This window comes from Brachionichthys hirsutus, chromosome 9, assembly GCF_040956055.1.
Source record: "Brachionichthys hirsutus isolate HB-005 chromosome 9, CSIRO-AGI_Bhir_v1, whole genome shotgun sequence".
Taxonomy (NCBI): Eukaryota; Metazoa; Chordata; class Actinopteri; order Lophiiformes; family Brachionichthyidae; genus Brachionichthys; species Brachionichthys hirsutus.
This window is the reverse complement of record NC_090905.1, coordinates 3,199,658-3,269,763: the sequence shown is the minus strand read 5'-3', so window position 1 is coordinate 3,269,763 and position 70,106 is coordinate 3,199,658. Positions and strand designations below refer to the sequence as shown.

Below are 70,106 nucleotides of genomic sequence, written 5' to 3'. Positions count from 1 at the left end.
TCACCAAGGGCGCACTGGGTGACCTCTGTGAGTCCCAGGACCCCATTTCGTTGTCTTGTTTCCGTTGAACCAATATCAAAGTAGGTCAACTCCATCAATCTGTCGTTTTCGCTTTTCAGTGGACACCCCAGATCCATACGTGGAGCTGTTCATTCCGACGGCCCCGGAGAGCAGAAAGAGGACAAAGCACATAGACAACAACATTAACCCAAAATGGGAGGAGACCTTTAACTTCATATTGGACCCTAATCTTCACAATGTTCTGGAGGTTAGATGGCCTTTTGCATTTGCATCACACGCTTAGCTGCCACTAAATCCTTTTGCATTTCTTGCTTTGATGACTAGTTGTTTCAATGATAGTAAACGGATACCAGAAAAACTCATGTCCAGCTCTTAGCTGCATACGACCATTTAACTGAAGGCGTTTATTCCACCTAGATAACCTTAATGGATGCAAATTACGTGATGGATGAAACACTTGGGGGTTCATCCTATGACATCACCAAGCTGCATGTCGGCCAGACAAAGACGGAGTCTTTTATCTTCGGCAAGGTATGAAGATCAACCCCAGCCGGGATTCCTTAAAGATCTAATTAAGATCACAGACTAGCCCCAAAACATACATACAACATATATTCTTTATTATTCTTTATCCTGACAGGCAACCAAGGTACACTTAAGGATGCTGCTGGAGATATGGTATGCATGTGTGAATAATAATACTATGTTACAATGCATTAGAATTCCAATGGAAAGTGGGGGTTTGGAATATCAACGCGAGTTACCTTGACATCATTTTGTTTTATTGTCATCCCTTTCTGCAGTACCAAACTGGACCTGAGGTTCAGCGTGGCCCTCTGTGACAAAGAAAAGCAGTTCAGACAGACCCGCAGAGAAAGAGTGATGCTGGGCATCAAGAAGTTGTTAGACATGGAGAAGCCTCGTTTCCTCCCGAGTTCTCCGGAGGAGGTAGGAACAGTCAGGGCTGCAAATCAGAAACGTGGTGGGCGGGCCTTTTCAAGAAAAACTTAAATAAAAAAAAAGCTGAAGCTGCTGCTAATAAATCTGGTGATAGCTAAATGTATTGACCCACTATATTATTAAACTTCACTTCACTTCGTGTAATACCGGAATGCTTTTTCCTGTGTCTGTTATGACCTTACAGGAAAACCTTTCAATTATTTATTCTTTAGTCAAAATTTGTTTCCCCCAGATTTTTTCAAAAGTAAAAAAAGAAAAAAACAAAAAAAAAACAAATAAGTTAATAATGGCGATAAGTTAATAATAATAATAAGTAACGTCTGCATGCTCATTTAAGCAGTCAGCTCTCTTCATATTCACAATCCGTCCATATTCATACCTGAACTGAGTACATTCAGAATACGATGCAAGTGCTGCACAAAATACAGCATATATGCATACATCATATAATCTGACACACTATATTCAATTTGTCCTGTACTGTTCTCAGTTTACTGAATAACAATAGTTTGACATTTTACGCTGTGGGAATCTAACCCCACGGTGAGCCTCACAGAAAACTCCAACCTCTACTCCTTTGCTTGGAGCTAAGCCCAGCGGCTTCCTGCTGTGGTTTTGACTGTATGCCCTTGGAGCTGGCTGTAATCTACCAGCTCTGCTCATGTCTTCAACGGGTGTCGGAAACTGCAGAGGAATAAGATAAGAAAGCCACTCCCTTCCATTACAGTGCACAATTCCTTAAGTCTATATTTGGCTCGACTAAATATTTCAGAATTTTCAGGAGAGTCCAAGCAATAAGAATGGCATGCAGCGAGGGAAGCAATATTGCCCAATGGGAATTACGAAAAAGTTGAAAATCCAAGGGTAAACAAGTGTTTCTAAGATGTTATGCAACTGTTATAACAACCGCACAGGCGGCACAGGAGGGAAGTGACTCAACCTGAGACAATGCGATAAAGTGAATGAGGGAGTTAAACTAACGTGTAGCAAAGTAATCATGCATTAAGCACGTTCCCCTTCACGTTATGAATGTCTCCTTTTTTCAGGTGCCAGTCATTGCCGTAGCGGGGTCAGGGGGAGGTTTCCGGGCAATGGTCGGATTCTCCGGTGTGATGAAAGCCCTGTTTGAGTCCGGGGTCCTGGATTGTGCCACATATGTCGCTGGTCTCTCTGGATCCACATGGTCAGTTTTTATTTCTCGTCTTCCCCCGGGCGCTTTCTAATTGTTTTTGTTTTTATTGCTCCATTTCTTCTTGGATTTCTTTCGTTCTGACTCCGCCTCGGAGTTGCTTCCTCCCTTCTGCCGTCATCACGCAAGCATCGCTGCCTTATTTCTGTCTCCACCTTCACGTTTAGGGAACACCACATTTTTCACTGACTGTAAAGGGGATTATTGATATTTTTGATGTGCGCATTGATTGATTACACGCAACACTTTTCTTTTTACCTCAATAGGTACATGTCCACTCTGTACTCCGACCCAGACTTTCCCAATAAGGGTCCGAAGGACATCAACAGTGAGCTGATGCACAGAGTCAGCAGTAACCCTCTAAGACTGTTGCTGCCCCAACACATCACCAACTACATCCAGGCACTCTGGAGCAAAAAGGCCACGGGGCAGCCTGTTACTTTTACGGATATCTTTGGTATGCTAATAGGAGAGACCCTCCTTCCTGCGGTAAGAGCTGCCTGACAGCTTTTTAATGTTTCATTCCCCTACATTTTTATTTCTACTTTGTTTCATTCAAAGATTTAAAGACCGTTCTCTCCAACAGAGGATGGACATCAAGCTAAGTAGCATCCAGGAGAAAATAGAACAGTCCCAGAGTCCTCTTCCTCTTTTTACATGTCTGCACGTCAAGCCGGATGTTTCGGAGCTCATGTTTGCAGGTAAAAATCTTTCTTTGAGTGTTTATGTAATGAATAAATAGAGATGTCAGATCAGAGGAAAATAACTAAGCTGCACTGTTTTTGTTGTTTCATTATGATATTGCTCTGCCACAACAAAGAGGATGTGATACAGGGTTGCTTGCCGTCTATACATGATGCTCTAATCACCGCAAATGTCCTTCAGGGAAATTAGTCCTGTGGAAACTCTGTTTGTACTTTCTTATGAAGTACTTCATCCTCTCCACTGTTTACCTCCATGTAACCAAAGCTTGCTAAAACCTGATTGGTCACTTCTTGCACTACAAATCATAGCAGGAAATATCATGAAGTTCTCAGTTTCCTCCAGATTGTGTATTTCTCTGCAGATATCTCTTAATTAATAGTTAATTACACCCTTCTTCCTTGCAGACATTAAAGTATGTTTGTAGACCCATTTTTTATTTTATTTTTTGTTAAGACATGGAAGTTGATTATGTAACTTCCCATCCAAATGAGGGCAAAATAATGCATTTCAAACCCTGTTTGGGTTTCTCAGAAGCAGTGGAATATCTTGTGTCGTAACAACAGTCATAACAACGCTACAATTCCTTATTGACAAAATCACACTTTAACAAGTAGCCTTTACAATTGTGATGGCTGTCATAATAAAAAGAGACCGGACTACAAGCATGCTGTCTGCGACTTCTCGTGATGTCAGGGCTGAGGTCGTGCTCACTCCTGATCTAGGAGTGAGCACCTGATTGTCCTCTCAATTGTTTTGTCCCTAATGACTAAACTCTAACAAATGACATCCAGTCAGAAGTAACTCGAGTGCAAAGTTATTTAAAGTGTGACAAAATAGACCTGTTCTCTGGTTTCTTTTGTGGAATTAACATGGAAGTTTTTTGTTTGTTTTTTACCTGCAGACTGGGTGGAGTTTAGCCCCTATGAAATTGGGATGGCAAAGTACGGAACCTTCATGACCCCCGACTTGTTCGGAAGCAAATTCTTCATGGGAACTGCCATCAAGAGATACGAGGAAAACCCTCTTCATTTTCTGATGGGTGAGCGAGGCGCTTTCACCCAACGCTGGTGGAGACAGCGGTGGGATGGTTTCATATGAGGACTAATGCGTTATTGTTATTCTCCCACTGCGCCAGGTGTGTGGGGCAGCGCCTTTTCCATTTTGTTCAACAGAGTGTTGGGACTCAAAGACACGCCTGGTGGCAGCACCATGGAGGAGGAGTTAGGTAATGTTTCCCTGCGTCTCCTTCTACATGAGTTTCTTTGATTGATTGATGGAAGCAGCTTGTTGTTATCAATTGCTTATCATTAAGCAATTTGTTGCGAAACCGTAGATGCTACAAAAAAAAAATTCCAGCTCATAAATGTGCCTACATATGTAATGTTCCGATACGCATTTTATGGCTTTCTCTTGCTAACAAACGCTCTTATGTTGGCTTAAAATAAGGACCCAAGATGCAAGACAGTGATCAAACCTAAAAGGATCTTAACAGATTTAAAATGTGCCACATGGCTGCGATGTTATTTACACTGTGGGAACATATCGGCTTTCGTCCATCAGCGTTGCAGCTCTGTGGGTGTTTTTGTTTTTCGGATGACCCTTGAACATTCAAACATAATCTGTCAATGCATCCGTTGTATAAAGGTGCTCAGAACATGCCCGCCCCCGGTTTAAGAATGCGTTGTGCTTCATCAGGCGTATTCCACGTCCCTCTGAGTTTATTTTTATAGTGATGAACAATGTACTGTGAATTTGATAATGTCACTTGACTTGAAACCTAAGGTCAGGTAAACATTTGATATGAGGTATGAATAAGATTACCAGTGCTTATTTTGAAGTTGTAATCTGACGAATGAAGGGGTTCTTGTGTCTTACAGAGCAGATCAAACCAAAACACATTGTCGGGGAAGACAGTATGGATAACGACGAGGAGCCGCCTAAAGGTGAGACGTTGGAAGACGCTGATATCAGGGACACACAGATGATGGCCTCAGATTTTTGCTGTTTGTAAAAACAAATTCCAATCTTGCAATGATAAGAAAGTGGAAATGTGACTCTGCATCGACCACAGCGACCTCAAAAACTTAGTCAATGCTTCCCAAAATGCCATCAAAGTTTCCTCAACAGTATTACAACAAAAATAATATTTCAGAGTATCAGTTACTTAGAAACAAAAAGAATGAGACACTTTTCTCTGTTTCTAATTGTACGTTCACGTGTGCACAGAGAGCCAGGAGGCAGAAGAAGAGTTCCAGCGCACTGCTCAGGCCAGCTGGGTTAAGCGAATGTTCACGTCGCTCTTCAGCGATTCGGCCTTGTTCAACACGAGGGAGGGCCGGGCTGGGAAGGTACGCCTGGACGTGAAAGCGCTTCATATCAGATCCGTTTCTCCTTTTAGTAAAATTCTTACCAGCTCACCTGTTCTTTTCTCCGCCCGTGACTCATCGCACGTTGTCACCAGGTTCACAATTTCATGTTGGGCCTGAACCTGAACACCAACATGCCATTCTCTCCAGGAAACGACGCCACGTGTCACGTCCATACACCCGAGGAGGAGGTGGATGCCGTCACAGGTCAGCTCGTCTGCCTGTCTATCATGTGCAGCTTTACTGCACAGCTCTACCCCCCATTTCTTAAAATGGCACTATAATTAATTTAGCTTCATGGCCCTTTCACTTTGGTTTCGGCTGCACCTTGACGGAAACATCTGGCCCCTCGCCCCTAAACGCTGCATCAGGATCACAAGTTGTGTTGCGTGTTTTGACAGTCTGGTATTTGGCGCTGCAAACAGCTGTCTGCTGCTGTTGGAAATAGTTCCGATGAGATCAGTAAGGAAAGCAAAACAGCAACGCTATGGTTTGCTGAACTGTAACAAGGAGCTAGAATATGCCAAACTGAGAGGAAGTGTGGAAGCTATTTTAACCCATAGTTGACACAAATAAAATGTGATTGATTTTTTTGGGGGGACGGGACATGTAAAGCAAAAATCTGCTTTGAGACAAATATATATGTATATCATTTATTCAATTTAGTATGATTTTCTCAGACCCAGATGAGTTTGATCGTATTTATGAGCCTCTGGACGTGAAGAGTAAGAAGATCCATGTGGTGGACAGTGGTCTGACCTACAACCTCCCCTATCCTCTCATCCTGCGGCCGCAACGTGGGGTCAACCTCATCATTTCCTTTGACTTTTCTGCACGACCCAGCGACTCCAGCCCTCCGTTCAAGGTCAGAGCCGTCAAATGATCTCTGCAGGCAGGCAGGCGACCGCGAAAGCATTTGTCTGATTTGTAAAAAAAACTTTAAAAAAAAATGTGAAACAGGAGCTCCTGTTGGCCGAAAAGTGGGCTCGGATGAACAAGCTTCCGTTCCCCAAGATCGACCCGAAGGTGTTCGACCGCGAGGGCTTGAAGGAATGTTACGTCTTCAAGCCAAAAAAAGGGGAAAAGAACTGCCCGACCATCATCCACTTTGTCCTGGTGAACATCAATTTCAGGAAATTCAAGGCGCCCGGTACGTGCACGCTTATTTGCCGTTTCCACGTCATGTGTGTGTGTGTGAGGAGGAAAATATGCCATGACTCCTTGTATTTTTATAATGATGGTGCTTTGCTGGGACATGAGGAATCTCTTCCTCGAAATTACACTCTGGGATTCAACCATGTTCAGTCAGCAGCAGAAAGTTTTTCTCATTTGACGGACCCTGGCGGTTTTGTGGAGGAACCGGTGAGTCTATCTTAGGTTTGTGTGTGTGTGTGTGTGTATGTGTGAGTGTGTGGGTGTGTGCGTGTGGATGTAAACCATGGCGTCATCAGTGTTTTATTAGCCGCTCACTTGAATGATGGTTTCTGAAGGAGCCAGGGAATCTCTTGCTCCAGTGGGAGAGCTCCCTGTGTAAACAGGCCATATATCATGAGCCACACCAACACACACACACACCCACACAAACACACACAAACACACACAAACACACAATAACACCACGTCTCCGCTGCCGCCTCTTTGCATTCAGTAGATCTTCGGCCCACATACTTCCGCAGTGTGTTTATCAATGTTATACTGTATACGCTTTTAAGACTCAAATACAACTATCAGAAGGAAACGCCATAAATGGACTGATTCACCCCAAAAAAGTAATTATGAGATCAAACGTTTATGGGCAAGGCAGGCAGACGTTTGCATTACCGTCAAGAAAATATTCTTTTTTTTTTGTTCTTTTCTGAACTTCTACATAATTTATGTCATTAGTTTTTATAGAATGCCTTTTTTTTCCTGTCTATGAAGAAACATTTCATTAATGATGATCATGTTAGATCCCCCCCCCCCACACACACACACTTCTGCCTCTTTTTCTCTCGTCTCTCCATCATCTGAATTAGTCAACATTTTAAAAGCCTGTCCTCCTGTCTGCATGCTTATCTGGGTTTTAAACATTAGACGTAGCTCACGCCGTTGATGCAGGCCCTTTCCTCGAACCGTCAACAGGTGGGAGTTTTCTGACAGCGTAAATATGCAGAGTGACTAAAACGCTCACCTGGAAGATTTGAGTTTGGTGTTGCTAGATTGTTTTATTATTATTATTTACTATCTTCCTCCCATATTTATCACAAAGCAAACAGGACAGGGAATGGCAGAAATGTATTATTCAGCTGATTCTGTCTGAACTGACCTCCAGGCGTCCCGAGAGAGACCGAACAGGAAAGGGATTTGGCTGATTTCGACATCTTCGATGACCCAGAGACACCATTCTCCACCTTCAACTTCCAGTACTCCAACGAGGCCTTCACCAGACTCCACGACCTGATGGAGTTCAACACGCTAAACAACCTGGAGGTCAGTTCCGCCTACAAGGTCTCACTGGCAGCGGACAAATTGGCACAGAAAATCAAACCGCATATGTTGCGGTGGACTGATCTTTGTTCATTCCCTCCATTTTGTACATTGTCACGATGAAAATATTAGGCCATTGTGCAACATCACATTGTTTCAAATCCCAAAGGCTTGACTAAGACAGGATGGTACAGGTTTTGACTCATTTTCAGTAGGTGTGCCACTGACTTTCCCTCACCTTATCTGAGCCACATCTGATTCACTATGTTTAATTTCACAAGGCCAACTCAATCAAATCTCTTTTTTTTAATGAATATATGGGAAATAAGCCCTGCAAATAATACTGCAAAAAGTATATTTAAAAGAAATGAGTGCATCCTGATCTTTATCAAGTGTTGTGGGCAATCCTGGAAAAAAGAGCCATCAGTATTTTCCTCATGATGACAGGACTTGTACATAAATCAGTTATAGTTTTAGAGGCTGTCTTTCCATCAGCCTCATTATATCCATCAGCCACCACCACCAGTTTCTTGCCTTCCATATGTGATTTAAATGTGATTTGACGGCGCACTGCAGCAGTTTTATCATTTCATTTAACAGTCCGGCCCTCACCTCTGAGTTTAGAGCCAAGGGTTATCAAGGCCAGCTCAATCAGATCGTCTTTTACTGTAGATACAAAACCAGTCTGTTGGGATGACTGAACTTGGGTTCAGGTCATCCCAAGTTCATAGCTTCTGTCCATCATGAAATATCTACAGCACTGGCGTATGATATCGCAATCACAAAGGAAGCTTAAAACCTCTTCGTGCAACAAAGGACATTTGTTACAACAGCGTCAGGTTTGGATTTTCATCCTGCGTCCGTCCCTTGTAGGTGATCAAAGAAGCCATCAAGGACTGCATCGCGTCCCGGAAGGAAAGCTTGTCTGGCTACCGTCCCTTCTCCCTCAGCGAGATCCCGAGGAAGAGGCGTCTCAAGAGAGATTTTCACGGAAAACCCTTGACTCACTTGGGAAAAGATCAAAAGTAACTTAATCGAGACATTTTCTTTCTTTCTTTTCTCTTGTTTTTGGTAGATCTTGTTTTAAAGTAAGCCATTTTCTTTTTTTTTTGGAAAATGCTTCACACATTGATCTCGTTTCTGAATATCTAACTAACTTCGACCAATGCTTTTGATTTCGTAAAGGACCTGAGACTTTACCGGTTAAAGTGTAATCATTGCTTTCGTGAGCGGCAACGCGAGAATCCTTTATGAATGAACGAAGCTGCTGGTAAACCCCGTTGGTGTTTATTGACCACAGCCGATACAGACTGAGCATTCAGAATCAGCACTGCATTGTGGGTGGATTGTCACATCCCAAACAACAGGAGCGTGTTTGTGTGCCTCCGTTTCTTTGTTGATGTTTACTGTGAAAACCCGACTCGCATCCCACGTGTGAATCAAATGAACTTTTTCATTGAACATGTTCCCTTCATGTGGTCACGCTGCCCAAAAACAACTCGCTTCCTTCCCGTCACCTTTTACGTCCACCATTTGCTTTGAGTGGTGGAAGTCAACTATAAAAAAAAAAACCCTTACCTGAGCTGTTGCTATTTATCACCTGGAATCTTTCCATATTCAACGTGCAAGCTACAGACCGTGCCAATGGCTGCGTGTGTGTCCCGTCCCCCCGGCCCCCGATGACTCGTCTAAACATGTAATCTTGTTTAAATACACGGAAGAGGAACTCGTAACCATTGGTTTTGTTACTCCTAAACACACTAAATGCACCCGTGTGGAGGGCTCAAACATCCCAATGATGCATATCCACCTACAGGGAGGAGTCACCGCCCCGGTGCAGGGAGTGCCACACATTAAAAGACTCCCTTGTTGGAAAACAAAACTTGATACCATGGAAACGGCCCCGTGTCTTATCGCCGTTGCGCTGCCTATCTCTCTGTATAGGTGCGTTTATTTTCACAGCTGTGCTGTTTTACAACCTGGTGTGGGAGTCCCAGAACCCGGGCTTGGGTCAGAGTGAGGGTACGGTGGACGGACCGTGGTCAGCTGCAAACAATGGCTCTTGGCAGCGCTTTGGCGGGGGGGTTACACACTACACCTACACCTGCAGCAGCAGCAGCAGCAGCAGTGGAGGCCTGGAATCTGACACTCTATTACCTGCAGGGGCCCGAAGGCTGCACAAAGAGCAGTGGAATCTTACACTGAAACTCTTACGATGTCGATGAGCCCACTAAGAGTAAAGAAGAGACGAATAAAGCATTCTCCATGCTCTCTGCAGGGACCAACACACCTTTGCAACTCGCCTTTATTTTGATTTTGATTTTTTTTTATATATATATAGATTATTTGTATTTTATGCATAGAATAGTTTTGTGTTTGGGGACACGGACCAATTTCTGAAGACATCATACATTTTTGTGAGCTAAACTTTATTATTCTTTGTCATGTACGTTTAATAAAATGAGGGAGCATTAGTCAGCTGTAGCAGCTTCATAGTTTCTAACATTTTCATGTTTACAAAGATGTAAGATGGTAAAAGGTCATGTGTGTGATTACGCCTGTAATCATCCGTGCACTATAATTGGCAGAATTCCACACGTAACGTTTACAGTATGCGCACAACATTAATAAAAGAGAAAGACTTGCCTTGTGCGTGATCTTTTCACTGATTACAGGTTGTTGTCTTTTGTCATCCTTCCTTTATCCTGAAATAACAGTGTTGAAGTAGGAGTATCTGTGATACCTGAACAGCTGTTGTTAGCATGATTGGAATATAAAAAGTTATTGAATGAAAATAAACAGGTTTACAAAATGTGACATTCAGTAGAAGCAAAGCTCCTTATGGAATATCCTCCTTAGACCCACTGGTCTGATCATCACCTGGTTACCTTTTATGGTTTATGATGACTGAAAATATGTTAATTAACAAACCTCAAACAACTTTGTTCACATCGACACGCTCTAAATAGGGAACTTCAAGCTCCATGTGAAGTTTTCACCTCCAGGTATAATTGGCGGGGGGGGGGGGGGGGGGGGGGGGGGGCACTCAATGCCTCTACCCTCCTCAAGGCGTGCTTCAATGCAGCTCCCACTGAGTCATTACATTCCCCAATTAAATTTTCATCGAGGAGCAAAATGTGAGCGTACTAATTATGTGTTCACCATGCTGCACGAGGGTGTAAGGCTTTCCCTCTGGCACGGAAGCGCCTGGATCAGCGCCCACACATTTACTCCAAACCCTGACAGCTTCTCACACAGCGTCCAGGGATCCTCAGTCTCTGCTACAGAACACAAGGGTAAATTAAGGTATCGAAATTTTCCAGGGCCCCTTAATTTTCATTTCCACGTGAAGGTCATGTATGTGCCTGTATCCTGTCTTTTGATGTGCTGACTCATTCACATAGCGCAGATGGGTTGGGGCATTCATCAAAGTCTGCATTGAGGTGAGGACAGTCATGACCAATGCACGCAAGGCTGCGTGCGTGTGTGTGTGTGTGTGTGAGCAACACTTTCTCACAGCACTGTAAAAGTCCAGTTGCTGGCTCAGATATGTCAGACATGATGTGCATGTTGAGAGGAGTGGATAACCGGCATTATCCGTCCTCCTCCCGAGGCAAAGGGCCAGCAGTCTAGACAAGGAAGATAAGGAAATTGAAAATTCCACTTCTAGCAATAAAATCAGCCGAGGTGTGTCCCACTTGACTTCCCAGAAGAGGACTCTGTTTAATGAGCTAGTTTCTGCTGGCCATGATGCATTTTAATGAATCCCGCTCCTGCTACTTTTGGCAGGATCACAGGACTTCCCAGACAGAATTTGGTAATCGCAAAAAATGACGAAAAGAATGGAAAGTGACACAAATATTTTACCCATTTGTCTCACATCTCAATAAGTGGATTTGGCTGCTCATATTTATTTCAACTGGTCTCTTTGGTTGATGTGAAGATGAGTGTGTGATTTAGTAAAGTGTGCCTGACTCCCTCCTTAAAGATAAAAAGCACTTCTCGGTTGACGCAGGAAAACTCTGACATCATGGAGCCGATGGGGTAGCGGTCTGTGGGATTTCCACGCAGCCAAATATACACTTAAAAACACAGCGATGAAATGGTCAGTGGACGACGTGTCTTGTGATTGTCTGTTTGGATTTCTGCAGATAACACCCAGATTTGATTACTGGAGTCAACTGGGTTCACAGAAATATCGTGCAATAACTGGCAACGCAGCAGCATCACAGACTCACATCACACCACATCACACATTAGTTAGTGTGTGCGTGCAGGAATTGTTTAGTCTGCAATGAAAATCTGGCTCTCATAAAGATTATCGACCCTATGACTGAATATGGAAATCTGCTTACGTTTGGAGTCTGTGTGATCTGTGTCAACCTTTTCATTCTCTCATTGGATACGTCAGTGTAAATGTGTTTTCCCTGGTGCATTTCCTGTCAAATAATGGCCATGTTTAAACAGTTTATCTTGTCAAACAGACTCTTTTTTTTTTTTTTTACATTTGATAGAGGCTGTCATTTTCAGCTTTCTGGGTGGTCGTATTTTTTTGTGGTCATACGTTTTTTTTTGTAATAAATAAATATGTAAATGTTTATTTTGTGTCGTAAATTCATTTTTTAACAATTCCGTCTCCTTATTGTGTGTGTATATTTACTTTCATTGCATGATTTTTAAACCATTGTTAATGTTTGATTGCCCTCTAGCGGACAGTGGGACAGAGTGCAACAAATAACTTGCAGTGTTACATTGAATCCCCTAGATGGCACTGTTGTGAACGCCAAACCGAAAAACGCACGCAGAAACCGGAAATAAGTCAGGAAACTGCCTGCCTGCCTGCCTGCCTGTCACAGTCGTCTCGGTGAGAAACGCGGAGAAAGGCCGGAGTTCTTTTCCAACGCTTGCAATTTTAGGTGGAAAAATTAGCCCAAACCGTTTCCGACATGTCGAAGAACGCCGTCTCAGCTGCCCGCTTCAGGCGGGTCGACGTGGATGAGTACGACGAGAACAAATTCGTAGACGAGGAAGACGGAGGAGAAAACCAGCTGGGTCCTGACGAGGCGGAGGTGGACTCTCTTATCAGACAATATCCTTTTCGTGACGAGCTAGCTGCACGTTCGCGCACTCGTTTTACCAGATAGAACGGGAGAAAGATCGTGTTTACTCGGGGGGCTACTCGTTATCGCCGTATTTCCTGGACGCTGCTGTGTGATTGGGCGTTTCGCAAGTAGGCCAGCGGCTGCCCAGACTTGCCTGACAGCCACACCCAGGGATTCCTAACCCAAGGGCTGGTTCTTACTGACAGGAGTCAAAGCCTTGTGTACATTTGTGTGTTCTTAAAATGTACCGCTTAATCATAGCGTGTTTCGTGCTGTTTTTATGGGGTGCAGCAGCAGAGGTTTGGATGATGCTTGGAGCATCTGTTGTGTCTGACACACTAAATGCATGAATACAACAGTTGTGTTTTACGAAGCTGGGTTGTGTGCTGCTGCTTCTTCTGTCCCGCTGGCCTTATAAGGTATGGAAGTGATCCACTTCCTCGTTGACTAGAAGTCGCCTCCCACCTCACGTTGCACTGGAGGATTCTCAAAAACCTGCAGTCACTAATCCACACGTCTGACGTGTTTATTTTGTCTTCTCCCATCTTGCTTTTGAAAGCGGAGACACTCGTGACAGATCTGTCGGGCTCTTATTTGACATTTGAACCGTGAGCCGACGGCTGGTCGCTGGTTTTAAATACCTCATGACCATTGTTGTGATTTCGGAGGTTGTGTTCTTAACCGTCCCCGCACAGGACATCTCATGGAGGCGTTACAGGCGGTTCTGAAGAACCCACCGATCAACACAAAGAACCAGAATGTTAAGGTGGGTTTGATTGTTTATTTTTTGCATCAGATTGTTCAAATGTATTGAATGATGACCTTACTAACGACCTTTTCCTTTCCAGGATCGTGCAGAGGCTCTGGTGCTGAAGGTGCTTAGCGGCTTTAAGAGCAGCGATATCGAGAAGGCTGTGCAGTCGCTGGACGGGAACGGCGTTGACCTGCTGATGAAATACATCTACAAAGGCTTCGAGAGGCCGTCGGAAAACAGCAGCGCCGTCCTGCTGCAGTGGCATGAAAAGGTAAATAGCCGCGCTACGGCGTGAGTGTCGGGTTACGTTAGCCTGCAGGAAAACAATCGTTCTCTGTGTCTCTAGGCTCTGGCTGCTGGAGGAGTAGGCTGCATTGTCCGGGTACTAACGGCGAGGAAGACGGTATAAAAGAGGAGCGGGGCATCGGTTCACTCCGTCAGACGCATGAGGACTCCATCGCAACTCGTCATAGGATCTGACAGAGCATAGGAACCAAGAGGAACGCGTTTTAACCCGGCTGTCAAGGCTAGACAAAAAAACAACAAGAGGAAACGAATCAGGGTTAAAAGTAGTTTTCTTCTTTCCTCCTATGCAAAGCCTGCTCGTTTCCTCACAGGGTGACGTATATATAACATCTCACCCAATGTGTGTGTGTGTGTGTGGTTCCCCCCCCTCCCCGTCCCTGTACAGCATACATTCATTCTGAATGCCGGTGATCACACGTTTATTTTCTGACACTCTAATCTTTGCTTTTGACCGGATCGCTTTGCGTCTCCTGAGGAGTCGGACTCCTCCACGCAGACGAGTCCAGTCTTTTTCTCCAGGGCTTACAGGAGCGTTTGTTTTTGCTCCAACAAGCAGCGGAGAATTCCCGGTGAAATAAAAGCACAATTCTGTCAGTTAATCCTCTCGTTACTTCTGGATGCAACACTCTAGCATCGGGGGGGGGCTCCTGAAAAGCTCAGTCACAGATGGGAGGGCGGTGGATTTACCCACGGGGTCGCCATGCGCTCCGGGGGCTGCTGCCCCAGTTAAGGCTTATTACCCACGATGCATCTCCATCACCGCTCTGGTTAATCTCATTTTCCTGTTCCTGATGTCTGTCACTTCATAAAGTTTTATTTTCCATTTATTTTCAGTTTCTTTTTACTCACCAGGTAGATTGTGTCTGTTGCCAAATGATTTATTTTACTCTCATGGAACTGAAACAGGTTCCGTTGATTACATCGATTTAGTCGCCGTTGTGTTATAGAAGTATTTTAACAGCAAAGCGGTGAAAGTTTGATTATAAAAAAACTAAAACGGAAAAAGAAGAGTGTGTCGCGGTTCAGGAACTTGCGGTGTTGGAAATGAGCGGCGCAGAACTTGATGCAGACACGTTTCGCTCCTGCTCATTTCCAAACAGAACACAGACGTTCCTATAACAGGAGTCATCACTGATGACGTTTAAATCCACATTTAAATGCCGTCGTCAGGAATCTAAAGTCCGGATGCATCGCCGCTAACCGTCATACTTCACTGAAAATAGAAGCCGTGTTTTTTTCTGCTTCCTGTGTCCTCACCTGACGGGACGGGCGCATACCAAACTGATGTACACACTTGCCTTACTCGATGGTTCTTTTTTTTTATGCTTGCTTTTTTTTGACAAAAAAAAATAAAGATATGAACGCTCTGCTAGAAAAACGTGTCTTCACTGGTCCTGTCCTAGTAGATATTATAGTATGTAATGGAGCTCATCTCTGTTGCAGCGCAGCACCCTCTCCTGGCATGTCAGGATATTTGACAATTGTAATACTGGATAAGGTTTAGATTTTCAGTTCATTGTATATTCATTCATATTTTATTACAAAAGATATGTACAAGTCCTAAAAATAAAATACATCTTGGTATCAACTATTGACTGAGCGGTATAAGCACACTGTCATCAGTGAGGCGATTGGATAGGTACTTGATTAGCTGGACTTGTGTACGATACGATGCAGAACAGGAAAAAGTCAAGTATAACACCAAAATGAGCACCGTATCTGACATGAAGACCAAACGCGCGCGGGGACGGCCCAATTTTTCATCTCATTCAAGCACTTCCCAATAAGTTAATAAAAGACGGAAATAAAAGCCCAGCATGCTTTCCAAGGCGCCGGTGGAAGCTTTGGAGTTGAGGAAGACACTTGATGTGGCAAGTGGGAAAAAAATAACAGAACATTCCACTGAAAATGTCCAGACAGACAGGGGGGGGGCACCAGGGATTAAAGTGAACAAATAGCCAGTTTTATCCAAAGCTCCCACTAATCTCCAGCACCCTTTATTGTTTCCGCTCCTAAATCTGCTTCCTCTCGTCTCCGGGGCGTCAGGAGCCGGCTTCTCTTCTGCTCTGTTTGCTTTCAAAAATCACAACCCAAATCTCAGTGGCACCGCACCTTTGCCCCACCTCGTTCAAAGTGCTCTCAGTAGGGGTAGGCGGAGACGGCGATGTAGACGATGAAGGTCGTCTGGTACTCGATGCCTCCGTCTTCGCTGTAGGAGAGGGCTCGGACCTTCATGCGGTACGTGTCGGGCTCTCGTAGCGCCCGTTTGGTGAACAGCACCCCTTTCAGGTTCTCGACTCGCAGGGCAAACGGCAACGCGCTGTCCTCGTCCACCGCCAGGAAGGCGGTTCTGGGGTGCATCACTCCCTCCTGCGTGTAGGCCACCAGCCTGATGAGGTCCTGGTTGGCTGCTATTCCAAAGGGAAGCGACAGGAGCTTGTATTCCAGAGCGTAGGTGCTCAGTGCACACTCCAGGTCGTTGGGAGGACAGTTCTTCAAGCAAAACCTAAAGCAGAGGAGATTTCAGCAAAACGTAAAAATCACTGTTATTGTCCTTCATATAGCGCTTTAATTAAATTAAAGTTAAAGGGAAACGGATGTTTTCATTGATTATTACGGTTCAATCAACTGCATACAAACTAAGCGTGCGACGTACCCGCTTCCTTGCTTCAGAATCATGTACTGTAGGTATAATCCATAATGATAATTAAAGGGACATTTTTTTATCCTATTAATTTATCAAGAAAACACTTTGTTCAAGTCAGGTGACAGAATCCCGCCCATAACATCTGACATTTCCAGATATCATATCCGGTCAAACCTCAGACTCAAACTGTTTTTATTGTAACCTACGATGTTTCCAACTGAGAAAACTGCTAGCGTTGTCGTGTTTTGTGAGTTTTCCGGGTGTGTTTCTGCGGAGCGTCACCCTGTGGCGGGGTCTCTCTGGTAGTTCGGTGGACAGGGCGTGTCGATGCACCGGTAGCTTCCTCTCATGTTGAAGCACATCCGATTCGCTCCACACTGGACATCCTGCTCCAGGCACTCGTCGATATCTACGTGCAGCAAACGGCTCGCCATTGCATGATTCTACTAATGATGACGATGGCGGTAGCACAGAGGAAGAGGATGATGTTTCCCACCTTGACATGTCTTGGCATTGGTCATGAGGCGATACCCAGCTGGACAGAGACACTTATGGCTCCCTGGCGTGTTCACGCACTCGTGCTGACAGGCATCCCTCACCTCACACTCGTTGATGTCTGTTGATGTCACACACACACGCATACACAGAGAGAATAGTGTGGAGAAAAAAAAATCACAGAGCATTAATAAAAATGTTTAAAGTAAGACAAAGAGACGGCCTCCATTTTAACTTTCACCCTCTCGCTCATCTCAACCCTGCCTGGCGTCCATATTTACCGAAGCAGGAGCGACCCCTGGACTCAAACCCCTGCTGACAAGTGAGGAAGCCCACAGGGGTTTCCCTGCGAGCCCGGCCCCTGTAGCGCCCCCTTGTGGTGGCTGAGTAGGAGTGGAAACTCTGAGAGGCCACGCTGTGATACAGTCGCTGGTATGGGCGGCGCTCCGGAGAGTTCTGTGATGTCTGGTAGCCGTACGAGTAACTTTCGTAGTTGGGCAGGCGTTCGAGACCAGCGCACGATTTGCCATCCCCCAGCAGATGGCGCCCCGGCGGGCAGGTGCACCTGAAGCTCCCCGGGGTGTTGATGCATTGGCTAGCGCAGGGCTGCGGTAGCCGCTCACACTCATTTATGTCTGCCCTCAGCACAAAGAAAGACCAGCACCAGAAAAAGACAACAGAGTAGAAAGATGGGAAAGAAGAAAGGGGAGTAAAAAAGGTGCAAAAACAACAAAGAAAAGGTGGATGACAAAGGGGAAAAAAGGGATACGTCAATTACCCCAGTGTACAACAATACATTCCCATGTCCATGAGACAGAAATGTATTGAGACTTTAGATGTATTGGTGTAGTTTGAATTCCTTACAAAGGAAATTAAAATGAATGCTCGATTAATAATTGAATTCTAAATCATTTTAACCTTCTATGTGGGTAAATGAAATCAGGTAAAAACAGACACCAGCAGACAATGTTAAGGATGTCACGAGGGGAACGGTGAGTGTTTGCCATTACAAAGCAACTTCAGGAAATAGTGTTTGGATCTGGCTGAGTTTCAACAGTCAGAAAAAAGGAGGAAGGTGAAAGGAAATGGAAGTGTGAGGTTGTGGTGCTGGCCTTTTTTTGTTGCACGTGTCAAAGACGGATTTTTACCCTTCCCCTCACTCCTATCTGACAGTGTAGGGACACAATCATGGGCTTCAGAGGACTTGATCCATGCACTGAACATTTCTGGGGTCTTTGTGCTCAACATGAGTTAGTCAGCAGTTTTAATTGCAGCACTTTAGAGCTACGAGTAAGCACTGACAGAATACTATAATAATGCCTCAACTCCTTTGCAGATTCCAGCAGAGTCAGATTATACTTTTTAAAGGAAGTCATCGGCACAAAGAGGGAAGTATGCTGATCAGAAACAAGCAAGCTGATCGGGAGGTGTGAGGGGGAAGCGTTGCAAAATGTTCACACTCTAATTGCTCAACATGCTTTTGCAAACGTCTTCCGCTAAACAGAACTGCAGGCAAGCAAGTGGGAAATCGCACCGGCCTGAAAACTGGAAATAAAGCCATCTGAATGTCATACATCTGGAGCACAAAGGACGCACCTACCGAGACAAGGACGTCCCACTCCCTGAGATCTGTATCCTCGTGGACAGGTGCAGTGGTAGCTGCCTCTGGTGTTCTCACAGATCTGATTGTATCTGCATTGATGAGTTCCGTCTCGGCACTCATCGATGTCTGCAGCGGGACGCGGAGGATAAAGGAGCAAATTATTCTGCGCTTTCTGTGAATGATCTCAGGCTTAGCATAGAAATCCAGTCATTACCCACCTACGCAGGTCCCATTGCCACCTTTGGTCATGCCATTGGGGCACAAGTCAATACAGGCGTAACCCCCTCGGGTGTTTTTACACTGCTGGTCTGAGCGACAAACCCTCTGCCTGCACTCGTTTATATCTAAAGCGATGAGAGACAGAAATTAAGATGTCAGACTTAAAAGATTAGCAGAGTTCACCACATTGTAAGATACACCTTCACACGGAGAAGCCCAGCTGCCTCACCGACGCAGCGGCGGTTCCTGAGTTGAAAGCCAGGTTGGCAGGAGCATCTGTAGCCGCCGACCGTGTTCAGGCAGCGCTGGTTGCACGGGGTCGACTCCAGACACTCGTTCACGTCTGAGCGACAAAGGGCGAACTGTCAAAACGTTTCATCTCCCCTCACCCTCACAGCAGACGATGAACAAAGCAAGTCGACGTACCCCTGCAGCTGAGACCGTCTGCCGTTCTCCTGAAGCCACGCCCACAACGCACGACACATCGGTAAGAGCCAATCGTGTTCTCGCAGTCCTGTCCGTCATGGCACGCATTCCCACCGAGGGAGCACTCGTCAATGTCTGCAGGAACAGGGATCGAGGCAATACGTTGCACATATTAATTGCCTTAGTAATTGATTGTAATTTATGTAATCTATTGTCATTCATTGTCATTTTGCATCAGTGGTGTAATTTATTTTAGATTAATTGTTAGTTTGCATCGGCGGTGTAAAATCATTTTATTTTTCTAACGTTACTTTGCATCAATTGAGTTATTGAATATTGGTTTTATTTTTATTTGTATTGTTAAATTTGTATTGTTAATTGTGGATGATTTATGTACGAAGGACTTTCAACGGAAACAAGACCGCAAGGGCTTTTTTGAAATGTTCCTCTTAGACAGGATGTTTGACTATTTGTACTGTAATACATGCTACTATGTGACTGTACTTGTACTCTAACATTCTATCTAATAAATATATTCATATTCAAACACAGAGCGTTAACGTGCAGCGATCTCATCGGGGAGCGAGTGTGAGCTGGGTACCCTGGCAGGTTCTGCCATCAGCTGAGATGGTGAGCCCTCGTGGGCAAGAACAGTAGTAGGTTCCCATGGCATTGTGGCACGCATGAGAACAAGGGCTCCCCACCACACACTCGTTCTCATCTGTGGAACACAATTAACCAGTTAACAATGCCAATATCCTGTCGTTAAAAGCCAAGTATGTGGAAACTACCTATCGTGTTTTGATGACTCGTACCTGCACAGTAGGGCCCAGCAGACACCAGGCGGAACCCCTGAGGACATTGGTTACTGCGATCTCCTGCAGTGAACACATTTAGGACGGAAAAAGACAACAGCGTCGTTGAACCATTGCTCCGACATTACAGGCCAGTGTCCTCACCTTTGGAGATACTGGCATGGATGCTGTATTCCAACGTCTCCTCCAAGGGGCGGTACCGAGCGCTGATGGCTCTGGCATGCAGCATCTCCACGAGGTAGGGCATCTTGCCCCTGGACGGGTCGTAGGAGACGGTGTGGTTCCAGGAGTAAGGCACGCTCTCGCCGTCAACGCTGAACAAGCGGGTGGACAGAGCGTACAGCTGGCCTGGGCCCGTCTGGATGTAATCCTCCGTGTAATCCTGAGTCCAACAAAGTGAACAACCTCACAGCACATCTGCATGCATTCAACAGGCCACGTAAATAATCTACATGTTATCTATTTACCTTAATGCTGATGTCAGCATGTGAGGGCAGCTGCAGGATGTGTCCGTTTACAACAATGTCCAGCAACATGGCTCCATCCGAGTCCAGCCCTCTGGCGACGTGAGTCATGGTGAGGATTTCACCTACCGAGATCCGAGGTCAGGGTTCAGCATTTCCACCGTTTCAGTTCACACACGGCTGACATTATGACACAGGACTTTCCGGGCTTACCTGTGGCAAACTCCACCTGCGTCTCCCGCCTGAAGATGCCGTCGGTCAGCGTGAAGCCATTGACGGCCTCTCCAATCTCCTGTGCGGTGGTCCAGTACACGGGGTTCAGGATGGAGATGAGCTTTCTCATTGCAGGACCTTGAAATGAAAGGAGGAAGACGAGTGGATAATTTGTGATGACGCTTTCGGAGAGGGATCGACTCTTAGTTGGTGAGGAGGGAATCTGACCTAATGTCTGCGGCACATTAGTAATCGTAGCCTTGACGATTCTGCCTCCAGTCTCGCTCTCTGTGATGGTGGCATTAAGGATGGAGATGCCAAAGTCAATATCATTGATGTTCCCTATTATGTTCCCTCGGGCCTCCCGGGGCCCACCTGACAAAAAATAAAACAAAGGACTTTAAAAATGCTGCAAGAGCCACACGATAATCTACTCTTACGCAGCTTACCTGGGCAGGCCTGAGTGTGACACCTGGACAGCTGAGAAGAGTCTCCCGGACACGGCCGGCCACCGTTGCTATGGGACGGGCTATTACAAAGACGGATGCGTGTCCTCTCTCCGCCCCGACAGGAAGCGGAACACGAACCCCACGGTTGCCACGAACCCCAGTTACCATCAACTGCAAAGATCCATACAAATACATTCGGTATGTGCTCTTAACCTAGTTGACCCCTGACCCGTCTTCACATGGACTGACCAGGACAGTTGGCTGTGCTGCATCTCTGCATCTGCGCGTCTGTGCCTGCGCATGCTCTCCCGCCATTGGCAGGTCTGGGGTCGTCACATGTCCTGTAGCGCCTCATCTGACCTCCGTTGCACGTCTTGCTGCAGCTGCCCCAGCTACTCCATGGAGCCCAGTTACCATTAACTAAAAGAAAACATACATTTATTTGAACAATAATGAAAAAGAACCACATTTTCTGATGTGATTTGCGCTGTAATTTCTGTAAGTGAGTTAATACGACTCACCGGGGCAGGCGTCGCTGTTACAGTAGTCAAAGTGCACGTCGTTTCCTTCACACTGCCTGCCGCCGTGTTGAGGGGCAGGGCTGCCACAGAGGCGTGTCCTGTGCCTCGTCCCGCCTCCGCATGAAACGCTGCAGGCCCCCCAGCTCACCCACGATGACCACTTCCCATCCACTAAAAAAGAAGCAGCAGCATTAGCCAGACTGAAGCCTGATTTCCAGCAGTGACTTCTAAAACCCGTCTCATTTGATCGGAGGACACCCGCTGCACGCTCACCGGGACACAATCTCTCCTTGCACACTTGCGTTTGAGCGTCAGAGCCCTCGCACTGCAGGCCATCAAATGCTGGTGGAGGATCGTTGCAGAGCCGGATTCTGGACTGCATTCCCGTTCCACAGGACTCACTGCAGGGGCTCCACGGTAGCCAAGACCCCCAGTTACCCGCAACTACAGGGGTATATACAGACGTACAAAAAGGTGATTCTAACCACACAACATGTATTTAAAAGCTCTAGTTAGTATCTGGTCCATCACCTGGACAGGGTCTGACGCTGCACATGAGGACCTCTGCTGCCTTCCCTTCACACGGCCTGCCTCCATGCTGAGCTGGAGGGTTACTGCATGCCCGGATCCTGGTTCTGTTGCCCTGACCACAGGTACGTGAGCACTCCTCCCAGACAGACCAGTCTGACCAGTTGCCATCCACTACAGAAAGACAGAACTAAGTGTTTTCTTCCATCTGTTATTTGCAGACAGTTTCCAGTCCTGAGCAAACATGCAGAAGCCTCTGCAGCTCACCTGGACAGGGCTTTCCCTTACAGCTGCGTGTTTCTGTGTTGGATCTCGCACAGTGACGTCCGCCATTGGCAGGAAGAGGATTGTTGCACCGTCTCGTCCGCCTCTGGGACCCGACACCACAAGACACACTGCAAGAAGTCCATTCTGCCCACTGCGAGTAGCCCCCATGAACTGGAAACCAAGTGAATCCACAGTAAAGCAAGTCTTTAGCCGTCTGGTCAATGTTAAGTGGTTGTTCTTGCTTTCGTCACTGAAGACATAACACGGACACAAAGCTCACCTCGCACCGTAAGCGAGACCCTGACGAGCACCGACCCAAGCAGGTTTCTGGCCACACATTCATATTCAGCCGTGTCCTCCTTCTGGGCGCCGATGATTCTCAGGGAACCGTTGGGCAGACCGGAGAAGCGGTCGTTACCCAGGAGAGGGTGCCCTTGGCGAGACCACTCCATCATCGGGGTGGGCTCACCCTCTGCCTGACAGCTGAGCACAAGTGTGGTGCCAGCATCCACCACCGTCTCTGCTGGTTCCACGGTGATGGTGGGTGCACCTGGAGGGAGGGAGGGAGGACCCACATTTAAAAGATAAAAGATAATGCTTGATGATTACTCAAATACTCTTTTAGGTGATAAATATATCAGATGCAAGAGAGAACAGAGAGAAGATAGTCACTCACTATAAAGGGTGAGCGTGACCGTCCTCTCCACCACCCCGGCATCATTTGTTGCAACACAAATGTAGTTTCCAGCATCCTCACTCTGATAAAAATAAAAATAAAATATTTTAGTCATCATGATCACAAGTGAAGAAATAAAAATTGCATAAAAAAATACAACCAGAGAATGCTTTTATTATATAATTATGGATAGGGGGAAGCATAAGACGTCTCAGTCGTCTTTTCCTACCACTGTTCCATAGATGGCCAGAGATCCGTTGTCCAGCTGACGGATGCGTTTGCTGATCTGGACGTGGACTCCGGTTTTGCTCCACTGGATGGCGGGCAAAGGGTCACCTCGAACCTCGCAGTTAAGGACGGCATTACCGCCCAGAGGCTCAATACGGGTCGAGTGAACGTCCCCATCAATGATAGGAGGCTCTGGACGTAGAAGAAGAACACACATTCAAATTATGGTCTCATCATTTGATAAGTAAAATATAGTAGTTCTGCATAAACATTTATATTACCGTATATTAACACTAAATATTTCTATCTTCTATTGACTATCCACCAGGGTTTTCCTGACAGCGTGGGCTTACCTTTGACATAAACAAAGCCCTGAGACTTGATGGTTCCCACTCTGTTTTCTGCCACACAGGCGTAGGTACCCGAGTCATCCCTGCTCACTCTCTCCTTCACCAGCTCGCTGCGACCGTTCATACGGTCATAGTGCACTAAATGACAAAAGAACGGACAATAAATTAAAAGAAGCAAACAGTTTTCCTAATCAATCAGGATCTTTCCTCGTACCTGGGATGATGTTGTTGTTGTTGTTGAATGCCCAGGTGATTGTGGGCAGAGGGATGCCGCTGACTCCGCAGGCCATCAGGAGACGGTCTCCCTTGTTGACGGTCACGTCCCCGAGCAGCTCAGTGAACACCGGGTGGGTGTGGACAGACAGGGCCACAGTCCAACTGTCCTGTCCCAATATATTTGTGGCTACGCAGGTGTAACTTCCTGCATCTTCAGGCTGGTGCAGACGGAACGGAGACGAGGCGAGTGGGAACGTGCAGGAAATGCCGTCTCTACATTTCTTTCATTTCCCTTACCTGGGCGATGTCCACTACCAGCTCTCCAGAGGGAAGGATAGTGTACTCCCCGCTGCTTTCAGTGATGGGATCGCCATCCTTCTCCCAGGACAGGCTGGGATGAGGGACCCCCTCTGCCACACACACCAGCTGAGCCCGAGTGTTTTCCACCACTGCTACGTCCTGCTCTCCACCACGTATCGAAGGTGGAACTGCAAAGGCAGGGCGTTCCATTTCTCAATACCATAATGATTTTAGGACATTGGTTATGATCTAGTTGACTGAAACATACTCTGTACAGTGAGGCTCATCTGGAGGCTAACAGTGCCCGCTACGTTGGCTGCAGTGCAAGCGTATCGTCCGGTATCACTCGGTTGGGTGAAGGCGATCTGCAGGGATCCTGAACCGAGCACCCGCTGGCGCACAGATTCCCTGAGGGACTGCCCGTCTTTGTGCCACGTGACAGAAGGGGTGGGGGAACCGTCAGCTTGGCATTGAAGGGTGACAGAGGAGTCCATGGGTGCCAGGTACGCTTGGGTTTCTGAACCGATTGTCGGAGGGACTGCAGGAAGAATACAGAAATGCATGATATAACTAGAAATATCTGCAGTGACTTGATTTTTGGGTCCTACCTTGCACTCTGACTTTGGTCTTGCCCAGTGCGGTGCCGGCAGGGTTTTGAGCAACACATGTGTATATTCCAGAGTCCAACAATAAAGCCTCAGTGATCTGGAGACCTCCATTAGGCAACACTGTGAAACTCCCACCTGGCATGAAGCGAGAGATGTGATGAAAAACAGAACTGATTACTTTCCTGACACACATGCACCAACAGGAGGAATTACCTGCGGTGGCGATGTTGATGCCCTCCTTCTGCCAGGTGATTGTGGGTCTAGGGGAACCTGTGGCTCTACAGGGCAGAGTGATGGGGTTATTTAGAATCACATCCAGGGTGGATGGATGAGACTGGATCACCGGAAGTTCTGAGGAGTGGTTTGGGCAAATAGATGATCAGAACATAAAGAACAAAGATATAGTTTACACGCATCACACAGCGAGTAAAGCCACATATAATTCAATCAAATGGGATTCCATATCGGTGAATGTGTCCAGGGATTAATAAAGTTTTGGTTAATTTCCTATATAAATGAATCCATGACTCCTGATCATTAACCAGGTCATGGTTGCGCTTACCTTGCACTATGAGCTGCACATGGCGGTGGGTGGAGCCTGCAGCATTCCTGGCGGTGCACGAGTAGCGCCCTGCATGAGTCAGTTCAGCTGAGGTGATTTCTACTGGACCTGTGCACAAATCAACACACAACTGATGACAAATAAATATCTCTGTAGCTCAACACCTCAGTGAATCTAATCCTTAAATATATAATATATGCGTATGTAACTTTTGAATCACTGGGATGGTTCTGACCGGTGGGCAAGATGCTGTAGCCTGGACCCTCTTTGAGAAGCTGCACGCCATCTTTGCTCCAGTGGATTGTGGGTTCTGGTACTCCCGATGCAGTACAGGCGATGACCACCGGGGACAGTCTGGTCACAGTTAGTTCTGTTGGCTCTTCTGATATAGATGGAGGAACTATTGGAACACAAGTTAGAACACGAAGGAAAATGTCAGATCGTGATGGATGATGTTCGAACAGAAAACAATTATTATAACACAATTTCAATTGCTGTGCTGCAAACCGTGGACAGTGAGGTTGATGGATCTAGAGTCTTGCCCTGCCTCATTAGAGACCACACATTCATACACAGCTGTGTCTTCCACTGTGGGTGCAATAACCACCAGAGAGCCCGACGAGAGTAGTCTGGAAATAACACAAAAAAAGATTTCACGATAGGAGGTCATATAACATAACACGTTTTATTAAACACTAATCTTGCAACAACTTGTTCATGAAAAGAAAAATCTTATTTGAGAAAGTATAGCTCTAAAAATGAGAAAACAGAGGAAGAAAACCTGGATCAACCTGTACATATTCTGGTTCTGGTCAGTGTTGATGCCTCGACCGTTTCTCCTCCAGCTGACGGTGGGTTTGGGTATACCGGTCGCCTCACAGGACAAGGTGGTGTGAACATTTACCGTAACGGTCACATCGGTGCGGCCGTCGACGATGGATGGAGGGACTAAAAGATGAGAACCATAAAATTAGAGGGTGACCGCATTCATGGGCGGATAAGACTTACAAACGACCTGCAACGTCACCCACCACATACTTGTAGATCCACTCTCTTGCGTTGTGTCCCAGCCTGATTTGTTGCCATGCACAGGTATCGCCCGGTGTCCATCACCTGAGCAGAGTGGATGCGTAATGACCCATCCTCTGCAAATGTGTATCTGTATGCATTTGTACAAACTGGGTAAGGTGCAGCATTAAATAAACGCCAATACTTTTATATATATACACACACACATGCATGTAGGTTAATATCAAGGAGAGTCAGCAAAAATGCATCATTCCGATGTGTAATCTGGATCTACCTGGGGTTGGTTCCGGCCAGTACGGCGCCATGTTTCCTCCAGGTCACGCGAGGTGGCGGTACTCCACTTGCAATACACTCGAGCACTGCTGGCTTGTTGATTTGCACTGAAACTGCCTGGGAGCCTTCCTCGATCATCGGGGCCACTGAGGGACAGATTTTCTTTTTTAAATAATTTGTTGTAATTACAATGTGTAATAATTACACTGGATAGTAATCACTGTCTACCATCGACCGTCACGTTGAACCGCCTTGCGGTCTTGCCAGCGATGTTGGTGGCCACACAGGTATACTGGGCTTTGTCGCCAAGCTCAGCCATATTGATCTGTAGGTAGCGACCGCCGGACAGAACGCGCACACGGGCAGAAGCCTGCGCAAAAATAAACGGCCATTTGTGAGCACATTTTTAGGAAGTGGTTACGTTTTGTGGATCATCAATAGTTTTTCATCTCGATTCCTGACCTGCAGTGGTTTTCCGTCTTTAAACCAGGTCAGCGTTGGAGGAGGAACGGCATCGGACTTGCACTCCAGAGTCACTTGTCTGCTCTGCAGCACCGACACATCCTGGGGTATGTTCTCCCCCACAATGTTGGGAGGAACTGTCACCGGACAAGGGGATTTATGAAGTATGAGTTTGGCAGAAGAAAATTGTAAAAAGTCAAAACTCTAGATCGAGGCTGACGGAGTCATTTTTATTCAGGCCATTCAATTTCCCACAGTGTCATATACGGTGGAGGTTGCAATATGAAATGAAATACAAAATTCACGTTACCCACCATGCACTCGAACCAGGAAGTCCTTGTCATCGTCTCCTGCCGGACTGTTGGCTATGCAAGTGTACCTGCCTGTGTCCTCCAGCTGAGAACAGGCGAGACGGACAAAGATCAATGATGGCCCTTGTGCCCTACACATGAAAAAGAAATCTAATTCGTGAGACATTTTGATGTAGCAATCTTTCATCAATGACCTGTGCCGATGCTGCACGGAGCACCTCTCCTCCCCGCAGGAGGCGCAGGCCGTTTGTCTGCGGGAGCGGGCGTCCATCCTTCATCCAGGTCAACGAGGGCGTGGGGATACCCGAGACCTCACAATGAAGCTCCAGGATGTGATTAACCACAACTGAAACGTCTGCTGGTGCACCCGAGTCCTTGATGCGAGGAGGGTCTAACAAAAGGAGACACAAAATGTCTTTACTCATCCTCAAGCTGAAGCTGGAGAATATGGAGCTATAGTCTAGTGCTCACCCAGTACTCTCAGGTTGAAGTGGCGGTTGGCTTGGCCTGCAGTGTTGTTGGCCACGCAGGTGTAGCGCCCTGTGTCACTGACCTGGGCCGGGATTATTTGCATAGTGGTATTCAGGTTGAGGAATTTCAAGCGGTGGTCAGGAATTAGATTTAGCCCCTCTTTGAACCAGGACACAGTCGGCGTCGGAGTCCCGTCAGCAACACAGAGCAAAGACGCCATTCTTCCTCGGATTACAGCCACATCCGCCGTGCTCCCGGCTCCATCCACACCAGGAGGGACTGCAGACGGCGATAAAGTAGATTATTATTCATTCCATTTCTGACTTCACACACAAGCAATGCTTTTAGCCTCACCAAACACCTGAAGGTTGTAATTCTTGTTGTCCACTCCTGCTCTGTTTGAGGCTACACAGGTATATGTGCCGCTGTCAGACACTTGGGTTCTGGTAATCCTGACATCCAAAAAGTACAAATATATAAGTATATATACACAAACACACGTATGCATCCTGTTATTCCCTCCAACGAGGAAGTAATGTCTCTGAAAACATGGAGGAAAGATTGTCCCTTTATCCCCGGCTTAGACTAAAGAGGGACACGGACATCCTATAATACACGAAATTTCAAAAATGCAGTTTTGGGAAAGGGCCCTATATAATATTGTTAATAAGACATACTATTTAATGCAGGAATGTGTGTTTTAAATGTTTTCAAAGCCATTTCCACTGACCCACCGGAGCACCTGTCCAGCAGAGAGGAGCCGTGTGTGGGAGGTCACCGGCAGAGGGAGGCCATTCTTCAGCCAGTTGAGCTGCGGAGGAGGAGAGCCTGTAGCAACGCATTCAATGTTGACAGAACTGTCCAGAACTGCGGTCAACTGTTCATCCGTCTCACTGTGGCCGTCGATCGCAGGAGGCACTGAAAGAGTCAATGTGGAACAAAAAGAAAAGAAACTCCAGACAAAATACGAGTGTATCTATGCGTCTGAGACAGACAAAGAAATCTGAAACCCACCATAGACGTTCAGATTGAATACTCTGTCCTCTTCTCCTGCATCGTTGGCGGCCACGCAGGTGTACTTGCCACTATCGTTGGTTTGAGCTCCAGTTACTGCGAGTGTGCTGCCATCTGGACTGATGCTGAACACAAAGGCAGCGTCACATCATCGTTATAATGTCTTATCGCTGGATTAGCCTGTAAGGCAGCAGATTTTTTTTGTTAGGGGTTACCTGAGCCCCATGCTCCAAGTATCGGTATAGTTGAAGACTTCACCGTCCTTCAACCACTGGATGGAAGGAGTCGGGGTTCCCCTCACTTGGCAAACCAGCTGGATGCTTTCATTTAGCAGGACCCCCACTTCTCTAGGTAGCTCTGATCCAGAGATACTGGGAGGGACTAAGAGAGAATAACCTGTTTTAGCACAGTCCAATGAGAATATAACCAAGCATTTTCCCTCTAATTTAGTTTCCAATAAAGAGTTAGAACCGTTCAACAGTGGCCGAGGCTATGCGTGTGCACGTACCTTGCACAAAGAAGTGGTAGCTTTTGTGTGCTTTGCCTTCCACGTTCGAGGCCACGCACGTGTACGTGCCGCTGTCGGAAAGCTGCAATCGTGCAATCTGCAGCTTGGTTCCTCCCGAGAAGATGTGCATCTCCAAAGACTCAGAGTTCTCTAAATAAAGCATGAGAGTCATATTTGGTATCGACAATATGAGTTTAATTATCCTTTAAATACAGCTGGACAGTGAAACTCTTTTTGACAGATGACGTAAACACAGACGCACCTATGGGTCGTCCGTTCTTCAACCAAGCGAGGCTGGGGGGAGGGATCCCAGTGGCGTCGCAGGCAAACGTGACTGGGTTGATAATGGTTTCTGCAACATTCTCCTCTGCTGGTCCATCAATGCTGGGAGGAACTGAACAGAGACAGAGGTTTTACTCTGGGAAATACGCTTTTGGGAACATTGGGATTGTTTTGCTACCATTGATATTCAGGTGGAAGTTCTTGTCCACTTGTCCCGCGATGTTGCTGGCCTTGCAGACATATTGACCAGTGTCAGACACCTGGAAAACAGAAGCCGATAAGGACAAAAGCTGTCAGACTTGATATGATTTCTGAAAGACCATAATTCTGTCCGTCTTACCTGTGAGTGTTTTATTTCTAGCATCTGCCCGTCTCCCAGTATGCGCAGGTTGGCCGATTCCGCCACCACCCTGCCGTTCTTGTACCAGGCGATGGTGGGAGGCGGCACAGCATTGGACTCGCATGCTAAAGTCGCTGATTTCCCGATGAGCAGGTTCATCACCACGGGGGACTCCCCACTACTGTCTCTGATGCTAGGGGGAACTGAAAGGTCAAAGGAGACGAGGTGAAATGTATCATCGAGCCAAAATGGGGGAAAAGGCTGTCAGGATGCTCAATGTGAACAAAGACTCACCATAAACTGTGAGGTGGGTGTGTTTGTGTGCCTCTCCAGCCGCATTCATGGCCACGCAGCTAAACCGTCCTCCATCAGATACCTTAGCTTTCAGAATCTGCAGCGTACGACCACCTGCAGGCACACAAGTACAATATACTCCAGATACGTTTCTTCATGTGTCATTGAGTACATAATGTAACCCAGATCGTAGTACCCGGCGTGATGCGTGCATTGCTGTCGCCCTGAACGGGGCCCCGGTCGTTTAGCCAGCTGAAGGTGGGTGGGGGGAAACCGGTGGCTTCGCAGGAGAGAGACACAAAGTTGTTCACCACCACAGTCACCGTCTCGGGACTCGAGCCGATGATGGTGGGAGGAACTGCAAGAAGACGGGTGCAAAACGTTTAGTATATCAAAACGATGTCTGAACGCAGCTTCCGCCGTTTTAAATGTAAACAGCTTCTTCATTAGAGTCAACGCAGAGGCCTCTTTGATCGTTTCACAAACCAATTTATACTTTAAGCTAATATTTCTTTCACATGTGACTCACCATGAACATTTAGGTTGAACATTTTTTCTGCACTTCCAGCCACATTCTCAGCCACACACGCATAACGGCCCGTGTAGAATATCTGAGCAGCAAACACCTGATGTTTTGGGGAAATGGAGAATTAAAATGCACAGACCTGCATAGATATTATAGATAATTAGAAATGTCATATGTTCACAGTTACCTGAAGTGTTCGCCCATTGGACAGGATTCTATGTGGACCATCAAAGCTGATTGGGTGACCGTCTTTAAACCAGGTGATCTTGGGGGCGGGGTTTCCATCCACATGACACTCCAGCTGGGTAGTTTGGTTGACTAAAATCGTGACCTCATCAGGCGAATCACTGTCTGTTCCCCGTATGATCGGAGGTACTTTCAGGGTGAAAAGTCATCATGAGAATCAGTTTTGTTTTTTTTCCTTTTCTTAAGGGACTAGTTGCACCAAAAATAAATATCCTACTTACATAACACTCGGACGTCGTACTGGATGGAGTCCTCTCCCGCCTCGTTGACGGCCACACAAGTGTACCTGCCTGCGTCTTCAGCCTGGGCTCTGGGAATCTGTAATACTCTCCCACCTGAGAATAAAACGGATGTTAGTCAAAACTTATTTTGTCTTGACCTCTGATTTCCTTTACGCCTCACCAGGTAAGATCAGAACTTTGTCGTTGGAGCTCAGCAGTTGTGCATCTTTGTACCAAGTGAGTGTCGGGGGTGGGACGGCGTTGGTTTCACAGTACAGAGATATGGGATTGTAGAGGATCACATCTCGATTATCCCCTCCGAAGCCTGGAAGCGGAGTGGCACCATCACTTCTAGCCAGCTTGTTGAAATTAGGTGGAACTAAATTGGGGAAAGAAAAATAGAAAAGTTAAAATCCTTCCCTGAGCATCCTTATGAACTTTATTTTGACACACAATCAAGTCACACAAATCTTTTTTATCATTCCCAAAAAACTCAAACAGCACGACACAAATCTTTAGTCCATAGAAATAACAAATTGTGTCAGTTAACACAGACATCAGTCGACCCAGTTCACCTTGTATATTTACATCAAAGTCCTTCTCATCCTCTCCAGCTATATTCGTGGCTATGCAGGTGTAGCGGCCGGTGTCTGACACCCGGGCATGCTTGATCTGAACAATGTGACCTGTGCTTGATATGAACACGTGTTCATCTGCTTCCAAGATCTATGGAGGAAAAAAAAAGGTTAGGGTTATCTTCACACAATACAGATACTAGTTTCTTTTCTACAATAAGCTGCCAAGGAATAAAAACAGATTTCTACCTGTCCATCTTTGTACCACTGCAGCGCTGCCGTGGGAAAGGCCTGAGCAGCGCACTCCAGGGTCAGTGTGTGGTTGACCTTGATCTTAACCTCTTTGGAGGCCAGTCCTTCCCCAGGGATGTCATTCTTATTGATATGAGGGGGGACTGGAGTCAAGATGAATGTGTCCAATTACATTCACATACGCATTTGTGATCCAATTATCATCATCTTAAGAATATTCCGGTATTATTTTGGCAAAATTGGTCAAGTTAGAATTATATTTGCGTGTTCATGTAAGTGCATAATCAGAAAGAACGAACATTTGAATTGGAAAAGCTCATTTTCTCTGCAGAATGTATTCAAAGACGCAGGAATCTCACCATAAACCTTGAGCTCATAGTGCTTCATTGCCTCTCCAGCCTCATTAGTGGCCATACATGCATATCTCCCACCATCCTCTTCCTTAGCGCCGAGAAACTGCAGGGATCGTCCACCTGTGGCAGCACAAGTGATAAATGACGAAGGTGTACGTTACATTATCTATTTAGCTTGAGTTAATCGGTGTATGCATGCGCTCTCAAACCTGAAAGGACTCTAACGTTGCGATTTGACTCAAATATGGTGCCGTCCTTGAGCCAGGTGATCAGAGCAGGAGGGTAAGATTGGACTTCACACAGCAGGGAGGTGGGACTGCTCAGGGTGACTGTCACCTCCTCTGCAGAGCCATCCGGACCTGACCCGGCAATAGTGGGAGAAACTGGTGCAGAAAAGGAGAAACAGAAAGCAATCAGACCTAAAACACAACCTAAACGCATCTGAAGTATTTTGATTCATTCTAGAGCTGCAACAGATTTAAGACGTGTTCGTACCCAGGATGTTGAGGTTGACGTGCCGGCTGTGATCCCCTGCGCTGTTCGACGCCAGGCAGCTGTATCTGCCGGTGTCTGCAACTTGGGCCCCGTAGATCTGGAGGAAACGACCGTGAGACAAAACACGGTGCCGACTTTCAGGCACCAAAAGGCGCCCATCCTTCAGCCATTTAATCTCTGGCACAGGGTTACCTGTGAGATTATTGGTGGGTTGAAACACAGATTACAGTATCTTTAATGAAGTTAAAATTAGGGTTTAAACAATAGCATGTACATTGGGAGAGGACGTGAGGGATTCGTGTTGTATAGAATTACCTGATGCCTCACAAGTGAAAGTGATGTTGTGTTTCTCCTTGACCTTTGCATCCAACACAGTTCCCTCACCTTCAATTCTTGGTGGAACTGTTGATTGACACTGATCACTTAATTCAAACATGCCATAAATATATAAACAAACGTCCACTCCTACAACGATAACAATACTATACCGAGGATGTCAAGGTCGAAGTTCTTCCTCTCTTCTCCAGCGCTGTTCGACACAATACAAGTGTACCTCCCAGCATCCTTTACGGCGGCATGCATTAGACGCAGGCTCCGCCCCCCTAGAAATTAAAAGGGCCAAGTATTAGCTTCTTAGTAATTTCATTGCAGAACGCTTTCAAAAGCTGTGCTAGCATTAACCCAAACTTCTAGTCACAAGAATGAAAAACACAATCAACGATGTGTGAACATGTCAAGCCTCTCAGAGATCAATCACTGTTTTGTAAATCAGGATCAATTAACAGAGAAAAAATTAGACTCTGAAGCTCACAGCTGGTAAAACATTGACAAACCACTTCGATTAGTTTCCAGACTAATGGAATCTGTCTTTAAAACCACGTAGTCTTAATAGGATTTGAGAGCACGAACAAAGCAGATACCTTTAATGACTTAACACTCAACCTCAGGGGCCACCGTTTAACTCCCAAAATATCTTGTTAAATGTGTGCAATGCTCCTGTTATGTTAAATTACTACTGACCTGAGAGGACCCGCACCGAGCTGGAGGCTTTGATTGGCCCGCCGTCCTTCAGCCAGGTGATGGTAGGAAGAGGAACGCCAGAAGCCTCACAACTTAAAGCGACTGGGTTCTTCACTACAACGCTCACATTCTCTGGCACATTTAACCGATCGATTATGCTAGGTGGGACTGAACAAAGAGAGGAGACGGCAGATGAGCGACGGGTCAGAAAGAAACGGCGTTGAGAATGTTTAGAAACAGTGGAAAACGCTCACCGTTTACACTAATGTCATATTTGTTGTCAGCCTGTCCTGCCACATTAACGGCGATGCAGGTGTAGCGGCCCGTGTCTGACATCTCAGCACCTTGAATCTGCAGCAGCCTCCCCTCATTCAGGACCGTAGCTCCATGCCGGCCCGCGATGGGTCGGCCATCTTTCAGCCACGTGACCACCGGCTGTGGCACGCCCTCTGCATCACAGTGCAGGGTCACGGCACCCCCTTTTGTCACGGCGACATCATCGCCGTCGGCCCCGCCGCGTCTGATAGAAGGGCGGACTGAAGTGAGAAAAGAAAATCAGTTGGTGCAGATGCTCTCTAGAGACATGCTAATCGCTCATGGCAGAGTCAACATACTGCGTGTTAAATAAATGTCCGTCCCAGCTTTAAAAAGCTAAATAGCAGTGATTTTAAGCATAGATGTCACAGATATGTTGGAACGCATGTACCGTAAACTTGCAGGCTGTACTCTTTGATCGCGGTTCCAGCGCCGCTGTAGGCTGTGCAGCTGTAAGAGGCGGCGTCTGTCCTCTCAGCACTAGAGATCTGCAATTGTCGACCTCCTGACAAAATCCTCAGATGTGGATCTGACTTGAGCTCAGAACCTGGGAGTCACAAAATAGCCACATGATTTGTTTGTCTTTGTCGCCTCCCTGATTGTCTCCGTCGCTTACAAGCACACAAGTTTACCGTCCTTCCTCCACGTGAGGCTCGGGGGCGGTATGCCGCTGGACTCACACACCAAAGTGATGAGACTTCCTTCAATCACAGTCAAATGAGACACCGCGTCCGAGCCGTGGAGACTGGGAGAAACTGAAATGATGGCCGGAAAGAGGAGCTCACATTTAGTCGAGTAATCTTTCTGCCATATAGAATCAAAAATAGAGGAAAACTCACCCCAGACATTGAGGTTATAGTTCTTCTCTTTTTTTCCAGCGACATTGGTGGCTTGGCAGGAATACCTGCCTGAATCCTGCACCTGGGCACTATCAATCTAATGTTCGCAATCGCAGACAAATCAGCAACACCGACGGTAAACTGCTCCAGAAAACTAGGAGCACTAACCAAAGATCTACAAAACTATAATCTTTAACTCTGGTTGTACCTTGAGAACACTCCCATCCACGGAGACGGATAGACCAGGCTTCCTGAAGAGCGGGCGTCCATCTTTACGCCAGGAGAGGACAGGTGGAGGGACTGCATCGCTCTGGCAGAGAAGCTCCACCGGACCACCGAGCATCACCGTGGCATTCACCTCCTCGCCCTTGATGTTGGGTGGGACTGTGAGAAGAAATGTATTCTGGTAAGCCATCGTAATGCTGTAAACGCTGACCAAACAAAGGATTCTTCCCAAAATGCACATGCGCCATTAAGTTCCGACATCTGCTAATTCTATCTTGTAGAAACACTTCTTAAAACAGCATTTTCATGGACTTGATGAAACCTATTCATATCCAAAGATCAAAGATAATTTCTTAACGTTATTTTCAGGAAATAAAATATGCACCTGTGTGAATATATAAATCTTTACTCACCATAAACCCTCAGATCATACTGTCTTTGCTGTTCTCCTCCAGCATTGACAGCCACACAGGTGTACCTGCCTGTGTCACTGACCATAGTGCTCTTCAGAGACAGCATTCTGCCCCCTGACAACACCTGAGAGTGAGGCAAACAGTTTAGAGACCAGGGGAATGCCCCATAAAGCCGTTCCGTAAAGGTCAATTTAAACTCATCCAACCAGCTTAATTCGAGACCGGCCCAGGAAGTCAGGATAAGGGTTTGTGCGTTTGCTTTAAGTGCACCTGTATGCCGTGTGATACGCTTGCCACCGGGCTGCCGTCTTTAAGCCACGTGAGGCTGGGCTGAGGAACTCCTGTCGCCTCACACTCCAGCCTGGCGGCTTCATTCACCACAACGGTTACCGTCCCGCCTCGGCTGATGATGACCGGAGGTACTGTGAGGAAACCGAAGAACAGGAAATGATCAGGGATGAGCGATTGTTGATACAACTGAGTTCTCGATGTCCCTCACCGTACACCTGCAGGCTGTGGAATATCTCTGCAACTCCAGCCAGGTTGACCGCCACACATCTGTACATCCCAGCGTCAGACAGTTGAGCCCGATCGATCTCCAGCACCTGGCCACGCTTCAGCAACGCCACCCCGGCTGCACTCGTAAGGGGTCGGCCATCTTTGTACCAAGTGATAGCTGAGACAAAAAAAAATCCTCAAAAGCGTGCATTTACATCAGAATGAGACTTCCTATCTGTAGACTGGAAAGAAAGGAGGGAGGAAGTTGAAGCTGCCAGTAGGGAGTCATCAGAGCTCATTTATTTGCCGTTATATCAACAGTAAAAGATAACCAAAGCAGGACTGCAACCAAATCCGACTCAAGAGATTGCAGTAGTCACAGCAAGATGGCCATTAATGCTGGAGAAACTCCTTACCAGGTAAAGGGCTGCCGGTGGCCTTGCATTCAAGCTCTGTGGAAAAGCCCGACAGGATGGTCTGGTTGATGATCTCTCCCGAGTACGGGATACTGGGAGGTTCTGAAAGACAGAGTATAAAAGACAAGGACGACAACCTGTCACAATATTTCTCCCGTTTCCAAACTTGTCCTGTTAGTACAGAGATTCTTAAGTACATCAAACGCAGAGTGAGACCAGAGACAGAGACGTGCCATCTTTCAGTTACCATGGACACTGAGCTGTATGTGCTTTTGGGCTTCTCCAGCCGCGTTGGTGGCCAGACAGGTGTATCTCCCAGAATCCTCTAGTCTTGCTGCTTTGATTTTTAGCAATCTGCCTGCAGACTCCAGCTGAGAGACACAAACGACAGACAAGACATGGATGATTATGATTGGTAAGCACAATTCAGAATAAAATGTGAGCCTAGTTCTTATTGGTTCTGCCTGTCTGATGAGAGATTAAGTTCATTCGGCCAGGGAACCAACCTTAGTGTGTCCCTGTGTCGCGTCGACAGGTCGGCCGTCTTTCAGCCAGGTAAGGCTCGGTGGAGGGATGCCGCTGGAAATACACTCCAGAGTGGTAGACTTGTGGAGGACCACTGAACGTTCAGCCGGCCCAGCGGTGCGAATGGATGGAGGAACTGGAGAGGAAGGACAGAAGAACGAGAGGATGTTCTTAAATCCACTTTGAAAAAATAAATTTAGAAAAAAGGAATTCAAGTAAAAGCAGAGTTGTATTTACCCAAAGTAGAAGAGTCTCCATCGCTTGCATTTAAATCATTCAATTATTATAACTCCATGCATGACCACCCAACATATTCAATTGTTGTCAGTGGACTAGAAATGTTACAGAAAACATTAAATACATTACCGCGTACAACCACATTGAAGTCCCGCTCATGCTCTCCTGCATCATTCGTGGCCACGCACTGAAACCGAGCCGTGTCCGAGACCTGAGCACGAGAAACAAGCAGCCGACGACCACTCGCTGCCACCCGCAACCCTCCACCCTGTCTGACCGGTCTCCCATCTTTATACCACCTGGAAAGTAAGGCTTTCACAGTGAGTATTTGTGTACATGTGTGTATTCATACGTGTACTGTCGTCATATGAGGGTCTTACGTGATGGTGGGGGTTGGTGTTCCTGCTGCCTGACACTCCAGCTCCAGAGGGCTGTTGATTATCACAGGGTTGTCTGTCGCATCATCAGCTCCATCAATTAAAGGAGGAACTGCAATTATAGAATACATTTATGTGAAGGTTTAAAGTTTTTACTTACTTTTTTAAGACCAGACCTGCAACCCCCCAGAAAAAAAACTAAAAAAGCACTAAAGTAAATGTTTATGTTCAGTGTTTCAATACCTAAAACTCTGACGTCGTATTTGACCTCGTTCTCCCCAGCAATGCTCGTAGCAACGCAGACGTACCGCCCGGCGTCTGACGCCACGGCTGACACGATTTCTATTTTACTCCCCTGCTCCAGAACATGGATGCTTTCACCATCCCGCACAGGAACGCCATCCTTCAGCCATGTGAGGGATGGGGGAGGGTGTCCCCCAGCCTCACACTCCAGACTCAGAGACTTAGTGAGGACAACTTTCCTCTCAGTCGGCCCCTCGTCACCTCCTGCAATGGTAGGAGGCACTGGGGGGGGGCACAAAATGAGAATTTCATTTACATACCATAGATTGAATCCTATGACGAGAATCACATTTTTGCCGCTAGCACAAACGATTGATGTCAAACGTGGGCAGTAGACGTCCAAGGTCTGAGTAAAGCAATGTCTTCTTACGGTAGACATCCAGTTCATAAGTCTTCTCAGCATTGCCGGCCACACTTGTCACCTTGCAGGTGTACTGGCCGGCGTCTGACACCTGCGCTCGAGGGATCTTCAGGTAGTGACCTCGTTCGACGTACTGAGCCTGTCGGCCGGAACGGACGGCCTCCCCATTTCGGAACCAGGTGATAGTTGGAGGCGGAACGCCACGTGCCTCACACTGCAGCGTGGCCACTGTGTCCAGTAAGGCTGTGACCTCTGTGGTTATATTAGCGCCTTTAATGGAGGGGGGCACTGTAGTAAAAAGAAAAAGAAAAAAAAAAATCCATGAAATATGAGCTGCGTTCGCTCGCCGTTAAACAGATTCATAGCATGACGTTTTTAACGCTGTATCTGACTGCTTGTGATATATTAAAATCCACAATCACCATAGACAATGATGTTGAAATCCTTGGACTGCTTGCCAGCTGTATTCATGACACTACACTGGTATCGGGCCTTGTCCCCAAGACGGGCGCTTTTTATCCTCAGAGCCTGACCCCGGTTTGTGACCTCCAGGTTGGGATCGCCAAGAAACACCAGCCTGAAAACAAAAGTTTAACCCATGTTGTGTTTTTTATTTTTACAATTCTTTGAACAATCTTATGAGGTAAAAGTAATTCAGACAAGTGGCAACTTACTTCCTGTCCTTGTACCACTGGATTGTGGGAAATGGCACACCTCGGACCTTGCACTCCAGGGTGATCTCCTGTTTGACGATGGCTGAAACGTCTCCAGGTGAATCTGATTCTTCAATGGTCGGTGGAACTGGAGCACAAAGAAGAGTGTACGATAGCTGACTCATCGAGGAACTGTTAGATTGATGGAGAAAGAGTCCTACATATTTCTCTGTGTTCATCCATTTCAAGTTCTCTTTGCACTGCACAGTCCACAACCCCTTCCTCACCCAGCACATCCAGATAGAAGTCTTTCTCTGTGCTGCCTGCAACGTTGATGGCTTTACAGCTGTAGCGTCCAGCATCTGCGGTGGATGCTTTAAGTAGGCTCAGGATTTTCCCCATTTCATGAATCTGGATGTTGCCACTAGCAACTACCTGTAGACAGATATATATATATATTTTTAAAAAGCAAACGCAAAAAAACATTTATGAGTTTTAGAAATGCCAAAAACATTTGAATAGCAAGGCAGCTTTTCTGTCGTTACAGTTTTGACCATGCTGCCATTAAGCCTGGCTGGTCTACAAACACACACACACACACACACACACTAATGCAAACAGGATGCACTGTGGTTTAAGGTCTGTGCCTCTTGGAGAGTGCATCCTGTCATCAAAGCTCATTCGGTCACTAATAAATGAAAGGAAAGAGCATCGTAATTTCTCTATAATTTTTTTTATGGATGTAAAGATTTGTGATCCAATCCATGCTAGACCACAGTTTAAGTGCAGGATATCCAAATTATATAGCGGCATGTTATTTAAATCCTCTGTCTTTGATGTGGAAATTTGCCTCTCTAAGAAGTCAAACTGGTACTTGATCTAAAAACCATGAAAAACTGAATTGCCTCAGAACTGTACACATGAAATCTATTAATATTGAATACATGTCAACATCTTAAGGGGATTTCACCTACAGGAGTCCCATCTTTGTACCAGGTGATGACCGGGGTTGGACTTCCTGTGACATCACACACCATGCTGGCGGACTGGCTCAGGACTAAAGATACGTTTCCCGGTATTTCACTGTCACGGAAAACTGGGGGTACTGTGGAGATATTAGATATTAGAGTGATTAGATTAGTTTGAAAATGTATCAGTGAAAGACCAATCAGAGCCATGGCATAATCAATCACCATTGACTTTGAGCTGATACTTCCTCTCGGTGGTTCCGGCATCATTAGAAGCAGCACAGACATACTCTCCGTTGTCTAGCGGCGACACAGACGCCAGGATCAGCAGAGTGCCGTCCTCCAGGATGGAAAGGCCGGGCTCGTTACCAGTCAGCTCCTGCCCATTCCTCAACCACCGGATCGCTGGCTTGGGAAGACCTGACAAACAGAGGAAGGAAGGGAAAGGAAATTAGAACACAAGTATGTGATACAAATGACAGATCAGCTTTCTGTGGAGATTCATCCAGCTCACGGTCGATCTCTGTTGAATAAAGGCAACTAAAGCTTTTCCTGTAACTGAGTTTGTTCTTCATAATGTTATGGCAGAAGCTGGGTGGAAATCTTCCTTTACCTTTGGCAGGGCAGGGAAACGCAACGCGTTGGTTTGCAACCCTCTCCTGCAGAGGACTGTTGAACGGGGGCTCCAATACCTCAACCACTGGGGGCACTGACAACACACAAAGACAATCAATGACAAAACCAGTCTAAATACACTACAACGCATCTGAGCTGTCTTGCGTTGGATCAGTGGTCACCAAAACTAAAAGAGAAGGGAAACATTGCCCGATACCAACCTTGTACCAGAAGCTGAACGTCAGCCTCGTCTCCACCTGCGGTGTTGGTGGCTGTGCAGGTGTAGTTTCCCTCATCAGCCATCCCCACATTTCTCAATGCCAGGCTGCCGTCCAGTGACACTGGATACCTTTTTCCATCTCTTGTCCAGGTGAGAGTGGGCTCTGGGACTCCTCTCACTATACAGGGCAGATCCACAGGGTAGCCGACCTGTACCTTCATGACTTTCGGTCCAGCCTGGATACTGGGCGGCACTGCATCACAGAGGATAGACGACTGGATTCAATAAGCGTCAATCTATTTATTTACCATGACCAAGACTAGACTCAAAAACCGACGTACCCAAAACACTCAGTTCGATGAATTGTGTCAGGTTACCAGCGATATTAGAGGCAACACAAACATAAAGTCCAGCGTCTGATACTCTGGTCTCCAAGATCGTCATGGACACTGAGGGAAGCCGAATGTGCCTGGAAATATCACACACATTGAATTCTTTTCCACTCAGGGACTTGCATGAAAAACATACTCGAGCATTTCTAACTAATTTGCCATCGTCCACAACCATAACTGCCTTTCCAGGTACTCAGAAGGCAGAGAGAAAAAATGACAGGGAAGAGTATGATTACTCAGTCATCTCATCAAACCGCAAACTATAACCTGAAGCTATGAGCAATCCAGAGAGAATGACGATGACGACACAGGAGGTTCTCGTAACCTTATAGAACTACAAATCTGAATCCGACTTTACAGCTGAGATGATGTGCTTTTATCTCTCTGAAAATACAGGGAAGGTTCAGCAATAAAAATCATCTTCCCTCGTAAAGCACAAGGGGCTGTTGGATGATCAGTGGAAATGATCTGTGCCGTTTCTTCACCTGGGAGAGAAAGGGGAGATGAGCTGCCTCTCCTTGGCCCAGCTGAAGGTGGGAGGTGGGACACTGTGGACCTCGCATGGTAAAATGGCATCCTCACCCTCGATCACTGACATTTTTATTGGCTCCACCGGGCCTCCGGCACCGACAGCACTGGATCTAGGTCGCACTGGGGACACACACGGGCATAAAAACAGCAAATTTAATTAAATCTCTACGTGACGACTTCAGAAAATGTAAAAAAAGAATTACGTGAGCACGTTTTGGAAGCAGCATGGTTTGGACCCCGGTGTCTGCAAGTGATTTCACGCTTTCCTCAAAGCCTTAAAACTGGCTTAAGAATCAAGAACAGTCATGAATCCAACATAGAATATTAGAATAATATTTTCGAGTATCTTTGTTGTGCACACCCATTTTCTTGCAAAATCCAAGTGTGTGATGTGTATTATATAGTTTTCTCACTGGGAGATGCTGCTAGGCCTCTTGGGAGTAATAACGGTAATTATGCTAATGTCAAAGCAGCCATTTAGTCATAAACTGTTCACGTTAAATGCTACACACGACTCATTTATCTTTCTAAGAAAAGCTGGTGACGAAGCTCACCATAGACGGTGAGCTGGACCTTCCTGGAGGCGTAGCCGGCAGCGTTGGTAGCCGTGCAGATGAACTCTCCGGCCTCATTCCCAGAGGGGGAGGTGATCGTGAGGCTGCCATCAGAAATCAGGGAGAAGGCTGGACCACCCAAGTGCAGAAGTTCCCCACCCTACAAACCAAATCACATCAGGGAAAGGGTTTCATGAATTCAGCTTTACCGACTCTTGACATGTCCATAACAAGAAGCAGGAAATGTGGTTTGACCCACTAAGAATGCTTAAATGCATGAAATGAATTTCTTCCCTGATGATAAATACCAAGGAAGAACCAAAATATGAAGCAGATGTGATGTTAGTGCACCAGCATCGTGTCATTGCTCAGCATTCTTTTGGATGTGGCGCGAGTAATTTGATATGATGTTATAGAGAAGAGCAAAGGGATTAGATCGAATCACTTCATAACAGCTGGAGGAAAAGTTAACAGGGTCTGCTTTCATTTGTCCCTGTAGGCCTGTTCACTCCAGCAGCTCCAAGAAAATCATGTCAAAGATGGAGCGGAGGGAGGGACATAGCGGCATTTCCAAGGGTCCTCCGTTACTAAAAGAGAGTTTGGCCTTTGACGCAACAGAATGAACACAAAACGTGCACATTTTCAATCCGACCTCTGCAGCAGAATTCAGTTAGAGCGCAAGAGTAGGAGTTTATCAGTCGCAAAAATATACAATGGCTCTTAATTTGCAGTAAAACATCATAATGATGGATGATATTGCTTACTTTGGCGGTAGAGATGTACAAACACCTTTTGGGGTTTTATATGGTCAGATTTGGTCAAATTGTGATCTTGGTTAGACCTTTGACCTGCACTTTTTATATTGATTCCACATTTAACCATTTATAGACAGAACTGCGGTGGGGAAAGCAGGACAGCAGTGCTTATTTTACAGTCAGATTCGCTGATACATACCTTGGCCCAGGTAATCTCAGGGGCGGGTACTCCAGCGGCTTGACAAGGCAGTGTGATGGGTGTGCCCTCTATTGTACTGAACACCTGGGGGCCATGCTGAATGGTAGGAATCACTGCAAATAAGAAAAAGAATCCGTCCAACATGTTGTGAACACAAACATTCATGCAAAGTTTCTAAAATCTAAATGGGAAGAGCGTGTTTTGGATACGCTGTGCTTTTCCTTAAGTGTTTTGTGGTTGCACATAAATGGCCAGATATTTATCTTTACTCTTCAACATCATTCTCCTCTTTCTTTTTTCTACTTCCATCGTTATCAGCCTTGTTTTCCGAACGGTCTCGGGTATCTGCAGAAGAGATCATCCCTTTGAGGCTTGGAGCATGTCCTTGGAAATTAAAATGTGAATGAACTAAACTGCAGAATCACGCACAGAGCGCACAACATGAGCCAGTACTGCATGTTGGTCCTCCAAATGCATTCCAAGCGTGTACTTTAGTGCTGTAGATAGGTACCGTTGGCTATGAGGAAAGTATTTCCATTAGGTTATTAAAAACTGACTATGCACCCACCTATATAGCGTAGATTTCCAACCCAATGAATGAACCGACCTAATTTAAAGAACTGAGGGAGCCGTAATTTTCACTTGCATGCCGTGGATGATTTATTTCTAAGTTGTTCGAATCTGGCAATGACTGACTTTAACATAAATGGTGAACACATTTTCTCCTTTCACTGGGCTGCAAACCCTCAGCTGCTCCCGGTTTAATGCAACCTCAAAGATAATCCTATTCATGGAGTTAAGAGCCTCTTGCGGTGTGAGAAGAAGAAAAGAAAAGTTAGATGGGACACTACACGTTTCACAACTCCTTTTTCTTTTCACGCAACATGTTTGACATTAAACATAGCACTGTTGGTCGTGTTTTAAACGCTGCTGATTTGCATGTTCCGGCTCGTGTTCCAGGATGCTCTAAGAACTGTGGGTTGTGTTAACTTTAAGTAGCCTGTTTTAGCACTTCTCCAGAATAGAACAGGAACACCAAAAATGGTTTAAACCAGCCTGTACAGTACCAAACACGTTGACGGTGGTGGTATGGTTGGTGGCCCCGATGACGCTTTCAGCCAAACAGGTGTAATCGCCCGCATCATCCAGCTGGATGCTCTCGATATGGAGGCTGCCATCCTTCCTCACCGTCACGTACTGGTCTGAGGTCACCTGAAAGATTTATAGAGTTACAGGTTCAAATAAAATCCTGGTTATTTAACTCCTGTGCAAAATCCATCTGGAAGTTGTCCAAAAACTGAGCTTCATCCTCACCAAGCCATAGTTGTGGAGCCACTGTCTCTCAGGCAGCGGCTTTCCGGCCAACAGAACACACGACAACGAGACCTGTTGATCCTCGATCGCGTTGATAACCGTCGGACTCATTGCAATGACGGGCGCCACTGCAGGTACAAAGCACAGAACAATTCTACGGGGCTGAAAGGAAGCGGGGAGGTGTGTGTTTCTCATGAGACATTGCTGTCAGGGCAGAAAAGGGGGCATTGGGGCAAACATACAAGTCATCTGGTCTGAGACTTCTAAATTTTGGCCCACATAAAAGGACTTCACTGTGTTTCCACTGTAGAGAAAACGGTGTTAGCAAGGTACACGTACATGTGCTAATGAACTCACACTCGCATGTGAAGGATAAAGGACAAACACCCACACGAAAAAGACGTACAGACAGATGTTGGTGCTCAGAGGTGCTGTGGGTTGGATGCGGAACGACCTGGATGTAGAAAGACGATTAGACACACTCGCAAAAATGTGACTTCCGCAAAAGGGAATGTAGGAAAGCGTTTGAAGTGAAAAGGCATTTGAAGATCTTCTCACTTTTCACTGAGCCTGCTGCACACAAACCACTGTCAGTTTCTCCCTGGAGATTATGGACCAAATAAATCAGTCCCTGAATACAAGCGTTCAGGGATGGAAAGTCTCTTACCCAGTCCGGTAACAGTGATCCTTGCCTGGGCCTCGATCTGGCCGAAGTGGTTGTGAGCCTCGCAGACATACACCGCCTCATCCTCCACCCACAGCTCTGAGAGAAAAATGGATCATTTGACACAAACCCAAACTCCACACATATAAAGCACATGCACATATCCATTAAAACACTCACTGGTGAAGCGTAGACCCCCGCTGCTCTGCGTGACGGTGCTCTGTGATCCAGGCCGGTTAAAAATGGGAAGTTGGTCCTCTCTCCTCCAGGTGACGTCCGGTTCTGGGTAACCACGGGCGAGGCACACCAAGGTCACGTTGGAGCCGATGTCGACCGCCACGTCTAGCGGCTCTCGGGTGAACTTGGGTGGGGCTGGGGGGGAAAGGGTGAGGATTCATCTGACTCATCCGACTGAATCCAGCGGACTCATTTTATTCCAGGATCAGACATTTTAAGAACATGTTGGCATTATATCCTTTGAGGAATATGTATATGGCAGGGGAATGAAGTCACTAGCAGAGGCTTTAAGCTCCTCCAGAGCACTGAAATCCCTGGAAATTCCACTTCCACAGATTTCCCTTTTCCTAAAACATTTCCAATGATCTATTTAAGAAGGAAAATGGAATATCAGTCTCAGATGCATATCGTGAAAAAGCCACCTGCTGCATTCTAGTTCATTATAAAGAGCAGTAGAGTCGTCTCACCTCCTACATCAAGAGAGATCTTTCCTGAGGAGGTGCCAGCAGCATTCACTGCCACGCAGGCGTAATCTCCAGCATCCACGATCTGGGCCTCGTTGATGGTCAGTGTGAGTCCCGTCGCATCCACCGTGAAGCGGGATGACGAATGTAGCTGGACATCACCTAGCAATTAGATTAAATGCAAATGTGGAAAATGGCATGCTTGGTTCAGCAAAACAGAAACGTTAGATAATAAAAACAACTCAAATCTTTGTCATTTAAATGAGGCGTTATTCCAGCCTCACGTTGACCCTACATTATTTTCCTACAGAAAGAGCAAACCTTACACTTTAATGCCGTTACCTTTGTACCACCAGATCTCCGGCTGTGGGGTTCCAGATGCAAGACAGGCCATCACCGCGGTTTCTCCGATGCCAATGAGAATATCACTCAAAGCCACCGTCACTACAGGGGATTCTAGAGAGGAATATCGAACGGTAGAAAAAACATCAGTGCGATAGGGAGAAAGAAAATGGAACTGTGGTACCTGCTGCAATTCCTGCACAGGTGGAACAGGATCTTTATTGTTTCCAGCCCGTGCATCTGAGGGATTAGGCTCACCAATGTAAGTGAGGATGGAGTTCCCAGCATCGGTCCCAGCCTGGTTGCTGGCCAGGCAGCCGTACACTCCTCCATCCTGCTTTTCCATGAGTCTTATAACCAGCATGCCGTCAGGAGTCACCCTATGTCTGAGCACACAAGGTGCATGTTTCAGAGCTTTCAAGTGCCATGAAGAAGAAAAATTGTTGATTTTGACTGATTTGATTGATAAAAGTCCTCAAAGAAGATGGATTAACCTGCTGGACATCATGATGAACATCCCATTGTGGGTCCAAACCAAATGGGGTGGAGGGTATCCGCTGGCTGTGCACCTGATCTTGACTTCATCTCCCGTTGTAAAGGTATGATTCCGAGGTTCGACTGAAACCCTAGGCATCTCTACAGGTCAGGAGATTCAAAAAATACAAGGTCATCAAATCAATCGATCACAGTAGTCACAGGTTCAAGCATTTTGGGGAGCTTTGCACCCATGTTTCGACTCCAACTGGTGATGCGTGGTTTGCAAGCTAAACTTGAAACTAACTGAAATACCTCCACCGACCGCTGTATCGATCTTAGCTGCGCCTGAAGCTGCGCTGTGGTTGACCCAGATATGGCCAAAGAGATCAACAGTCGGGCCTCTTTCCGTGTTTACAGCCAGACCAAGCTCTCACCTCACCGGCTTCTTGTGACTCAAGAGGTCACCCCCGCCCCGATGGGGAGAAGTAGGGCAGAAGCAGAAGAAAAAAAAAAAAGAAGAGGTCCCTGAGAGGGAAGATGCATTCTTTAACCCTGACTCAGCAGCAGCCTCAATGTGTCAGGAAGACGCTTGTCTAGTGCTCCCTTCATCACCTGCTCCGTCTTCCCTTCTTTCTGGAAATGAGTGCTGTTCTAACATCCTTTCAGCGCCTCCCGACTCCCCGTACTTGCTCTTAAACAGGAAACATGAAAAGACTCCGCTCTAATGTGTTCCGTCTGTGTTGCTGTATGTCCACAAACGGATCTCCCTTCAAAGTGAGACCAATAACTAGGAAGGTGCTAAACAGGGGCTAATTAGATAATTAGCCCCTGGGCTAGTTAACAGCTGGTTTACAGAAGAAGAAGAGATACGGCACATAATAAGAGGAACGTATGTAACAGGGTGATGTGTAGAAAAGACATTAATAAGTGGGAAATCCAAGATGCAGAAAAATACATGTCCATTGAATCAGATTCATCTGGATCTGATGGTTTCTGGAGATAAATTCTGTAATTATTGAATACTCATTTGGACAGTTTTGATTATTTAAAACAAAATCCTGTGTTGTTCTTATACTTATTTTCCTTCAATTCTAAAAACCACCTGGACTTTCCTCAAAATGGTCTGAAATCCTCTCATGACAGTTTTAGTGACTCGATTACGTTGTCATTTCCTGTCGAGGCCCAGCTGATGCTCTGCCTCGCTGGCCAGTGATACCGTCTTCCATCTGTACAAGAAAAACTATGAGGGCTGTCCGGAAATGGAAAGCTCCGGTTTGGAGCTGCCATAAAGCTTTAGGGTGAGTTATAGGGAGCCGGGGAGGGACAACGGTTTGGGAAGGAATTTGTGTTTGTGGAATTACAGTAAATCATACCCAAGAATCCAAACACACACACACCACACACACACGCGCGCGCCTCACCTTCCACAGTGAGGTGGATTCGCTCTGCAGTCACCCCTCCTTCGTTAACAGCAATGCACTCGTACCAGCCGGAGTGGTCTGGGGTCACGGAGGGCACCTCCACCGACAGGTTGTTCAAGACGTGCACCTGTGGGTCCAGACGAGCGTCGTGACCTCCTCTCAGCCAGGTGAGGTTGAAGCTGACCGTGCTGACAACGTGACAGGTGAGGACAGCTCGGGAGCCAGGAGAAGCCGTTACGTTGCCCTCGACTGTGATGGCTGGGGGCGGCTCTGAGGGGAGGAGGCATAAATTATGTAATTGGGAATCTTACATCTTAAAAGGAAGCGAAATTTCTATTAGCAGAAAGTGGTGATTCTTGCCAACACAGTTGCATGGAGAAATGCAACATTTTTCAATGAACCATCAGGACTTTTAGAAGTATATAAAGTTGGATTGTGTAACTGCTACACACCCCTAGCATTTACCCATTAAGAGAACCATGGAGCAGATTTATAACAGACGTCCTGCGTTACAGACTGGAGATGATGAGCCTGAAACATGGTTAACAGGGCAAAAGATGCTTTGCATGATGGAGAATGCAGGATCCAGTGGTTTTGGACATGCATCCCAACTAGTCAGGAGATCTCTGCCTGTGCTGCTTCAGTTTTGATCACAATTCTTTTAAAGTGCAGCTTATCACGTCCATCTCTCTTCTATACTGTATCTGCCTTTAATGGCATCATGTCAAAACGTTTCTCAGTGTGTGGGTTGGGAGGGAAAGAAAGCGAGAGGAATGATGGCAGAAGCTTTTTCTCTGACAGAAAGGGGATGCTGAAGATTTCAGAAGAGCTCAATGGAATTAGGGTAACATAAAGTTGGCAGCTGAACCGGGTTTTATGTGCGTGTAAAACATGGAGACCGGCCATCCAGTATCATTAGCCAAGTAACAAAGGTCGGACTTGTAGGGAAGGAAGATTAATTGCACCTAATTTTAGAGATAAACGTTGGACAAATTAGGTCCCCCCTCTACTTTTGGACGGATGAGTCACAGTAAAGAGTTACGGTCTTACATTACACAGATTCCTGCCTGGCTCCATCTCCACTTCTCCGGTTTCACTAAGTGTCTTTCAATTGCTTCTCACTTTCTTTTTCTCTGCAATCCATCTTCTTCCTTTCTGCTTGCATTCATCATGTTAATGAGGCTCTGGTGAATTTTGTGAAGTAGGATATTTTTTTGGGAGAAAAAAAAGAGAAATTTGGATAAAGGTGACATTTACTGACTGCTCTGGGACTCATAATGGAAAGGTCCTGGAGTGAAAAATAAAAGCAATGCGGAGAATTTAGTAACAGACGGTTACATTTTATTTGGGCCAGCAGTGAAACGAAATGTATAAATCATTAAATGATCCCACCGGTTTAATATGAACTCAAATTTTGAGAGTCATGATAATCGCAAAGTCATAATTTAAGTTTTTATTACTTCTTATTTATTGTGATGACCAATATTTAGATGTTGCTAAATCATTAACCAAAAGTATTAATTTCATTTTCTTTTCTTTGGGCCGCATCCTGAAATGTATTTATAATTCTGTATGTATTCTCATCTTGAAATTTATAGACAGTCAGCTTACATACAGAGTAAACTTCCATGACATCACGGCTGCTGCCATGCGGGTTCTCTGCATGGGATCCACAGGAAAAGACCTTAAAGCCTATAAAATTCAACCGACAGACTGGCGCTTGGATTCCAATGATATGTGCATAATGAGGTGCTTCAGCAAACATGCTGATGTAATTGTGATTTTAATCACTAAATAAGTCATCTGTCATCATCAGTTCATGATCTTTGTACGTGTCATTACCTGACACGTCCAAAAAAGTTCGAGCTCTTCCTGTCCCAGCAGAGCTAATCGCAATGCACTCATAGTAGCCCTCGTCCTTCAGAGTGACCTGCAGGATTTCCCATGATGCACTGCCAGATTCGCTAGAATCAAAAGAGAAAACATTTAGTCCATGCATCTTCTTTATTTTTTAATAATCGCAAATACTGTTCAATCCAACGAATCCGTTACGAACTCACCACTTTGACTGGTAAAAACTTTATTGGTGACACATTTTAATGTAGAGATGGAAATGTTTTTATTGTTTTCAGTTTGACTATGGCTGCCCTGCTCACCGGAAGAGTTGGTCAACTCCAAGCCTCCTCCCATCCCTGCTGAAGCGTAGCGTGAAGGGGATCAGGCTGTCTACCTGGCAGCTGACTGCCCCACCCCGGAGGTAGTAACCATGAGTTGTGGCTGGCATCAGCACCATAGGGGCGTCTAAAAGAGAGATGAAGGAAATCAGCAAACAAAAAATCCAGCAAATCAATCACATTTCTAAGCAATCCCGTACAGCGCCGTCTGCTTATGGGCGGCAACTCGCATCACTGACCAGGTATAAAGCTAGAGAAGGACACACTGGAGACTCTTTGGAACAGGAAACCATCCAGGTCGTATCCTGTCAGCCTCAGGAAGAAGGCCTCGTTGGGCGGAATGAACTCTGTGATGTTCCAGAGGCCATACGGACGACGCTCAGGGTAGTAGCGGATTGGCAACGTTTTAATCACCTCGCCAGTGACTGACAGGAGCTCGAGCCTGTCAGCCCGAGCGGGAGGCGAGACCCCAGTGGTGTTCAGAAGGATGTGGGTAGGAATTCCTGGAAAGTCAATGTAACAGTTTTTATATATTTCTGCCTCAAAAGTAATAATGAATGAAAGACGGGCGCTTACCTTGAACTGGCCTGCTAACGGTCTTTCTGAAATCAAGCGTGGGCTTCCTGGAAAATCCGGCTCGGAAGTCAACGGTGCTGACCCCCGTTATACGAACAGAGTGTCTTCCTTCACTTGAGGTCTGAAATGAAAAGGAGATATTCTGGATGTGCATCTGGTAAAGTGACTTAAGAGAACTGGTTATTCTCTTAAAATAAAATAAGCCCTTTTTGTAGTCTCATCTTTTTACTCAAATCTGTAGTTTAATTCGCAGCCTTCCATCAAATTCGTTCGAAATGGTTTCATTCAAAGAAAGCCAAAGAAGACGTGGTTGCAAGCGACAAAGCTGGGAATCAGGTCCAGGTCTCCATACCCCATCCCTGCATGTATGGACAAGCCACTTCAGTTAACTCGAGGCTGAGTGGCAAACATCTCTCCACGGCTCATTAAACATCCATCCAGAGATGACCCATTCCCTCCGACATTCACACTTTAATTATAGAAACGCAACCACTATCATCAAGGAGCGGCTAATAGCTCGTGTGGTCTTCTTCATGTGGAGGTCTTTTGAAGTTTTCGCAGAGACGCCGTAATTGCATTGAAATATAGGTTGTTGAAAGATGGAAACTCCTCACCTGAGGAAATAAATGCATTGGAGGTGTCGCAGACACTGACTCACATTGTCATTTGCAATTGCCTGAAATGTCCTACAATTTGTGGATGCACGGTGTTTTACCATTTTTCCTGTACGTAAACACAGCTTCCCCAAGGAAAACTGCCAAACAGAAAAGTGCAATACACAACAAAGCCAGACGTGAACTACCTTTAACAAAGAGGTAACAACAGGACAAAAGGGATCCTGCATAGCCTGAAATGCTAATGCCTAAAACAATACATGCTGTAGTCATCAAACTCGCCCTCGTGGGTCCCAGGGTCGAGAGTTGCCTGTAAATGAGGCCATAATTAGGGGAGAGGTCCCTTAAGGTCATGCTCTTACCAAGGACAAGAAGAGTCCCTGTCATTAAGGCAATTCAACCCCCACCCAGTCAGATGGACCCACTCCCCTCAAACTCAGCCGAGTCAGCTCTTGTGGTTTTGAAGAACTATTGATGTTATCAGGACTGATCAAGTCCAGCGCTAATGCAACATGAAACTAGGATTCAAGAATACGCTTTGCTAAAAAGATGCACAGCAAGGAAGAGACAATACAGCCTCACTACAGAATGCAAAACAAATGCCGTATGTTGTACGAGAATAAATGCAGCATCACAGCTATGCAAGAGATGAGCCTCAGTCTCCCAGCAGGAATCTACAGAGGATGCCGTGGCCTCAAAGGCCCCTTCAACAAATCACTCAGGTAAGAACGCTCGCCATTTCCCAACGCAAAATGTCTTTCTAATGACGTTTGTGCTCCCGCACAGATGCTTTCACCAGACAACATGCATGCTAAGTTGATTACATCTGATTGTATCTCGACATGATGATGTATTACCACAGTAATTCATCTCAGGAACCTTCCTCAGGGGCATAGTTCCCTCCTGGTAAGGGTCGCGACCTCATTCCAAAGTTACACCGCTGAGCTATTTGCAATAAGTCTTTAAAAAGACAGGTCCGCTTCGGGGATTGTTAGGAGCAGTGATTTAAACACACCCCCTGGCAAAGGATGAATCGTTTACCTTGACAGACCACATCCCAGGCTGCGGGTCCTTTATGTTGACAACTCTGGCAGAGTTGGGAATGTGCAGGAGCTCCGTCAGGCCATCACTCTGTCTCACAAGCTTTCCTAGAGGACCACAGAGAACATGAGGAATCTCTTCTTGCAGCCTTTATTCTTTATGCATGTATCCAGTATACAAGCCTCGGGTTTGTTTTTTTCCTTTCTCCTACTTTTGTCACCAACCCGTAACATGTTCTGTATTTTAATTAACACATCAATTTTTCAACGACAATCCGATTTGTGTGTGGTTGCACTTTTTTGTACCCTGTGGATTTTTAATTTCAATGTCGGGCGCTGGGCCGCTGAGAGCCACGGTGACTTCCTTGAGACTGGGGTCAAAGGGCATCTGCCAGGAGTTGCTAACCCCACTAAAGTGATCGGTGGACAGCAGATGGACCTTTGACGACTGCACAGCCTCTTCCACCCATTTCAGAACCTACAGCAAAGGGAAGAAAGTGAATTAATTATAAACTATATAATCAGTCCTACTCTGTCAGTTCAAGGTTAGAAAGAGCTATGGCATGCATCAATCAAATGTCCCCTGCATATTTGATCTGAAGTCCAGACATGAACATGGGCTGAGAAAAGACACGAGCGAGGTTGTAAAACCTTCTACTGCAAATTAATTTACACATATTACATCCCAGGCCGAGATGATTTCAATGCTATGGCCGAAGCAAGACTTTTGAGACGGGACTCAGAAACTCCAGTGGACAACAGAAACCCACCTCCAAATTTAATGCGCTTACCTCATTGACCTGTTTCTTGTCCAGATGGAAGACTTGCCCTGAACTGGTGGAGGCAATCTCCTCGAAAGCCTTGTAGCCAATGTGAGTCCTGTCATCACAGTCCCCTGTCAGGACAAACACCACCTGCCATAAAAGACAAACAAACCAAAAAACTTTGTATTTACTTCCAAATCTTTAATTCAATGTACAGTACATTAGAATAAAAGTCCAAACCTGTGACTGTTTCTGCTGAATGAGCTGCAGGACTTCATGGGTCAGCTTGTAATCTTTGGAACGGGCGTCTGTGAAAACGTAAATAAAGGATCCCGGCAAAGAAATCTCCAAGGCAATCTTAATGGCACCGATACTCATCTCCGGACAGTCCCCACCTCCCTGAAGAACAGAAGGATATCATCAGATATTTGCAAACCTCCAACACTTTTCTCTACAGGGGCGACATGATGGAAAAGGTGTTCTATAATGGAATGAATGAATATGTGCCGTCTTTTTGGTTCACTGATCTCTCTTGCACTCTTGCACTCTTTTTCAGGGCGTCCAAGACAATTGTCCTATGAAGCATTCCAGCAGACTATCTGTCTCTGTCTCTGTGTGTCGGAGGGGTTCAGTTCATCACCCCCAGAGTAACATCTGGAATGAGGCGACCCATGATTTCAGGCCAGGAGGTGGAAGGTGAAGAGACAGGAACCCTCTGTCTCTCCTAAACCCCCCATCATCTCCCCTTTGACCAAGAAGAAATAGAAAAACCCTCCCCCCATTCAGCCCGATAACCTCTCTGGGCACTGGTTCTTATGCCTTAAAATATGGGGTGTTGCCTCACATCTTCATCCTTAGATACATCAGGGGAACCTCAATTTCAACAAAAATGTCAACTCCAAAGAGTCATCATTTCCACATACCGTGGCCAAAACATCTTCAGAAGTTGTGCAGGTGACGAGGGGAGGGGAATAAAAACAGACTCAGGAATGAAGCAGCAAACGAGGAAACTGGATTTCTTCCATGCTACACACAACATGCACACATCCCAGATTAACAGGAGCTTATGCCAAGGAAGCACAGACAGTCGCCAAATTGTTTCCTTCAAAAGACAAACCTTTGAATTTGGCTCGTCTCTCTGATTCTTAGACATGAAGAGCATTGGTTTTAGAGCACTAATATGTTTCCCTGATTGTACAATCAGGGTTTCTGTACATCTTTCTTTCCCATTCCAAACAATTACAGAAACATTTGAACTTGGCAGAACCCCGTTTAGCTCTCCATCCATTGTGTATTTCTGTTTATACGTTTGTTTGTAATGGTGCAGGAAGGCGAATAAGCATGGGAAGAAAAGGTCTTATAAATAAAACTGAAGGCTCAACATACGAATATGCCTATCAGCTTCATATGAAAAAATAAAAAACTGCTAAAAGATTACATTTCTTTCATCACCTAATTCAGAACGGCTGATTAGGCTTGTTCTTTTTTCGCCAACAAATTCAGATGTCCATTGCTTCCGTCGATGCCAGCTGGCCTTGTGCTATGGCTGTAGCATTCAAAGCTAATGCTTCTATGTGATCACTGGAACCCACCTGAACGTACAGCTCCCTCAACTCATACTGGAACTTCTTTGGATCCGTTGTTATTGTTACGGGTCCAATCTCTGCAACAACAAAAGACAAGGCATTTATTTTTCTGTGCAACTTGCTTTGATTTCCGTTTCATCCAAAAACACAAAAATAAAGCCTTTTTTTTTTTTTAATGACCAATATTTTTGGCATCCTTATACATTTTTTTAAGTAAAAGGAACATTCACAGGAATCAGAGACCTTTTTTAAAATAGACGTGGAAATGTGTCTGGCTGCTCTGAGCGGAACATGGCTTTCATGCCAGAGTTTTCAACGATGGAAAAGCTGACATCTCTTTTCTTTTCCCATGGCTGTGAGCTTTCGTTCAAATTTATTTTTGGCAATGCCTCCAACGGCATCCACCATCTTTGCACCAGCACCGCTGGAAAACCACAGCTAATGCCCACTATACCTCCAATCAGCATATGATCTGTAACCTAAAGTAAAAACTTCTGTCCACATTTACAAGGCAGCGCTTCAGAGTTCCTGTTCAGTACCGACACCAAACATCGATGCTTGGTAGCCACCTGTCTGTAGCAGGCGACAAGGATTGTCGGGAGATTATTGTGTTACCTAAGAACACATGGATAATTGTGGCAAAGAGGAGGAAATTAATCCTTCATTTAGAAAGAGCCATCTTGCCATAGTCTTTGTGAAGACTGTTTTGTTTTTTCTGTGATGGAAGAAAACAGGAACATGGCCAAGGGGAAAAACTCGGCGAGAAAGAATGCTCTGAGGTCCGATGAGAAGGCAAAACAACGGTGGGGACATAACCAAATCAAACAAAATCAAAATGATGAGCTGCATCTCATCTGTTCCTTGTAAGCCATTGTGTGAGATTTTGACACAAGTGGACTTAAATAAAGGGGAAAACGCAATCAGTTAATCTCTAGTGCTGGCTGCGAAGTCACGCATCAAATTAAGTGTGAGCTTAAATAGACCCAGAAAGTCTAATGAGAAGGAACCAAGTTGGCACATCTCCAGTCCCAAACATAGTTTCAGCTCCAACGGCATTCAGGCTGTCACTGTGACTTTCCGTTTCTCTACATCAGAAGTAAGGAATTCTAAGGTCATTGTATAGCGTCTCCTGGAATTTTTTTATTTTGGTGTGAATCAATGACACCATAGCTTCACAAGCTGAAAACATTCATGCTGAACCACTTCAAAGACTCTCCAGTACTGGTGACCGTTGTGAAAATGATGCCATGTGGCAGTTTAGGAAAATTGCGCTCTTTGTGTTTGCAGCTGGCAAGACTTTGCGTCACAGTCGATAGAGCGTATTCAGCGGCGGCGGCAGTCACATCTACTGTACACAATATCTCGATTCATTTTCTATTGCTTAAGGAAAAGACCAGGATTTCATCAAAAAAAATGAAAGGCCATTTTAATAATTCAGGGCAGTTCTATTGGAACATGAAACACAAAGACATACATTGTATGCTGCTGCACTCTTCTCTCCTTTAATTCTCCAAAAATGTTCCACCTCTCTCTTTGGCATTCCAGCCTAATAGCATCATTATTGACTCTGTCCAGCTAAATGCAGGCTCCTTGTAATCTCGCACAGCCGGGGCGGTCGAGACAAAAAGCTGCTGCTTCTGGACAGCAAAAAAAAAAACAAAGGGAGAAGGGGATGGTCGAAACGAACGCTGGACGGCAACAAAGGCTGCTCTGAGCTGAGGGCCTTTGATCACACGGAGGAGGTGGAAGCCTCTCCAGTCATCTCCTCTCACCGCTCAACACCCCCTTCTAGTAGCAGCCCCCCCCCCCCTCCAGCCACTCATAACCTATCTACAGAGGACATACGTCGCTAAAACAGACAACCAACTTGGAGACCGATGTGGGTTTTTGAATGTTAGAATCTGAACTTCTTGATGACAGCGAGTTGATTTTGGGCAGACGACGACTCAGGCTTGTACCTCAGGGATATCCAGCTCAGTCGGAATCTACTAAGCAGAGACATGTGTCTCCGTTTTTTTGTTCCTCAAAAAGTTGAATCAGAAGCAAACGGACTTCGGTTTAGATTCTGGTTCAACCTTTGAGGACTACCATGGCCTGGATGAAGGAGAATCTGCATATCTCATCATCTGATTCAATCTGATTTTTTCCCCACACTTGAATGAGGCCCGATTACAATCAGATCAAACTGACATATTTCAGTCACTGCTTGAATTTAACAGTACAAAAAAAAAAAAAACGTAGCTGTCTTTAAATATTCTGACTGACAATGGTGAGAACATAAATCCTGAGTGGTCTAACCCATCTCAACCCCGGAGCCTCTGTAAAAATGACTTGTGAAGTATTCTTTCTCTCCCTGCTGTAGGATGGAGGGGGGGGGGGGGGGGGGCTTCCTGACTGATCTTCCCACACACACAGGCATCCTCCCGACACTCTCCCTTCACACACAGACTGAGAGAAACACAGATATGCAAACACACACTTTAAAGTTTACAGTGTCAGATGGAAATGTAAATAAAGGGAAGCTCTAATCCTGTGATTTAAAAAAAGGAGCCAAATCAAACAGGAGGGACGGTGTAATCACACCGGGAATGGAAAGACGGCAGAGAAAACGGATCTGCGTCAGAAAGAAACAAAACAGTTCTTAGAAAAACAAATCCGATGCCATCTGATGCCCTGTAATATTTATCGCAGAAAGCCATTAAAGAGAAACGGGGGCAGAAAACATGGAAATCTTGGCAGCTTTCTTTGCTAATCATTCATCTTTTCCCCCGGGGGGGCCTCAGGAAAACCCATTCTGACATCCTCGTAAAGACTTTAAGAAGCAGATGAACTTCACTCCGAAGTGTGAGACAAACAAGAGTTCAGAGGTTTGTAAAGGGAACTCAACGCTGAATCGGAATCAAGCCGTTAGTGTCCTCAAAGAACAGAATCCCAGAATGACTTCCAAACATTTGTTACAAATCAAGCCTTGAAGTTACACACAAGTTGTAACTGCAAGTTTTCCTTCACTACGGCTGTGCCGTCCAAGACACGATCCATCACAGCTCCTTCATAAATGGCCCAAGAATCATTTAAAAAAAGGCACACAATAATAAATTCATCATTTGTTGTATAGCGAGCACGTTTATCCCGAGGAGCTGAGCAGCAAGAGAATTGGAGATGCGCTTAAAGTTTAGCAGAGGAATCGGATTCTCCATCACCCAGACTGACCTCTGCTCAGCCTCTTCCTGCAGTGGATCGGAATATAAATGGATTACATTTAAAACGGATCATCGAGAGGAAGTACAAATGAAAAGTCCTCAATCGCATCTTAATTTCTGCTCGGACGTCCTGTGGCAAAAAATAATAATAATGAACCAAAAAATGCAACATGTAAAAAGAAATGTGGATGTATTTATTACCTGGGTCATGGAAAGGGACCAACGCGAAGTTGTACAAAGGTCGCTTCGGTCTGCTGAGGGATGTTTCCAAAATCTTGGACGCGCCTTCTATGACCTGCACCAAGTCGTCGTACATGGAGCCGGTCACGTCAAACACGAACGCCAGGGTGGAGGCGCCCTCCGGGATGTCCTCCTCCGTGGACGCGGACTTCGCGTCTTGCCCGGCTGAAAATGCCACTGAGAGGACAAGGGACAGCCACACCAATGCGCTGCCCATTTCAGAGCCAAAAAAAGCAATTTACAGCGCGCAGAACGTCAGAGGAATCCTTGTTTTCGTGCCGATCTTTGGTTTCTCCCCGTGCGTAAAAGTCGCAGTGCGTCTCCTCTCTGTGAACGGAACTTCAGTGGTTGTTGTCTGCAGTTCCAGAAGTGCGCGTTCAGCCCCCTGTCACGCAAAGACCACCTCTCAGCTGGGCAGAAAGCCTCCAAGGTAAAAAAAAAAAAAGAAAAAAAAGAAAAGGTTTCGTGCAGGATAGCGGCACCCTGATTGGTCGAGATGTTTTTGGATTACAATGTGCGTTAATTGATTCACTTTAGGCGCCACTAGAAGAGCCGCAGCTGCTGCTCATTAATCATCGACCGTCACAAATGCGTAATGTTAATGGGTTTTAATTACCGCGCGCAATCTTGCAAGTCCAATTTATTCTTTGAGATACACGGAGAGATATGAGCCGATTTGTGCGATTGACGGTTGATTAGTTTTGTAAAGCTGAAACTTTCGGACTTAGAACGCAACAGTTTGAAACGCTGAAGCGACGCTGGAGAAGAATAGGAAGGAGACAAGAGCGTCCATAAACCACCCACGCGCTGATGTTGTGCTCTTTATTGACCTCTAGCTGTCCTAGTCTGATATTACACTTCATTTTTGTATTAAAATTAGTATCAAGCAAAATATTTTTTTCTTTTAAGCATTTATTCTAAAAATTCAAGTTTTGTTTATAGATACACTTGACAAAAACATAAAAGCAACTAACATGGATAGCTTAATAATTTATTTATTGCGTTTCCCCTATGAAACGTGCCCATGATGGAGCATGTTGAGGATTTTACCCATTTGCTACACCTAATTCTTGTGTTAACTGTGTGGAGGGTGGAAAAAAGCATCGACTGGACTCAAAAAATGAAGAAGAAATATTGTTCAGATTATTAATATTTATTATCTAATGAAAAACAAGTAAAATATAATATTAATGTTCCGTCAGTGTAGACCAAATTTTGGTGACTAAATTGGAGGTAAGGAAAAATCAAGGAAATCAATGTCAGCATTTTGTGGCACTAGGTGGCGCTACCACGTCACTGATGTTGCATTGTGCTGTTGCAGGTCTTCAGAAACTGAAAGAAATACAATCAGGGGAAGGATGGATTAGAACATGTGATGTTTTTTGGTAAAGTCATTTCACAATTCTTATTTTATTTTCTTATTTTTTGAAGAATATTGATGGAAACATTCGGCATGGAAACATTCAAATAGGAATCTAAACCTCACTGACCAAGACGCACTCAGATGATGTAGGAACGAGAACACCTGCAGATTAGAATTTTTGCATGGCAAATGCATGGGGAGGCTAAAGCCTGCTGAACATACACCATGGCCATGCAGTCAGCGACTAAACGACACGGTTCCCAATATAAATAAATCCTGTCTTTTCCAAGTTGAGATAACATTCTGGAGACCTTCTGTTCCCTCAGCAAAAAAAAACAAAACAATAAAAGGATTGTTAACCCACTCACACACACACACACACACACACACACTGTCGCTTTGTGTCATTCATTTCCACTGCGTGCTGCTAAGCTAGCAATGTGACTCACTCATCAAAAAGCAAATCGTGTGAGAAGATACAGACGAGGAAATGCTGCCAATACACGTCTTCTTTGAAGATAAAGTGGAGACAAATAGCAGGGAGAATATTTAAGTTTCATCACACATGCACACACACACTTCAATGACTTCAATGTAAGGTACCAATTTTGTGTCCACCTCACACCCCAGTTCAAGAGGTAAGCATTTAAATACACCTTCATGTGAAGATAATTAACTAGTAATGAACTTTGCTGACTGATAGGGACACGCCTGGGTGAAAGTCGTGGAACTTGTGAGACACAGTGACACAAATTACAGCCTTGTTTGACATTTTCCTGTCACACGTTCTGGAAATCCACGTGTGTCATGCTTTCCTGTGTGCATTTGAGTTGTATGAACTTCTGCTTTGGTGTTAGGAAATTGAAATTGCAGCTTCAAATAGACTTCATCCTTTGCCTGTGGCTGTTGATGCTGGAAGTGATGGGAAGCTGGAAGACACGCGGTTGGGACTTGTTTTAGTTGTTTTAGGTTGTGGCGACATACGGTGGCCCAGATCCACTAACCTGAGGCGGTTTTTCCAAAGATTTACCAAAACTTACAACACCGAATGTTGCAACGGATTCAACATTGCAGCTGTACAACTTTCACTTTTATTGCACAACGAAATAGAGATTAGACCAACAGTCTCCCTCATCTAGGAGTCGTTTTTTCTTTCTTCTTTTTTTTATTTATTAAAAATCGATGTTGAATCTTGCAAATTGCAATAAATGTGTGACATGGATAAACAGACTCGCTCTGGACAAAAGACACATAAAAAACTCCCAGAATAAAGAAAGCTGAAGCAATGACAGGAAGGAAAGAGTGAGAAAGTCAGGCTGTAATGTGTGTTCACACTCTCGCTTGCTGCTGCCTGCATGGCTGCTTCAGTCAGGCACATCCTAATCTTTCATTCCCTGACATTTCTCTCTCTCTCTCTCTCTCTCGCTCTCATACACACTTCCTCTCTTTCTCAAAGCAGACTAAAACGTTCTAGAGATGGTGATGAGGTTCTTGGGTGAGCTTTTTTTTGCAGCTGTTTCTTTGAGATAACACCTCGATGTTTGACATTTTTCTGCTCGTGCTGCAGTTTACTGCATCTGGCAAATTGTAAATTAATAGATTCAGAGGTTACACTGCAAAACCATGACTACTGCAGACAAACATCACCCCTCCTGTCAAACCAAACAAAATCCACATGACCAATGAGCTCCATCCTTCCACTAAGCTAAACATGGGGCATGCCCTGGGGCCTGGTGCTAGTCTACAGCCCAGCAGGCCTAATCCCTGTGTTTAATGCCTCTCATCTCACTTAAGTCCCTCTTTTGTACTAAACACAACCCGTCTGGCCAATGAGGCTCGCTGGATGTGCACATACCCTTTGTAATCCCTTTTCTATTATCTTACTCTGGTTCTCCTGCTTTCATAAACGCACACTGTCCGCTACATCCGCGGTTAACCGCACGAACACCCAGCATTTACGCGTGAAAACAATCGTTCCCATTCTCTTGCTCTCTCACCCACGCAGACATCTGTCACACACAGGCAGCGATGGAAAATGCCCCGCCCCCACTCCCTCAACTATTTTTGTCTGGGGTTTGCTTTTAATAAAAACAGGAGGGGAATAAGGGGGAACTGCGCAATCCAAGGAAAAACTATTTTTAAAAAGTTATAAGTGGAATTATAGCAGACCTCACATAGTGAAGTCTAATTTCTAAGGACTTACTCTGCAGTCGCTCTCTTTATTTGTTGCAGTGGGGTGATAATGGAAATCACAGAAGAGTACAAATGAAGTCAGATGCAGAATTAATTGAATCTGGCTGGGGCGCCGCCTGGATATCTCATTTCATTGTTCCTTGCACTGTGCTATACGGTCCGTGCATTCCTCCTGGTCAAGCTGCAGTTGACACTGTTCACATAATTAACTTTGTTCACAGAATTCAGAAGCTGCTGGAATGGAATGTCTACAGTATTGTGTGTTGGTGCAACAGTGTGGGTGCAACAACGTGGGGAACAAGGATGCGAGGAAGTCAACAAATATGCAATATCTAATCTGTGTTTGCAGGTCACCTGTGAAAAAGATACAGGAGTTTCTGTGTTAAAATTTTAATTTGAGAATTGATTTTTTACAAATCACTTATCTTTATTTTCAATTAATTAAGTCTGAACAAAAAAACAAACAGAAAATGAATATTTTATGATGAAGAATATTTTGCTTGAAATGTACATTTTTGCCCTTTGCAAAATATATTATTTTGGTTAAAAGTAAATGAAAATGCAAGGTTTTGACCAAATTATACATTGAATTTCACCAAAATGTATTAATTTCGGTGAGTAATTTCTTCAAGTTGCTCAGAAGCAGCATTTTCTTTCTATTGTGCTGCACAATAGTAGTTTATTGAATAAACTAGGGGCGATTGGTTTTGATAGCACATCAACAAACTGGATGAAATCGTACCTTGAGGGACGAGAACAAATGGTAGACATAAACGGAACCTTGTCCTCGTCCCTCCCGGTAAGCTGCGGGGTTCCTCAAGGCAGCATTCTGGGGCCGTTACTGTTCCTCCTATACATTAACGACATGAATGCTGCCTGTAACTGCAAATTGTTCCTGTTTGCTGATGACTCAGCACTCCTGATTTCAGGAGAGGACAAAGTGCAGGTTGAGGAGGCTCTCAGCTCTGAGCTCACCAGAATCCGTACTTGGCTTACCGATAACAAACTGTCACTACATCTTGGTAAAACCGAATCGATTCTTTTTGGGTCTAAACACTCTCTGCGTGAGATAAATGTTAATGATTTCAAGGTCACAGTCGATAATACAGTCATCTCCAGCAAAGAAGAGATTACCTATTTGGGCTGTGTTCTTGACAAATACCTGTCTGGCGATAGTATGGCAACTAAGGTGATCAAAAAAGTCAATCAGAGAACAAGATTTTTGGGCAGAATGTCTGCTTTTGTCAACAAAAGTGCTCTCCGGACGCTTGCTGCAGCCCTCGTTCAGCCCCTCTTTGACTATGCTAGCACCTCCTGGTATTCAAACATCAAAATGTCCCTGAAAACCAGGCTCCAAACCTCCCAAAACAAACTGATTCGGCTACTCCTCAGTCTGGGGCCCATGACCCACCTTCTTCCTGGACATTTTGCTAGCCTAAAATGGCTCAGGGTAGAAGACAGGGTTAAACAACTCAAAATGGGATTGGCATTTAAAATAGTCAATGCAGCTCTGCCCTCAGTCCCCTCAATCCCTGCATACCTGACGGAACACCTCCACAGATTTAGTGACACCCACAGCCACAACACTAGAGGGAGCTCAAACAACAACCTGATTACCCCCTCCTATAGGACTAACATGGGTAAATCATCTTTCTACAATACGGCCACCCAAGGGTGGAACGGATTGACTCCCGCCCTCAAAACATGCACCTCTTTGGCCTCCTTCAAAAAGGCCCTAAAAATACACCTTTCAGGGGGACAGAAACGGAGATAGTCATCACGACTCTCTCCGGGTCAAACCCCCCCTCCTTTTTTTTTTGTCCACCTATGTTGCACGTATTAATTGCTTTAGTAATTTATTGTAATTTATGTAAGTTATTTATTGTCATCTCGCATCAGTGGTGTAATTTATTTTAGATTAATTGTTAGTTTGCACTGGCGGTGTAATAACATTTTATTTTTTGTCTTTCTAATGTTACGTTGCATCAATTGCGTAATTTAATATTGGATTTATTTTTATTTGTATTGTTATTTGTATTGTTTTTTGTGGATAATTTATGTACGAAGGACTTTCAACGGAAACAAGCCCGCAAGGGCTTTTTTGAAATGCTCCTCTTAGACAGGATGTTTGACGTTATTTGTACTGTAATACATGCTACTGTTTGACTGTACTTGTACTGTAATACATGCTACTGTGTGACTGTACTTGTACTGTAAATACATGCTACTGTGTGACTGTACTTGTACTCTAACATTCTATCTAATAAATATATTCATTCATATATATATATATATATATTCACAACTTTCCGTGAATCAGATACTTTCTACAGCAGCCGCTCTATACTGCTCTGCTATGTGATCAAACAAGCTGTGGCAACTAGCTGCTAATGAGTGTCAAAACAGAAAATGCAGCGACACAGTATCTCTTCTATCCTTTCGTATTTGTATTTTTTTTTACCATTCCCTTCTTTGAATTCTTTGTATCATTGTTGTTGATGTTGTCACACCCAATTTTTTTATTTCTGGTTGTACGTAAACCAAAGGACAGAAGAACAGAGGGATATCATGCTATAACTGGCCATTTGTGACAACAATGAAGAGATGTGGCATAAATAGCACAATCAGAGACGTGGATAGTGAGAAGGGTTTGAAGTTCTGTTAAATAAATAGCATTGGAAAAAGGGAGGAGGAAGCTGGGATGGCATGTAAAAAGGATTGTGGAATAGTATTCTTCTCAGTCTGGAGTCAGTCAAGCTTTGCCTCCTTTACACAAGAGTGTATTCATGCATGTACTGCTCACCCTTTCAGTTAGTTTCACATGGATAGAAAACAGGTTTTCATTCACTTTACGCCATTCCTCCATTCATCTCAATCATCACTGCTGATCACAGCCATTGCAACTATGTCGTCTCCTGACTGTGTGTGTGTGTGTGTGTTTGTACTTCAGTTGAACGGTAGGTACAGGATTTGTGTGTTTAAAACATAATAGCTAACATAACTGACTCCTGTCCAAGTCCACAGTTAAAAATTAGTCTACATTCATTAATATTCCATCCTTTCCGTGTCCCAGGAGACACTGACTTGTGGATATTTACCTTAAAAAAGAAGTAAAAAAACAAATAAATTATTTCAATGTTAAACTTTAAGTATGTTTCACTGATTATTAACTGGGGGGGCTGTGTGCACTTTGTTCTTATGCAAATTGACATGCTTCCTAAACTGGCAGGGAGACTTTAACACGAGTCTCCTGTACTGATTACGTTAAATGAAATTACTGCATATCATGTTTGTCATCTCACTGTGGTTAGTCTTTGCTGCAGGCTGGGAACTGTTTTTGAAGCGTCTGGGCACATGTCCTTGACAGCAAGACATGTGATAGGACTGACACGGAAAGAATGGCTGCACGTGTTCAGCGGACAGCCTTTAAAAACTCAACCATCCACCCTTCTTCCTCTCCCTCTCACATACATACACTGCAAAAAATATTCTTGCTGTAGAGTCACAGGCAGCAGATTCACCTGCAAAGTAGTTCTGACTGTAACTTTGAATTACAGTATAATTCATGAAACAAATATACAATTGATAACTTTATTCTTACACAATACTAGCCACTGTTTTTACTCATCTGCATCCAGGTATACAGATTCCCACCTCACAATCAACACGGCCAAGTGCTCTCCATTTGGCCTGCACTCATCATCAAATCTGTTGTGCAGTCAGAGATTAAATTGTCATATTTTAGTACATACATCGCAAAAAGTTGTTCCCTTTCATTCCCAACATGCAATATATATATAAAAAATACATGAACTCAATGTATGCACTGACAAAATGTATCATCTTAATAGTGTTTCAGCAAACTAAAGAAGGAAGCACCGGTGATTCTGACCTAGAAAACATGATCATCCCAACAATGAGCACATTGAGTGTCTGCTCCATTTCCCCAAAACACAACAACAACAACAAAACAGCATAGTGAGACCTTCAGGAATAAAGGCCAAAGAAAGGTCAAAAAGGGTGCTGCTTCTTTTTTGTATTCAGTCAAAACAGAAGATCATGGTCAAAATATCAACTTCCCTCTTCCTGGCAGGAATGTGACATTGAGGAAAATAGACACACATAGTGCAGTGCCATAAAATAGGACTTTTTATTTTTAAGGAGCAACTCTATGAGAAACAGTTGAATTATCATAATGTGTCTACACAAAGCCTGTGAATTGGATTTAGGATGCATCTCACGTTGCTGTCTCGCCACTATTTAATTTATTCTCTGTCCTCCTCTTTCTGATTATACTGAAAGAAAAAAAACACAACTCTCACTTACTCTTTGCTCTTTTTATTTTCTCGTTCCGAGCACAGCCCTCTAACACAGTGTAATAATCGCAAATGTCAGAATGAGAAAAATGTGCCACTCGTACTGCATGAAGAGGCAGATGGTTAGGTTAGTCGGTTGGTTGGATGGCCAGCTGGTTGCACAGGAGAGACTGTCGGACACATTTCCATAAAACTTTCTCAATAGAAGGATTGGTCGTGACCAGGAAAAGTTTTAAAATCTTTGTACAGAATCAGGTAAAGGACCAGGATCAGGATTAGTTTTGCACATTCTTTAATGCTGCAAGTTAGGATGTTTTCGTCATTTTCCTTAATTGGTAAAAACTTTGCAGACGGGTTGGGCACAGGTCACGCAAACTAAACAGACGTCGGTAGGACTGTTTGGCCTTGGCAGAGGTATGTGTTCTGCAGAGTCCCCTTTGCTGTGCCGCTCTCCAAATTCACTTTTCCCACAAGGCGGGGAGGTGTTCCTGTTTTAGCTGCCAAAAGTACTGAATAATATAATTATCATGTCATACATTATATTTCTTATTGTACAGATTGCTGTGTAATATAAAAAAAACTTTCTATTATATGACTGTTATAGTACTTCCACACGTAAAATGAGACATTGTGACATTGATATGATCTAATTTCCAAGTAAATATTATGGTCTGTTATGGTGGAATATGCCTGCTGACATTTGCTGTTGGTGCCATAATAGAACAGCTCACAGACAACACTGATTCAACAGAAGCTGCTGGAATAACGACAGCACGGACAATGCGCTGCAGATTTTCCACAAGATATGGTCTCGCCATTATTAGCGCAGTGACCAAGCACACTGTCCCTTTTTCTTTTCTGGCTGCTGAATTTAAAGTGGAAATATATTTGTCAGTGTGCAATTTAGTGCCGATCAACCGGAATTCTAACCCTGTGTTCAGCCACACTCGCCAGGTTTTGAAAGAAGCTCTTTGCACGTAAAATATAGACAAAGAACGACCCGTCATCAATAAATGTACGAACTCCAGTCTGTTTGCCCTCAGTTCACTTTCTGTGCACTGCCAATGTCATGTCCTTTCCTATTACGGCACCCCACATAATTTAACATGCTTGGTTAATCATCTGTTTGAAGTTGAGAAAGACCAGAAGCACCGACTTTAAAACTTCATTAAACTTCCAAGAGGGAAACTGCCTGTTAGCAAAGGCGAATATGATCACGCTCTCTATCTTTGATGCGTCTGACACCAGAGCCGTTCTAGACATTCTAGAATTATTTAAGCTTTAACACAGCTGCTGCATGTCTATATAAGTTGATACATGTGGCTGAGGGCAAAGTTAGGTAAAGCATCCTCTCTGGAGGAAAACTGATGATGATAAATGTTAAATTATTTAAAGATATTGCATAGTTGCAATATGTTAATAGGAATCCTGTTAAATATTTAATTCTAGTTAAGAAGGATGCAGAAGAAATCATGCAGCAAAATGTAAGTTTGGCATAAAGGGGATAGTACATGATGTTAAGTTCCTCATATCAGCGTTTCAGATAAATAATAAAAACAAGTAATACGATAAACCCAGATTAATTTAAGTTAACCTATATTGTGAACCATGGTAGGGAATATGAGTATTTGTACTAAAGCAAAGAGTTAAATATATTTACACAGTAGAGGTGCCTCTTTCTGCACTGCTATTTGTTCTTGGGTTGAACACTATGTAAGCAGGAGTACACAGAGTTGTTGTTGATATTGTACTGATGTTAACTGGTGTTCTTATTGAGGGTTTTTTAAAACTCCAGGATCAAGTTCTTCCACATGACTGATGCTGAACTATTTGAAACCAAACATGTTCGCCTGTTTTTAAACTGGCGCCATCTTTATTTCGACATAAATCAATAACTGGATGCTGATATGAAGTATTTGCAAACTGTAGTGACCCTTTTGGGGTTTATTTTGCTTTTAAATTTCCTGTTTCCCAGAACCGGCGGCTTGATTAACTTTTTGACATTTAAAAAAACAAAAAAACTCTGTTATATTGTCATATTTCACAATTACTCATGTAATTGGCGCAGATGTCGTGAGGTTACACTGCGGTTTTAATACAGAGGTCCTGAGGGCATGACGCGGAAAGATCATGACAGATAATAATCAAAAGTTTCCATGTTGACTATGATGCTAAGGTAATGAGGTCAGTGGGTAATTAGTCATGATTTCCTTTGTTTTGCTAATGATCAAGTGAAGATGCGCCTTCCTCACATCAAAGGGTGAAGTCTGAGACTGTGTTTTGATAGTTCAGGGCAAAATGAATGACAGGGAGAGCAAGAATGGCTGTTTCATCCCGGCTTTGGAGGTAGCCATCGCAAAAGGCTCTTTAATCTTTTTATTCGGAAGCACAATTGCTTTTTCAAACTGATCAATCACAATGCACGCAAATAAAGTCTTTGAAGTCTCCCTCAAATGTAATTATCCATGAAGAGACATCACGACTAAACTAATAGTGTCTGCGTGGACAGAACATTTGAAGCTGAACTTTTTTTTGTGTGCCCAATAAGAAGTGTAATTTCCTGCTTCACGCGCCAAACATTTAGACACAACACTGAACTTAAAAGGTACCACCCCCCCCCCCATGAAAATCCACGCTTTAGTCCATGTCATTGCACTGCAATGTGAAGGTTAATTTAATGTGCTTCACACGATATCAGTACCTTATCAGAGGACTGTGTAATTAAACGCTCACATGGCACTCTTATGATTTTCCATTGCCTCAGGGTGAGTGGCAGGAGAGCACGTACAGTTTTGAATACCGTACGTACCAGGTACCACACTGGGAGGAAGATTATGTAAAATGAGAGTGAAGATATATATACTGTATATATAGAAATATATATATATATATCAGTGGATTCAATAAAAACAATGTATGTAAAGCATGTTTTTATCAGTGCAGACAAAATATTTCAAGACGTCGTGCTCCTGAATGAGAAATCCGATCATAGGACATCACTAGCATTAAATTATTTTCTTTTAAAATATGAATGTGTCTTATCAAAACTACGGGATCATTCCAAATCCATTCCTCACAAGAATGAAATCAGCTTTTGTGAACTCCATCCACACAGCACACCATTACCAGACACTGCTCCGCCATGTTGCTAAAAATATTCAGTGTCCATGTCAGAATGCATTTACGTGGCCTCGCTGAACGAAACTTGCAGGAACAAATGCGGCGGTAAGATGACTCAGCAAAACTAGGGCCATGTCCTTCGTGTTGCAATTTATTGTTGCAAACCCAGTAGAAAAGGGTGTGATGATAAAAACATCTGCTCCTGCAAATCTACTCCTGCTTTTGTTGGTCTGCACTTCCAGCACAGAGAGAAGCTTTAATTGTAGGCTTTGGTGAGACTGAGTGACAGTTGCGTGCTTCTCTTTGGACAGATGGCGAATTTTAAAATATATTGGATAGTTTTTCCCACACAATACTTTTGTAGAAATTCCGAATGCATTTTACGTAGCTGTTAGTTGTGGTGTTTCTAAGTGGCATTATATCTTCATATGTTGATGGGATTTTGTGTTTACATAACAGGAAAAGAAGTATAATACC

The 70,106-nt window shown here is 44.9% G+C and overlaps 3 protein-coding genes across 3 annotated transcripts in view; 2 read left to right on the top strand and 1 right to left on the bottom strand.

Moving 5' to 3' along the window:
* The window catches only part of pla2g4ab (phospholipase A2, group IVAb (cytosolic, calcium-dependent)), a 9,534-nt gene extending 705 nt beyond the window's left edge, over positions 1–8,829 (top strand). Inside the window, exons 2-18 of the mRNA XM_068743656.1 lie at positions 1–27; positions 120–268; positions 439–552; positions 662–699; positions 825–969; positions 2,028–2,164; positions 2,437–2,659; positions 2,757–2,871; positions 3,777–3,914; positions 4,011–4,100; positions 4,753–4,818; positions 5,102–5,223; positions 5,337–5,448; positions 5,922–6,106; positions 6,202–6,391; positions 7,553–7,710; positions 8,581–8,829. The exon at positions 1–27 is cut by the window's left edge and continues 55 nt beyond it. Of these exons, the coding sequence (XP_068599757.1) occupies positions 1–27; positions 120–268; positions 439–552; positions 662–699; positions 825–969; positions 2,028–2,164; positions 2,437–2,659; positions 2,757–2,871; positions 3,777–3,914; positions 4,011–4,100; positions 4,753–4,818; positions 5,102–5,223; positions 5,337–5,448; positions 5,922–6,106; positions 6,202–6,391; positions 7,553–7,710; positions 8,581–8,736 (2,165 nt within the window). The 3' untranslated portion in view covers positions 8,737–8,829. The remainder of the gene's footprint in view (positions 28–119; positions 269–438; positions 553–661; positions 700–824; positions 970–2,027; positions 2,165–2,436; positions 2,660–2,756; positions 2,872–3,776; positions 3,915–4,010; positions 4,101–4,752; positions 4,819–5,101; positions 5,224–5,336; positions 5,449–5,921; positions 6,107–6,201; positions 6,392–7,552; positions 7,711–8,580) is intronic.
* Positions 8,830–12,531: 3,702 nt separating this feature from the next.
* arpc5b (actin related protein 2/3 complex, subunit 5B) lies at positions 12,532–14,038 on the top strand. Its single transcript, XM_068743464.1, has 4 exons — positions 12,532–12,796; positions 13,503–13,575; positions 13,658–13,834; positions 13,910–14,038. The coding sequence occupies exons 1-4, from the start codon at positions 12,654–12,656 to the stop codon at positions 13,970–13,972; spliced, it is 456 nt and encodes a 151-aa protein (XP_068599565.1). The 5' UTR covers positions 12,532–12,653; the 3' UTR covers positions 13,973–14,038.
* Positions 14,039–15,984: 1,946 nt separating this feature from the next.
* Positions 15,985–58,854, bottom strand: hmcn1 (hemicentin 1). Its single transcript, XM_068743463.1, has 107 exons — positions 58,599–58,854; positions 55,204–55,274; positions 53,852–54,010; positions 53,639–53,761; positions 53,154–53,325; positions 52,849–52,955; positions 51,194–51,314; positions 50,857–51,120; positions 50,600–50,744; positions 50,286–50,407; positions 48,444–48,713; positions 47,040–47,181; positions 46,804–46,931; positions 46,546–46,659; positions 46,207–46,365; positions 45,683–45,874; positions 45,506–45,601; positions 44,839–44,966; positions 44,592–44,736; positions 43,525–43,637; positions 42,571–42,730; positions 41,971–42,136; positions 41,435–41,562; positions 41,095–41,346; positions 40,872–40,967; positions 40,484–40,678; positions 40,265–40,395; positions 39,578–39,725; positions 39,312–39,438; positions 39,060–39,214; positions 38,647–38,925; positions 38,217–38,498; positions 37,977–38,085; positions 37,726–37,895; positions 37,341–37,495; positions 37,082–37,205; positions 36,835–36,936; positions 36,420–36,596; positions 36,191–36,342; positions 35,921–36,044; positions 35,491–35,666; positions 35,283–35,379; positions 35,076–35,198; positions 34,835–34,990; positions 34,383–34,664; positions 34,129–34,296; positions 33,597–33,710; positions 33,424–33,510; positions 33,109–33,300; positions 32,823–32,996; positions 32,620–32,733; positions 32,258–32,403; positions 32,009–32,159; positions 31,615–31,812; positions 31,434–31,547; positions 31,154–31,341; positions 30,970–31,066; positions 30,637–30,798; positions 30,441–30,554; positions 30,147–30,349; positions 29,985–30,066; positions 29,787–29,918; positions 29,525–29,674; positions 29,232–29,397; positions 29,017–29,141; positions 28,737–28,920; positions 28,357–28,454; positions 28,003–28,281; positions 27,726–27,922; positions 27,535–27,616; positions 27,221–27,357; positions 26,987–27,128; positions 26,760–26,904; positions 26,488–26,615; positions 26,248–26,404; positions 25,964–26,085; positions 25,692–25,856; positions 25,457–25,564; positions 25,108–25,245; positions 24,895–25,029; positions 24,555–24,824; positions 24,284–24,474; positions 23,985–24,204; positions 23,774–23,908; positions 23,422–23,612; positions 23,193–23,274; positions 22,797–23,066; positions 22,517–22,687; positions 22,253–22,423; positions 21,995–22,165; positions 21,722–21,892; positions 21,450–21,620; positions 21,201–21,371; positions 20,980–21,126; positions 20,752–20,889; positions 20,542–20,663; positions 20,219–20,456; positions 20,075–20,137; positions 19,861–19,980; positions 19,260–19,394; positions 19,063–19,176; positions 18,833–18,958; positions 18,612–18,740; positions 17,293–17,646; positions 17,013–17,132; positions 16,799–16,925; positions 15,985–16,375 (listed from the first exon to the last, which is right to left on the bottom strand). Exons 1-107 carry the CDS (start codon positions 58,852–58,854, stop codon positions 16,009–16,011), a joined length of 16,872 nt encoding a protein of 5,623 aa, XP_068599564.1. The 3' UTR covers positions 15,985–16,008.
* Between the last annotated feature and the right edge of the window lie 11,252 nt (positions 58,855–70,106).

Excerpts from the sequence above, each read along its gene's own strand:
- hmcn1 (XM_068743463.1), bottom strand. The coding sequence starts at position 58,854 with ATGGGCAGCGCATTGGTGTGGCTGTCCCTTGTCCTCTCAGTGGCATTT. Across the intron at positions 50,408-50,599 it reads GGAGTTGACCAACTCTTCCG|CGAATCTGGCAGTGCATCAT; the intron begins GTGAGCAGGGCA and ends TTTTGATTCTAG. Across the intron at positions 31,342-31,433 it reads GTACGACGTCCGAGTGTTAT|TACCTCCGATCATACGGGGA; the intron begins GTAAGTAGGATA and ends TCACCCTGAAAG.
- arpc5b (XM_068743464.1), top strand. The coding sequence starts at position 12,654 with ATGTCGAAGAACGCCGTCTCAGCTGCCCGCTTCAGGCGGGTCGACGTG. Across the intron at positions 13,576-13,657 it reads CAAAGAACCAGAATGTTAAG|GATCGTGCAGAGGCTCTGGT; the intron begins GTGGGTTTGATT and ends TTTCCTTTCCAG. Across the intron at positions 13,835-13,909 it reads TGCTGCAGTGGCATGAAAAG|GCTCTGGCTGCTGGAGGAGT; the intron begins GTAAATAGCCGC and ends CTGTGTCTCTAG.